Here is a 72,089-nt window from a genome sequence, read left to right as displayed (position 1 = left end):
TCGTGTTATGCTATATCATTATATAGATCTTATGTTATCTAAATAACTTACTTTAGTTTGATATTTATTAAATAAGAAGTAATGAATAAAATAAGAAGTAATCCCCCCCAAGTAGTTGTTAACCAAACAACTGCAGTGTCCAAACCTTGAAAAAAAGTTAAATGTGTTGTTGTAGTTTAAATTATTTTCAAAAATTTTAAATTATTTTTTTAAATCTTACCATTAACTGCTTCAGTTTCACAGAATGATCCAATAAAGTCTTTTGCGCATCTTAATAATGCAAGAATAAAATTAAGGAAATTAAATTAGGAAAAAAAACGAGTTTGAAATTTTATTATATATAACGTAAAATCGCCTCAGTTCAGTCTCAGTTCAAATAATGAAAATTAAAATTTAAATGTTGTTTTATTGTAAAATTATTATATAAATTCAGGTAGTACAAGAAACTAAGGAGAGCGTCGCTCCGGGCTCAAAAAAAAAAAGTCAATTTGGGGCACCAAAGAAAACAAGAAGGAGCACATAAAAAATGGCCTTTTTAAATATAAGTAGTAGTATTTTTAATTTCTATTGTATTTAGTCAACTATTTTATTACTTTGATATAAGTATAAACATATAAATGTTTGGAGTTAGCTCCATGTCTGGAAGTTAGCAATCTCAAAGATCAAAAAATGCTGTATCCGCCACTGATATATAAATATATATATATATATATATATATATATATATATATATATATATATATATATATATATATATATATATATATATATATTATATATATATATATATATATATATATATATATATATATATATATATTTATATATCAGTTTTTTATTTTTTATTTATATATGAGAATAGTTTGAAATAATTGCGGTATTGCTAGATGTATAATTTATATTATTAACTTGTGCCTGATAAGATATAAAGCTTGGATCTAGAACTATTTCTGGCATCTTTGTTGAGTTTAAAGAAGGTAAATAAGTTTTTTTTTTGAAATTTTCAAAACTTGATCGGGCAAAAAACTATTATTTTCACTTATTGTATACAGAGAATTAGTTGCGGCTTGTAAAGAATCATTTTCGTAGATAGATGTGTTTTCTTTTGGTTCAAAAATCGACTAACTTGACTGAATTTCGATTGAGCTGTTACTTTTGTCGATGTTTAAAGGCAAACCAATTAATGTTTCAAGAAACCACCAACTGCAGATTAAGATAAAAACCTGAATAATAAAAAACGTCTTATGATTTATTTTTAAATTAATTCATGATTGCTTTTATAGTATTTTAAACTGAATCCAAAAAAATTTATATAAAAAAATTTCGCAACGGTGAGATTTAACTACCAATAATAAAACAAATACATCGGTAACATTATATATATAAAAAATATATATATAATGAAATATAGTAACATATAAATATTATAATATTTTTAAAATTGCAATATTGTGAATTTTTTAATGTATTAACAGAGCCAACAACTCAGGGGAGGAATGGGGGCCCAGTGGGAACGTTCAAAAATATTAATATAATAATATATAAGTCAGTAAGTACGTTTAGCGTTTTGTCTATTAGTAATTATTACTAAGAAACTTATATATTGATACTGTTGGAAATTATTTTATAATTATTATAAAATTTTTATTCAACTTACTTTGAAATTTTGAAACAAATGAAATATGAAATAAATTTTAAATCTTTTTAAATCCATATATTGAGAGGTTTTGAAATTTTTATTTTTCAAATTTAAAAATAGAAATTTCAAAACCTCTTTTTCTGTTTAAATAGTTTTTCTTATTACCAAATGTCTGAGACATCTATTTCTCCTAATTGCATTATTTTTGAGAATAGTTGCACTAATTTCAAGTAATTTTCAAATATATTTTGATTATATTTACAGTTGTGTAAGTTACTTTGCCACACTTAAAATTTCTTTTATTAAACTATAATTTGGCTGACGTCTTCTTTAAAAATTTTTCACATTTATGTACTTTATTTCATACTATATAAAAAGTTTTTTATCCAAGATCAGATAAGTGTTGAATCCAATGGAATTCAAAACTTTTCGTGTTTTTTTTTTTTTTTTAGCCTTTAAAGTACTCGAAGAAGATTTTGCTTACTTATTAAAGAACGCAATAATATTATTTAACCAGGAAGTTCACCCCTCTTTCTAAAACAACGTCGTTCATCTGGACGTAACCAGCATCAAACCTCAAACTTTTTGGTTCTCTTATTTATCCCTATAAAACTTTCTTACTAATTAACTGAAGTTGCAAAAAATTGTAATCGCATAAACGTTGGAGTTATACATAACATTTTTGCAAGCACGACAATTGAAAAGGAATACGTAATCATGTTAAATCTTAAATGTTGGACCTTATAGATTTTTTATTTTTTCTGGCAACTCCTAATTATAAAAATTTTGCAATGCTTTTGAGCTTCATATTTTTATCTAATTTATAATCCGATTTATTTTTGAATATTTTAAAAATAAAGTTTGTTTTTTAGAGATAGTAAAATTGAAAATATTTTAGACTTATTTTTATATGGCAAGATAATTTCTTTAATAAGGTTGTGTTTGTAAAAATATATCTTATGTAAAACAAAAAAACTTTTTTTTACAGAGCAACTTACAAAAACCAACTTACGCAAAAATTCCTTTTACTAAGTAGCATGTTTAAATCATCATTTTTAAAAAATATCGTTAAGCACTTTACTTTTGAAATATGTCATTTGCATAAACTTTTAGTATTGTTGGGAAGGGGTGGCGGAAGCATTTTTTAGTCTTCGAGATATTTAAATTTCAGACTTGGAGCAAACTCCAAGCATTTATATGTTTATACTTGTTTTAAATAAGGATTTGCAAAAAAACACGATGGTTGGAGCCTGGGAACAAAAAAGCTCCAAAATTTTGGACCCCCCTGCTATAAACGTGAGAGAAACAAGTTGATGAAATATTTTTTGAACTACTTTCAACTAGACTTATATTCATCGATAAATTTTAAATTTCAAAGTATAACATTTTAGCTTTCAAAAAATATGATCATATAAAGTTTAAATACCCTCAATTTGAGCGGGCTGCAAATTTTATATGGTCATAATTTTTAAACGCTAAAAAATTTTGCCATAAAATTTAAAATTTATCGATGAATATAAGTCTAGTTAAAAACATTACAAAAAAAATTTCATCAACTTGTTGCTTTTACGTTTGGGGCAGAGGGAGCTAAAATTTTGGGGCTTTTTTGTTTCCAGGCTTCAGCAATCGCAATTTTTTGCAAAGCACCCTTATTAGACTTAAGAGCCATTTTCTGATAAAATCAGGCAAAAGTACTGTCGGCTCAAAAGTGATATCCCTTAATCGGGCTCAATTTTATATACATTAATGCTAATAGGGTAAAAAAGAAGCCTGTAAATTTTTTTTTGTTAAATATTTTTAGTTCCTGAGTTATGGTCTGTCAAACTTTTGCCCTTTTAATCACTTTTACGGTTTTATGTCACTTTTAAAATCACTTTTTTTTAAAGTCACTTTTAGGGTTTTATGATTTTTAAACTAAGATTAAAAGCAATAAGACCACTGCACCCTAAGTTTCTTTTCATATTATGGAAGTATAGGTAGAACTTTAAAAAAAAAAATCAAAAAACCTGAGGACAACCCTTCCTTTGTCTAAAAATCATAAGCTGAAATTACACATTTTTGGGGGTCTACTTTAAATGCATTTATCTTGGAGCGTAAAAAGTGCTCGCGACTTATCTTACTCTTTTTTTAAAGAGTATCTCATTGTTATTTGAATGGTCTAAAGAAGCTGAGAGGATATTGTTTACAAAAAAACTTATGAGTCATTAAAGTGTCAAAAAATGTTTTAATTAGCGTTCAAATAACAGCCATTATGGGAAATGAGAAAGGTCCCAAGATTGAAGATACAGATTTTATATTACTCCATATTACAATTTTTTTAATGCAAAAAAAAAACTTAGGGGGTAATATTTCATTGTTAAAATAACTCCACCACAAAAAGTTAAATTTTTTATATATTTAAAAAAAAACCCGAATGTAGCAGCAGAATTAATCAATATATTATATGATGTCCTTATCTTATTATGTCATTGTTTGCGTCATAAATCAGTTTTACATATTCTATATTTTTGATTTTAATGCATTGCTGCTTGAAATGCCTTTTGGGCTTTTTCAAATTGATTATCCATTAGCTTATAGTCTCCAGACTGTTTTAACAGTAAAGGTGGTAGAATTCCACAAATGATTTCACTGTCTTTGTACTTTATAACATCAGGAAAAGCTGGCCATTTAAAAAGTTTCTTGATTGCAGAAGCATACTTCATACAGCTCATTATGTAACCATCACTGAGAACCTAATATGAGTAATGATTTTTCTAATTTGAAAAATAGTTTGAAAAATCTGATTCTCATTTGACAAAAGTAAAACTTCGTTTAAATTTAGCGACACATTCAATATGATCAAATAATGTTTAAAAAAAATGTTTTTACTTAAATGAAACCGTTTTTTTTAAACATTGATTAAAAATGAAGTACCTCATTTATAATCCCAGGATACCGATTGCCCATATAAATAACAACAATCCAATCGTTTTCATGCCATGCATCAGATAAATCAATGGCAATGCTTATAAATTCCTTTTCAAATTCTTCATTTGCTAAATCTTCTTGATCTACAAAAAGAAAAATATAATTATTTATACAAACACTTGTACAAATATTTATAATTACAAAATAATATTAAAATATATATTAATGAGAGTAGACATAAAAATTGTTACCTTGATCTGCTGTCTCTTCTTCTTCTTTTTCTTCTTCTTCTTCGTTATCCACATTAGTACTACCAACATCTGTTGGTTCATTTAATCTTTTGTCTATTTTTAGCCTGCTCCATCGTGAAAATAGTGATCTTATTTGCTGAGTTTTACGTATTCTGAAACTTAAACCTCTTTTCTTATCAAAAGGTGCACCTGCTCCGGGCTAAACTTTTTTCCAGATGCTTCACCTTCCATAAAGAGTTTATATAATATATCTTTTTGTCTCATACTATACCGGAAGGTACTGCGTGTAGGTAAAGCCCAACCTTTAACATATTTGCTAATGTCAGAACATTCTTCTTCAAATACCTCCTGTTGTGAGTTTGGTTTATAACTATGTAAGTTTTACTGAACTTGCATCTTCATTATGAAACTCTGTCTCACGTTATCCATTCCTGATTTTAAAGTGCTGATAATGTGTCTTCCCGACATCATGTGTTCTTCTAGTTCTTCTGATGTATGGAATGATCGACTACAAATTTACTCAGAGCAAAAGTGAAACAAATTTGGTGATCTATCTTTGCGAAACTTTTCCTTCATATTGCTTTTAAAAACTCTTGTTTTCTTGTCAGTATCACTATATGGGTGTGTTAAAAACATTTGCAGATCAAAATTAACATTAGAATATTCTTGTTTAACTCCATCGCCAACTGCATAGTATCGCCACATTGTCATATAGTTATGAAAGAACTCAAACGAATGATACTGACTTATTTTAGCTATTTTTGTTCCACTCAACTTGCTTTTGCCCTTTATAGTGGCAACACCAACAGCAGAATTTTTCAACCCATGTCCGTAATGTAAAACAGTATAAATGTCCTCTGCACACATTAAATTGTTACCAGCATCAACAAAGCTACAGATCAATGACTTTGCTCCGGCAGCTTCTCTGTCGCACTGATCCTTGCCACGACAAAGTTCGTTATAATCGTAGCGCTGAAGCTGTATTTGGTTATTTTTGCTCAACAAAAGCTACCATTATAAAGTTGCCATGGTACGATGAAGCATTGTCAGATTTTGCAAAGAGTTTAAACACCAGAGTGGTCATGCTTAAACTTCGGAAGAACTAATTGGGCAATTGATAGTGTTTCCGATAAACCTTGCTCACACCTATAAAGAGCTGTAAAATACACCTTTTTATGTAAAGTGTTGTTTTTCTAAGTGAAGAAAATGTCTACATGCAGTGACATCCCCTTTTTTCCAAAATACTCTTTTTGACCTTCCTTGAATTTAGATGGTAGAACTTTTTGGCAATAGTCTTTCAACCAAAATCCAGTTTCTTCATCAAGACATTCAAAAGCAAAAACTTTGGCTTTTTTCTGTTGACAATCAGGCATTAAATGTTTTCAATGATATCTTTTTCAGCAATTTCAATATCATAAATAGTATCCTCGTCGGCTGAATTATTTGATGCTAATCTTTTTATCTCAACTAAAGATTTGTTTAAATTTTCACACTCATAACAAATCTTATCATTAGGTGCTATTGAAATCTGTTGCAATTGCTTGTCGGTTAAATCACTCAAAGCAAATATTGGGCAGTGGGAGATTTAAGAGAATTAGGGTAGGTCGCACTGCAGTTAAACTGGAAATTAGTTTTGTAATATCGTTTGCTGCGTTAAAATAAATTACACAACTCTCTATTCTGGTACTTCAAAGATAAATCTTGCAACATAGAGAAACCATTCATAGCTGCAGCAGTAATATCATCCAGTCCCGCTAAATATTTTCGTTGAGATGGTTTAACAACATGAAGTATTCGCCACAAACTGCTTTCCGATAATGGAGAGTAGTTCTCACTTCTGCAAACTTCATTATAAAATGCAGTTGTATGACTCATTTTAGCTGTCAAAACTGCACGAGATATTTTATATACATCATTTTATTCAAATTTAATTTTTGTGACTCCATATGCAACATCTTGAAGAAGGTTGCTGTTAAATATGAAATCGAGAAAATGTTCAGCTTTTTTTCTGGTCTAGTCGATTTCGCGTAATTTCTTTTTCGACACGAATAGTTATACCTAAGATAGCATTCTTCATTTTTTGTGCCTGGTCTATCTTGTATTTGGAGCACCCAAAAACTTTCATAAGTAACTTCTTAGAAAATTTTTCATGTTCAATTAAACACAGAACAATATGTTTACCCATAGAGTCACTTTCTTCATAAATTTAAACAAATTTTTTTAGATCATCAGGTACTGCATCATTGTCTGAAGTTTCCAAAAATCTATTTAAAACAATTGAGATAAAGTCTTCACTCTGATCTGGGGCAACAACTTCAGCGATCCTCTTTGCAAGCTGTACCTTGGCTCTTTCAAATTTTTTTCGTAAATTATTTTTGGTTCCGTTGCTGAGATCAGCTATCATTTTATTCGTTATCTGAAACTGAAAAGGGCTGATGTGGAGTGCTTCTGATAGGTTGTTACCAGTAGATGTAGCACCTTCAGCCTTTTCTCCAGATAATAAAATTTCTTTAGGCTCAAAATCAAAATCAGTTGTGTCCTCAACTAAATCTTCGTTAGTGGCAGTACTTGTTTTAGTTTGATTAAGAATGCGCTCTGACTTAAGGTGATTGTGACAAAGTACGGAACCTACAGGAACATTTTTGTTGTAATGTTTTGAAACATTTGTTGACATATTTATTGAAACACTTCTTACAGCTGGTAATTTTTACCAACACCTAGTTCATGCATTGAATGACAGCATCTTCTTGGAGGAACCCAGCCAATACCTTGAATTTTAACAAAAATCAAAGTTTGAAATATTTATTTTAAAGGTTTAGTAATTAAATTTTGTTGTTGTTGAAATACGGTTGTAAACAAATTCTTACCAAAGTTAAATCTATGGTAAGGACATATATAGTCGTTATCAGAAAGTGATATGCACCCTCGGTTTTCTATAAGAGATTTTTCCAAAGTCAGATCTTGTATCTTAATTAACCTTTTTTCATTGAAACGAGGATATGGTCCACATTTGACATCATTAACTTTGCAAACACTTTCAACAAGAACCTCTTGCTCTAACATGTTAAAATGTTTACTGGAAAAAAATTTTTTCAAGTCCACAATCGTATAAATGAAAAAAAACAAACAAACAGATTTAGCATCATTTTGACGTAAAGTTATTTCAACAATGTAATATTACCCCCTAAGTTTTTTTTTTTTGCATTAAAAAAATTGTAATAAGGAGTAATAGAAAATTTATAAATTCAATCTTGAGACCATTCCCATTTCCGATAATGGCTGATATTTGAACGCTAATAAAAAATATTTTTTGACGCTTTGATGACTCATTAGCTTTTTTGTAAACAATATCCTCTCAGTTTCTTTAAACCATTTAAATAACAATGAGATACTCTTTCAAAAAATAATAAGATAAGTCGCGGGCACTTTTTACGCTCCGAGATAAATGCATTTAAAGTAGACCCCAAATTCAAAAATGTGTGATTTCAGCTTATGATTTTTAGACAAAGGAAGGGTTGTCCTCAGGTTTTTTGATTATTTTTTTTTAAGTTCTACCTATACTTCCATAATATGAAAAGAAACTTAGGGTGCAGTGGTCTCATTGCTTTTAATCTTAGTTTAAAAATCGTAAAACCCCAAAAGTGACTTTCCAAGTATTAAAAAGGCAAAAGTTTGACCGACCATAACTCAGGAACTAGAAATATTTAAAAAAAAAATTTACAGGCTTCTTTTTAATATTACAAACAACACAATATGTCAAATTGAGAATGATTGAAAGATATCACTTTTGAGCATTGCCTGGTTTTCTCAGAAAATGGCTCTTAAGTATAAACATTTAAATGTTTGGAGTTTCTCGAAGATCAAAAAATATATCCCCCACCCCTGTTGTTGGGACCAGAACTTTAAAAACTTATATTCAGGCATGTACTTTTTAGTAGTGCAAAAAAAGTATGAGAAAAAACCTTTAACAAACTGGATATGCCACTCTTAAACTTCTAAATAGTTCAGATTTATTTAACATTTATGACATTATTTAACACACAAATAATGTCTGATTATAAAGAAGTCACAAAACGTTTAAATAACATAAAAATTAAAAGTTCCGATGAATACATTTTTTTTAAACTGTTTTCTATTTATTTTAAATCGTATTAAATTTTATTTTAAATTTTTGATTAGTAAAAGAGAAAACAATAATTTATATTATTTATTATCTAATTTAATTACTAATTTTTAATAAAAGATTTTTTTGAGTTTTTGTTTTGAATATTTTATTATATAAATTATACAAACTATCTATGAAAATCTATAAGATAATTTTATGGAGATAACAGGATATAATGAGACGATCTAGCAAAGTTTTATTAATGTCGTTTAATATCCCGTATTAAACGATTGTCTTGCTTTATTGGACTAATGAAATATAAAAAGAGCATTTACTGTAAATACCACAAATAGGTATAATTAGACATATTAATTAATAGAGTAAAACAGAAATTAGTCACAAAATATTTAAAATACTATTTAATTAGTTGTTTTTTCTTTATAACTTTTTTTTCAGGAAATAGCAAATTCAACTCTAAAATGAATTTAATAAAGCATTTAATCTAATCTACACTTTTAGGTATGAATAGATATAAAGAATAAAATAAACAATAAAATGCTGGCATAATACTAAAAAAATAAAATATAATATAAAATATAAATTAATGTATTAAGTGCCCCAAACATAAGTTTCTAGTGAATATCTTTTACATTGCGGTTTGTCATTTCATTCAACAATTTAAATGTAAAACTAAGATGTGAAAACTGTTTGTCAAAGATTCTCATTTATCTAGTTAAAAGATAAAAAAACGGTAAAAATTAAAGCTTGTGAAATAGAAGACAAACTTATGGAAGATATTTTGCATCCAAATAGTTTGAAGGAATCTCTATTTTTTACTTCTGGAAATTCTTTAGCCTTTCTCAACCAAATATACTCATGATGTGGTTCATAAAAGTATTGATGTAAAGTAACGGTTTTAGAAATAAAAACACAGTATCTACCTGGTATAATTGTAAATGCTTTTAATTGAAAAATATGCATGCTTATAGGAGCGCCTAACCGCTGCTATGCCCAGGGTGTCATGAAAGTTCTCGGTGGCCCTGATAAATATATATATATTTATATATGTATATATATATATATATATATATATATATATATATATATATATATATTTATATATATATATATGTATATATATATATATATATGTATATATATATATATATACATATATATATATTATATATATATATATATATATATACATATACATATATATATGTATATATATATATATAATATATATATATATACATATATGTATGTATATGTATATATATACATATATGTATTTATACATATATGTATGTATATGTACATATATATATATAAATATATATATATATATATATATATATATATATATATATATATATATATATATATGTATACATATATATATATGTATACATATATATATATATATATATATATATATATATATATATATATATATATATATATATATATATATATATATATATATATATATATATATCGTCGCATGAGAGTTATAGGGTTTTATATGCATTTTTTTATGTTGTAAGAACTTAACTTTCGATATTTAATCTTAAAATGCTTTAATGCTATTATTCTTTATAGTTATAAATTACAAGTCATTTATGTTATTATGGTTTCATTATTAAAAATATATTATTATTCATAATATTTTTAAAGTTGTTTGTTTTTAATATTAATTATTAATTAAAACTATAATTGTTAGATTCTTTTAACATAAAAAAATACAGATAAAACCCTATAATTCTCATGCGACGATATATATATATATATATATATATATATATATATATATATATATATATATATATATATATATATATATATATATATATATATATATATATATTAAAGAAGAATGTCTTGTTATGTGTAAAAAAAATTTATAAAATATTCGATATATATATATATATATATATATATATATATATATATATTTATATATTATATTATATATATATATATATATATATATATATATATATATATATATATATATATATATATATATATATATATATATATATATATATATATATATTAAAGAAGAATGTCTTGTTATGTGTAAAAAAAATTTATAAAATATTCGATATATATATATATATATATATATATATATATACATACATATATATATCGAATATGTTATAAATTTTTTTTACACATAACAAGACATTCTTCTTTTCCGCTTTAATTTAGTTTAACGGTAATAAAGAGTTGTGAACCAGTTAACAACTCTTTATTATTAAACTAAAAGCGGAAATGACTATAAAAAACTATTATAGGCCTATAGTTTTCGTCATTGAACATTACAGCACGTTTATTGGTTATATAGTTTTGTTTTTATAACAAAAAGGAACAAAAGTTTTACGAGAATAATCTGATTTAGTTTGCTATATAGCTCGCACCCGTAAAATTTAATTTAATGGGTACAGAGGTAGCCAGTATATTTTTTTACTTTCAAAAATTGTTTTTTAGCATTTGATACTTTTTAAATAACTTAATACATCATAAAGTTAAAAATATATAAGTATAATGCAGAAGTTTGATTTTTATCATAAGCAATTCAAAAATTTTAACTTTTTAAACTCTGAGAATCCTCTTTTCAAAAAGCAAAATTTAAAAAATTCTAAAATTAACTATTTTTTTTAATTATAAAAATAAACTATTTTTTTTTATTATGAACTAAAAATATTTTAAATAATAAAGTTTATAAATTTAGAAATGTATGGAGAATCTTATTTCTGCTTAGTGACTCTCTATGCGACGGCTCACAAAAGAAGGGATATCTTACTTATTGCTTCAACCCCTAGGGGGTGAGTAAACCGTATCAAACGTGTGAGTCCTCACATTGATACGTATATGTTTTAAATGCGTCATTTAAATTGTACCACGTGTTACAATTGTGCGCTTTGTACCTTGTTATGTACTTTAGATATGTACCTTGTATCTCTTTAAAACACTAAAACAAACGTTTGTGGGTTTTCTGAGTTTTAATATGTCGACTTGATTATAATATCCATACTTTCTAGTTAACAAAACTCTGTTGGATATTATTATAGTTGGATTTGGGTCTATATGTATTTATTATCCAAAAAAGGTCTAGTTTTTTAGATCATTAGTAACACAAATCTACTAGATTATCTAGTAACTAAAATTTACTATAAATAATGTAGTGTTTATTAAAAGCAATATATTAAAAATAATTTATTTATCTGACTGTTTTTTGGTAAACTTTATCATGGCTAGATGATAATAAATGTTTTTAAAATAAAGTAAATAAAGTAATTAGGCATCAGCATTCAATCTTCATCTTTCTATTTAATTGACTGATATTTAACTGACTAATATTCTGTTAAATTTAACTTTTATAATGTCAGATAATGACTTTAATCCAGACAATAAATAGAAACAGTAAGTAGAGTAACATTGAAGTCAGCATCTTCATTATTATCACTCGTGACTTAATACTAAAAAAGTATAGGGCATATCTGTATTTATTGTTGTGAGCCTAGAGGTGAAGTGAGACAAAGTTTGTAAAATCAATTACTTTTTCAACCAATTTTCAAATTGTATCATCAATTACATAGTATGCAGTCCTAAATCAACTATAAAGTATATATTTTGATACAGCACCTTACATACATACATACATACATACATACATACATACATACATACATACATACATACATACATACATACATACATACATACATACATACATACATACAAACATACAGTAGAATATGTTACTGTTAATATAAATGTATGTATGTTTGTATGTATATACATGCATAATGCATGTATATATATGTATGTGAATATACTTATTCATATATGTATGTATATATAAATATATATATTTCTTTGTAGAGTTAATGCTTTTATGTGTTGCTGTAATATCTGCTCTGGTAAAGAAAAAAATTAATTCAGTTAAGTTACCTCCTAGTTTTAGCATGTCATCAGTGCTTCCTACTGTATTTTTTGTACTTGGGGGACCAGGCGCTGGTAAAGGAACACAGTGTTTAAATTTAGTTAAGGTAAAATAAAACATGTTAAACTTTATGATTGAAACATTATGTTAATATAATAATTTAAAGAAAATTTCATATAGAGCATAACTTTTTTTAACTTATACAAATTAATTGAAGCAAACTTAAAATTTATATACTTATTCAATATCTTCACAATTTATATTTCAATATTTGGTATAAAACTAGTTGAACTATTATTCATTTTCAAAGTTTTTTGATTCTAAAATTTTTTCCAGGAATATAAATTTATTCATTTATCAGCTGGTGATTTACTGAGGGCTGAAAGAGCAAGTGGATCAAATGATGGCAATCTCATTGAAACCTATATAAGAGAAGGTCAAATTGTACCTGTGGAAATTACAATTCGTTTACTTGAAAAGGTTTTTTACAATATTTTTTAATGATGAACTTACATAAATTTATATATTCAATATTTTGGCTTTTATCTACATAAATTTATAACATTAATGAAATTGACATTAAATCATGTTTAATATTAAATCCTTTTAAACAATATGTTTACAAACTAATATAATGTGAGTAAATAACTAAATTTTGAGATTTTGACATTAAATAACTAAATTTTGTAGTAAATAACTAAATTTTGAGTTTTAGTGTTGCCTTTTCAGTTTTACTACTGGTAGTGTATAACCTGTCTCATGTCTGGCTGCCTTGTATATTATTTCTAAAAAGGAGAGCAGAGGTTGAAAAAGATGCAAAGTTCCTACTGCCTTGGTTAAGTAAAGGCTGGAAGTTGTGTTTCAATAAATCTGGCTATAGTCTTGTAGAAAGCGTAGTAGACAAAGACTTAAGGGGTTATCAAATATTTTCTGATAACGCCTTAAGTCTTTGTCTACTAGACGTAAGACCAACTTTGCGCTGCTTATTCATCTATTCTGTTGACATAAATATGTGGATGTTTTCCTGTTGACATGAATATGTGGATAATCCTACCATCGCTTTTTTACTTACGCTCTCGGTTTTACGGTACTTATGCTTGTTCTGGAATTTTTTTTATTTACTAATGAGGCTACAGCTCTAAAACTATGTTTAATGATTTCAGTGGCTGGCTGATAGTAAGGCGTCCAGAACTCTGTGGTAGCCACAATGTTCTGAGTTATATAAAAGTGTTTTTTTTCTGGTCACATAAGGAATTATTTGTTACAATTTGATTGATTAGCAGGAATGATGCAATCAAATAGCTTCTCACATATTAGTTATGGTAGCTATTATCTTTTGATTCATAAAGACTCCAACAGTTGCATGATTGGCCTAGACTTATACTAATGTATCAATTTACCTATTTGTTGTGATATCTGGTTTGAGTCCTCTATTTTTCCTTTATGTGATTTTGCTTAACACTTTTTTACTTAGCACTTTTTTACTCAATTACTTTTTAATTTTTTTTTAAATTCTTAGTGATGAGATAAAAGAAGACTACAATGAAGTAAAATAAGGATTTTACTTCATTATAGTCTTATATATCTATTTAATATCTCATCACAAAGACTTTGATAAACAACAAACGCCCCGCCAGAAAGAAATAAAGGGAGCACCACATGCAGCTCGTCAACTTTTTGAAGTTTTGCTACCAGTTCTAATTTCTGTATCCATCCTGAAAATTCACCCTAACCATCGTACTGCGATACCAAATCCGCAAACTTTATGCTCATAGCTGAAATAGCTTGTAATAATAAATCTATATTTGTTTTTTCTCACTGACTTCGAGAATATCTTTACTCACTATATATACATTTGCAAATACCCCTGAGGGTATAATAAACATTATAAACGTTATATACAATATATTATGACGCACCCACACGTTCCTTCCAACGTATCACAAAAATAGTTTATATATAATGCAATTATTTACACTAATTGCAGTTTACATATAATGAAATTATTTACACTAATACAATGTTGTTTCTGATCAAGTTGATTAATTAATTTCATTTTATTCTTTAGCCACTATTGCTGTTATCGGTGTTTTTAATGTTTATCATACTGCATGACTTGGTTCTAGTAACATAAACTCTGCTGGCTCTGAATCTCATAAATTTTTGTTTTTCGCAGTTTCTTACTAATCGCTTACCTTCACTCATTAATTTATGTCTTATCTTTGATATTAGGTGTCTACATCAGATTTACCTCTAGATTATCTCACCTCTTACCTTACAGCAGCTTTGTGATTTTCTTTGTCATGGTTCTTGGAATAATGTATTTTGTCTCTCTGCTGAAAATTGTACCTCTTTTATAATCTCCTGGATTCATGCAGAAATGGAATTTTTTATTTCTTCTTATCAGTTTTAATTCAAGCCTCATTCTACTTTAAATTGATGCAAGGACATTAATGCAAGGTATTTTTATTCATTGTCTGATGCTCCGTTATTCTTAGATTCTTTAACGTCTCACTTGGTATACATGGGTCTGATTTTCTAAAGATAAGACAAAATTTTTTGCATACAACTTTTTCTTTAATTTACTGTTCTTATCTGATAACCACAGTTCCGGTGATCTCAAAAAATAGGCTTATCTAATATTAGACACCCTATCTTTTACCATTGATACTAAAGTTATTTCCTTCTAACATTCCTGTTGCAGCCTTACAAAAGTGTTCTCTAGAACTGTTTTTATAACCCCCTAAACTATTTAACAATTTAACTGAATTTTGTAAATTCAATTAAATTGTTTTTTTTAACTGAATTAACCTAAAAGTTTCCTCCTCGGTAGCGTAAATAGGACTTTACTAACATTTTTAAAGGATTTTTCCAATTTTTACTTTTTTAACAATTAATGCAACGCAATCATCGCAAAAGTAACCAATGGAGCTGCCCAGTTACATAGACTTGGGAGATATAATAATAGAATTAGATTGTAGATGATGTCATTGGGTAAGAATTAAATATGTACCAGTTAGAATTCGGGCCAGAATTAGTGACTTTTAGGTCATTCGGTTCTGGCAGCAATTACAATATTTCAGGCCGGAATGCTGGAATTTATTTTTTAACTTTTTTTTAAGACATGTTATACAGACTGTGTATATTAAATCAAAAAATCATTGACCTATAGGGCAATGAAGAACTATATGTAAACCTAGGTAAAAAATGCAAATTTCTTGACAAGCACAATGTAATTTTATTTGCAGTAATCAATAGTGTAAAGATTTCTAGAAGTTTAGGAATATTGTGGTGCAAAAAGAGTTTCTATCAAGTTTTGAGCGACAAACTTGCTCTTTTTTCAATAAAAAAAATAGTTTTATTTTGAATGTTACTTAAATTTGAAAAAATAAAAAAAGTATATGATGCCTAATACAGTAAATATTTCAATTGAAAATGGAATCAATGGAAAAATAGAAAACAAAGAAATAATTTTAAATATAAATATTATGCAGGTTAAAACTTTTAATGATTAAATTATAAGAAGCAAATAAAAACAACATATTAAATTTAAATAAAACATAAATCAAATTAATAAAATAGGTTTTACATATATTAAAAAGTATAAATATATATTATATAGACATGATGCTAAGGTGCAAGCTTTCACTTTTGATCTTGAAGGTAAAAAAACTGCTTGCAATTTACGTATGCGTTACGTATGCCTTGAGCAATTTCCATTAAGCAACTTTTCATAATTTTTTAACTTTTGAATTATTCTATATTAGCGGTAACATAAAAGAAGTAATTAACTTGATTATTTAAACCACATTTTGAATGACGATTATGTAAAAAAGTTGAAATGACAATTATGTTAGGTGTAAGCGCTATTTACAAATGAAAAAAACTCAAATAAAATTAAAAAGATTTAATCTCTTTAAAGCTAATTGTTTTCAAACAGAAAACAAATTTGTTTATAGTTAACAACAATTTTTTTTTTTAATACAAAGTTATTGATCGGAACGTAAAAACAAACTAACCATAAAAGAAATATATATAATAAAAACTTTTATTTAACATCTTAAGAGCACAAGAATACTTATGTAACTTTTGAGTTATAAATAATATATAATTGTTTTGTTTTTTATTGTTGTAATCAATTTTTTTGCTTGAAAAATGCTAATACTTTTAGCTTGAAGCAAAGATCATTACAATCTAATTTAATTCTGATAAAAAATATATAATTTATTTTCAATTTAATATATATATATATATATATATATATATATATATATATATATATATTTATATATATGTATATATGTTTATATACATAACATGTATATATATATATATATATATGTATGTATGTATGTATGTATGTATGTATGTATATATGTATATATATATATATATATATATTTATTTATATATATGTTTATATACATGACATGTATATATATATATATATATATATATATATATATATATATATATGTATGTATGTATGTATGTATATATGTATATATGTATATATATATATATATATATATATATATATATATATATATATATATATATATATATATATATATATATATGTATGTATGTAAGTATGTATATATGTATATATGTATATATGTATATATATATATATATATATATATATATATATATATATGTATGTATGTATGTATATGTATATATATATGTATGTATATATATTTGTATGTATATATGTATATATATATATATGTATATATATATATGTATGTATATATATATAAATATATATATATATATATATATATATATATATATATGTATGTATATATATACATACACATGTCGGGTCAGGTTATCCTGCTGCTGGTAACATGTAACCCAGTACAATCTGCTTCATGTCCTGCTGCCTTGTACGATACGCCTTTTTAGGCAAAGGCTAGGAGATACCAACTCCGACTTAAAACACCCCCTGCCTTGGCGTTCATGGTTGAGTAAAGGCTAGAGATGGTGTCTTGATAAAAATACTCATCTTGGGCAGGTGTAAAATGCATCCGGCTACTGTCTTGTAGAAGGTCTTCTAGGCAAAGTCTTAAGGGGTAAACAGATTCTATCTGTTGACCAGCCTCGCACCCCTTCTTCATCTATTAGGCTGGTGCAGATGTACTTTTAATACATTGTTTCCAGTTTAGGATGTTGAATGCTGGATCATCTTGACTCAATGCATGGGTTTTGCTTGTGTCTCTGTTTTTATGACTAGGCGACTCATTTTATTATCTCCTAATGAGGGTACAGGTCTGAAACTCAGTTTTATGGTTCTGAGGCTGGCTGGGAGTCAGGTTTCCCGAACTCTGTGGTGGCTCTCAGAGAGGCTGATTCCATCAACAGCTGAAAAATATCAAAGTATAAACAGTGTCATGTTGCGCATGGATGATGTTTCTGTTTGTACTTTTAGTGTGCATTGCCGAGGCCACATTTAAAGCCCTTTGTTACGGCTTAGGGTTTATTAATAGTAATAAGGCAGTTGCTTGGACTATTAAACAGTGTTCTGAGTACTATCTATGCTTTGAGTCAAGTTCTTCAATAAATTTAAAAATGAATAAAGTACCAAAAACTATAAAACACAAAAAACCATCGTCATCACCAAGTTCTCTAAACCTATCATTTACTAATATTCGTGGTCTTCGAAGTAACTTTTCTTCTGTTGAGTCTTATCTCTTGCAAAATTTACCAGACCTATTTTCTCTTTGTAAGACTAATTTGAGTTCAGCTGTCTCATCTTGCGATCTTAGTGTTGATGGTTATCTTCCTTTAATTCGTAAAGACTCCAATAGTCATGTACTTGGCCTGGGCTTTAACATTCATAAGAATTAACCCATTTGTCAGGAAACTAGGTATGAATCCCCAGACTGTGTCAGGGGTTCCTCAAGGTTCAATCCTTGGCCCTATACTCTTTTTAGTTTACTTTAGCAATCTTCCAGATATTCTCACATCTAAGGTGGCATTGTTCACTTATGATACTACCATTTATTCTTGTCATGATAAGAAGCCACTCTCTCTGATTGCTTGGAGGTGGCATTTAAGCTTGAAAAGGATCTCACTCCTCCTACAGCATGGGGCTCACAGTGGCTGTTGAACTTTAATTCAGATAAAACTCAATTTTTTTTCAGCCAATCTTTATCGCAATAATTTAGATCTTCCTATATTTATGAACTGTTATCAACTCGATGAGTCACTACCCTTCATCTTCTAGGATTAACTCTTACTTCCAATCTTTCTTGGAAACTATATATTAAATCTATTGCAAAATTAGCATCTGCTAAGGTTGCATCTCTTTATCGAGCTCAACATTTTTTTACTCTGGATTCTATTCTCTATCTCTATAAATCTCAAATCCAGCCTTGTATGGAATACTGTTGCCATATCTGGGGCGGATCTTCAAAAGATGCCCTTTCTCTTTTAGACAAGGTGCAAAAACGCATTGTAAGCATAGTTGGACCTGCTCTTGCAGCCAGCCTTCAACCATTATCACATCATTGTAATGTTGCTTCTCTTTCTCTTTTCTACAAATACTATAATGGACACTGCTCTAAAGAGCTAGTGTCTCTTACGCCATCTACTAAAATTCATTCTCATGTCACTTGTCATTTAATTAAGCCTCATCCTTTTTCTGTGACTGTTCCTAAGTGCTCTAAAAACTCTTATTCGTCTAGTTTTTCTCCTCTGACATCTTTTTTAAAATTAAAAAAAGGATGAAAAAATATGTCAGGATGTTTAATAAAAAATCCTCGAGTAACTGATATTATTAAGTTAAAGAAAATATATTGTTACAGATCATATTGTAAGTATTTTTTTTATTTATTTGCAAAAGTTTGAAAATCCTCAGAGAAACACCACCCTCCCCTTTATGTGGGAATTAGTGTTTTGTTTGCAATGTTTGTGCAATTGTTTGGAATTTAATAACTTATATTTTTGCATGGCCAAAGTGTTCAAAAGTTGTTTCTCAAGATTCTAAAACTCTTTTTGAACCACTTGTTAAAAATTTACTAGTTGATCTGAGTCTAATGTATAAGAGTAATGTTGAGATGCACTCACTTTGTAATAAATTTGTTTCTCTGTGCAGTGATCTTGTCCATCAAGCCCCATTTTTCCAAATTAAATGGTTGAGATAGGATTGTAACAAATATTTAAAAAATATATATAAGTAAACTCCTTTGACTTTGTTGGCTCATGAGGTCTTGGAGAAGTGAATACATTATTAAATCTTTTTTTTTTTCTCATTTCAATATCAAAAAACATAGATTTATTGTGTCTTTACCTGATATTAAAATCTTTTACTAATGTCACAGCTCTAACATATAAATGTCATTTTTATGGCTGTCAAATACAATTGTTACTGTTTTATAAATTTTCCTTTTTCATTCTAGATGAATGACCTTTTTTTCATTCACATTAGTTTAAGAATGAAAAAATCACCCTAGTGCTAGTGCAGTCTCATAGGTGTTTAATTAATATTTTATTTTTGTATTCATAATTTCTTTGTAATTTTAAAATTATGCTATTAGTCAGTGGCGTCAATAAGGGGGTGCGGGTTGCACCGGGTGACACCATCACAACCTAACAGAGAGGGGTGACACCATAATGAAAAAAAATATGCAAATAAGACAACTGCTCAAGCTCATGGTAATTTGTTCTTGCATTTTTTCAATTTATTTTGCCCCAACTTTTTTTCTAAAGGACTTTTTTTTCTTTTTCTTTTTTTAGAAATTTGAAACCCGTCTTTACGCCTGTTCGTGTTTTTGGGCCTGTTAGTTTTTGATTAGTGAACCTGTCTTTGGGTCTGTTAGTGAAATTCTAGAGGGGTGACACCAAAAGTTAATCGGACTGGGTGACACCAACCCCAGCGACGCCACTCCTATTAGTAATAATGTAAATAATGTAAATGTGCAATTATTAATTCTATAAATATTAGGCAATGACAGATAGCCCTACTAAACTTTTCCTTATTGATGGCTTCCCCCGAAATGAAGATAATCTGATTGGCTGGACTAATCGAATGCAAGACAGATGTATTTTGAAAGGTGTTCTATATTTTGACTGTCCTGAAGAGGTATTTATGAGTTCAATTTTTTTATAACTGTTTTTTTAATTTAATTTTTTTAAATTTGGTTTTTTAAAAAAAGAAAAATAAATAAAATAAAAGTATTATAGAAAAAAATTTTGTATAATATTTCATTTCAATTTTCATTTTCTTTATTATTTTTTTTTATTTTAATTTTATAGATTCTAATTTTCATATTTTATTTGTTAACTTTAAATAGGAAAGGAAACTTTAAATAGGAAAAGGAAACAGCAACCTAAAAAAAAACACCTAAATAACCTATAGTGTATTTAAACATTGTTATTTATGATTAAAAAGTGACATTTTTTTTACAAATGTGCATTTAAAAAAAAAATACATACAGCAATGTATTTTTATACCTTATGGTTTTTTCCCTATTGCCCTGCGGGCGACTGAAACAGTTTTTATTTTTCATTTGAATCATCCGCTATGATAAACAGTTGTCCGATGTAAAAAAAAATTTGTATTTTTTCCTGGGTGAAAATAATGAAGAAAGAAATTTAAATGTCTACTACTACTAAAATATGCCTAATAAGAAACAGCTTATTTAAAAGTGAATTAGTTTATTAAATTGATTAAAGATGTGTTGTCATTTTTGTAGTAGTCTATATCTGTATTGTAACGTTTGTTTTTGTCAATCTTAACAAAAGGTTCATTAGGGGAAGCAAAAAATGTTGAAAGCCAAAACTGCAAAGAAATGTTTTATAGAAAAATATTCTATTATTCTCTCTCAATCTTCAATCAAATTTAATTTTGATTGAAGATTGAGAGAGTGTTTAAAATATGTTTTTAATGTTTTGAACATTTTTCATTATACTAAGACTTTTTTTTAGAAAAAAAGAATTTTCATGTGCATTATTAATTGCGTTCTAATAATGATTTTTCATGTGCATCTTAGTAATGTTTTTTATTTGGTTATTTTTGTTTTACAAAGTTAAAAATTTTTTTTATTTATTCTTTATTTTACTAATGAAAAACAAAAGAGATTCAGTGTTATTAATGATTCAACTGCCCATTCACGTGATTCAAAGTGTGACTCTAAGGTTTAAAAAATGATACAACAGCATTTGGAAAAAAAAGAAAATATAATTTTAAAACTCATTTTAAATCGAGAAGCCTACTTCAAAATGCAACAACTATGTTTAAAAAAACAGTACAGTTGCACTTCGAAATATTAAATCGCGTGTCAGCTTCTTTTATAAAGTTTGGTGAAGTTATATTATGCACCGTAGTGTACTTATTGTTAAACGTAGTGCATACTACTTTAAATGCTTTTTAAAGTTTTCTTTTAAATAATCACAAGGAATAAAAATTTTATATTTTAAATATTAAATGTTATGCATTAAAAATTTTATAGATCAAAATAAAGTTTTATTAATAAACACACATGTAAGTAACAAACTACCTGGTCGTCCTGCCCGGGCACTGACAGGTATTTTTAAAAAATTCAGCCGCCCTTGGAGAAATGAGTCATCCCATGCCACTGGACAATTATGAGAGTACACCCCTAACATATTATATATAAAACTCAATTACAAGTTATCATTATAGTTTATCTATTAATATAAGTTCAAACTATCCCCTTCAAATTTTTAAACAAGTTCCTATTTTAATTTACAATAGGTTGAATTAGAACTATTCTAATAAAAAAAATTTATACAGATTTCCAAGTGCTGAGACAAGTTGTGTTTATATCTTAAATAAGCCTTGGAAAGTTAGTTTAAAGTTAAACTTTCCAAAGCATAGTTTATTAAGGTATTAACAAAAAACTTCATCATTTTTGATGCCATATTTTTTGAAGATACTGTTTTTCTTGTAGGAAATTTTTGACCTGTTAATTTTAACATTTGGCAAAAAAATGACAACATTCAATTTTGGAGGACATATGAAAGCAAAACATATAAAAGTTTTCCAGAAGAAAGAAGATCTAAAATGTTTCAAAAAAATTAACACAGAAAATAAAAGCTATATTATTGCATCTACTTTATCCAGTAAAGATAATGATCATAATAAAGAATCCATTAGCAATAGTGTTGCAGTTACTCTAAATCAAAAGCATCAATCTTAGCTTGAGGAAACTATTAATAAGCATAGAAAATGGACTTCAATTGAACAAAGAGCTCAAAAAATAATTATGCTTATCGGAGCAATGATATGTGTAGACATTCAGCCATATTCTTTAGTTACAGATAAAGGATTTAACAAACTAATTATCAATTTTGAACCAAAGTATACCATGCCTTCTAGAAAACATATGATTGAAACAGTTGTTCCTTTAATTTATGAAAAAATGAAAGTCCAAATTATCAATGATGTAGCAAAAGCAGTTTTTTTAGTTTCACCTCTGACGAATGGACTACACATCACAGTGATCTAAGCTTTTATTCATTAACAGCACACTGGATAAACTCAGAGTTTAATTCTATGACAGCTGTGCTACAACTTAAAAAAATAACAGGCTCTCATACAGGTGTAAAGATATCAAAGTTTCTAAAAGACTCTTTAAATGAATGGAAAGTACCAACTTATAACCACAAATAAGTAGCCTCCTCATCTGTAATAGCCTTCTCGACCTTGAGGAGGCTAATTAACAAAAAAAAAAATTAACAAAGTGTACTTTGTCCTCTCTGACAATTCTGCTAATATGAAATTAGCCTTAAAAAAAGCTGGTTTAGAAAAAAATTCCGTAAGTTGTATAATCCACCCTCCTCAGCTTTGTATAACCGATAAGCTTTTCAAACAGCAAACAATTGTAAATGATCTTATAGCTAAGTCTAGAAAAATTGTCACATACTTTTATCATTCATCGTCTTCCATGGACATGCTACATGAAATTCAACAACAGCTAAAGTTACCCCAATATTCACTTATACAAGATGTCGTAATAAGATGGAACTCAACATTTTTCATGCTAGAAAGGCTAGTTGAACAAAAAACCTCACTAACATTTTTTATTAGAAATCAAAAGTGTAATGCCTCTAATCTTACAGAAGACCATCAGTTATTAGCTGAGGCGCTTATCTTAGTTTTAAGCATTTTGAGGTGGCTACACTAGAGATGAGTGAAAATAGGGCATCAGTGTCTCAAATTATTCCATTTATAGTTTCAATGGAAACGTACCTAGCCTATGCTTAAGAAAATGCTGGTGAAATAAAAACTATAAAAGAAGAGTTTAAAAAAGATTTTATCTCAAGTTTTTCCAGCTATAAATATAAAAACTTGAACATTTCCACAGTTTCAGATCCAAGATTCAAACTTGGTTATGTCATATCAGATGAAGAGAAAGACACTATAAAATCAAATATTCATGAGCAATACATGAATCTAAATAAAACTGATATTACAAATTGCCTTTTGACTACTGACAACTTAACTTAATCAGATAATAAAACAAATACTTTATCTGAATCAACCCAAGAACCTAGCTCTTCACTAAAAAAATTTAAAATGGCAGAAAACATATACAATTTTTATCAAGTTTCAAAATCAACGAAAGTAAAAAACTGTAAAAAACTTTCGGCAGAGGTACTAAGTTATTTAGAGAAAAAGGAAAAAATGTAAATTAAAACGATTTTTTTAAACAAGAACTTTGATAACTCTTTGTTAACTAATTAACTTATAATAAGTTATTATAGATAAAGCTAAATTCTAAATTATTATCAACTATTATATAAATTAAAGTTACAGAAATAAAATAATATTACTAATATTCATTATTATTTAACAACTTTTAATAATAAAAATTAGTACTTTACATTATAGCTTAGTTTTTTATATTTTTTATTTGCTTACTTTTCTTTTAGAACTGATGAAATAAACTTATACTTATCACTGCCTAACCTGTATCAAAAAGAATGTCCATATAAATGGTGGGAAAATTACAAAAATACATGTAAAGAAACACTCTAGTAGCAATAATATTTTAGACCTCTCATACCTTGCCATACCTTGACCTCTTATACTTTGCCCTCTTCTGTTTTCAGCAAAAGATTGTTTAGTACTGGGGGAAATATTTATGAATCGACACGGTCCCAACTAATTGCAGAACATGGAGAGCATGTAGTTTTTGTGCATGCGAATTGGAAATTTTTTGAAGAAACGAAAACAAAAAAATAGATTCACAGTTTTATATAACATATTTTATTACTTTTCATAACACTATAAAAATTTATATTTCTAACATAACACAATTTGTTCTATTATGTTTAAAATATGTTATACTTTATGTTTATATTTTTTAAATGTGCATTTCTTGATATTAAACTTCTTTGTAGAGTTTCGGATCCATAAGTTATATAATTAATGTACTAAATTATAAGAAAACACTAAAAAAGTAGGGAGCCTTGTTAAAAGCAGTTCAGAAATTTTTAGTTGAGTAGTTACATAAAATAACTTATTATTAATAAGTTAGGCTTTTACATTGCATTTATGTTTATGGCATAATTCTATAGAAACACAGAAATAAAAATAAAATTTAAAAAGTTTTCAAAACAATCGGCATCGGCTGATGGTTATCATGACCAATGTCAATGCATCAGATTAGTGGTCGATGCATCGGTGCACTCCTAATATATATATATATATATATATATATATATATATATATATATATATATATATATATATATATATATATATATATATATATGTATATGTTAATTTAGTTGTGAGTTAAGGTGATAAGATCTCATAAACCTTAGATTGTAACATTTCAAGTGGTAGCATAACAATAAAATTACTTAATTCATATATCTGGTGATTGTCAAGCATTTATTTGTAAAAAATTGCTACAACCTTTTCATATTAAATAAAAAATTAAAGGTTAAAAATAAATAAAAAGGTTATTCAAAATAATGGCCAAAATAAATATTTTTAAACTTGATTGTGTTTAATATAGTTAATGTTTTCCAGCGTGAATATAATTCTTACGTCACTTATGTATAATAAATATCATTATGTAAAATAAATACCCAAAATATTTAACATAAAAACCATCTAACTGTTTCTCTATACATTTCAGAAATATTTGTGATCTTCTAACTAACCTTCCGCCAGTTAAATCTTATCTTTTGCACAATTCACCAGACTTGGTTGCTCTTTGTGAGAATAATTTAAATTTGGATGTTCCTTCTTCAGTATTGATCTCAGTATTGATGGATAAGGTTATTTGATTCACAAAAACTCCAATAGCCATATGCTTGGCATAGGGGTATACTTATGCATCAGTTCACCTATTTGTTAAGAAACTCAACTTGTTTCTACTCGCAGCAGCCTTGTTAATCAAGATTTATATTTCGGAGTTACAGAGTTAAGAGAGGGTTGTAATCACAATTAAAGTGGCCTCCTTGACTGTAGTAGTCTTCTTCGCCTTGAATAGGTAAATTAACATTAAAAAAAAATCTCTATTGTTCCCAGTTCAATAAATCTCATATCTTATCTCAGAAGTTGGCTCTAGAGACTTTTTGAAAGTCTTTAACAGCGTCATTAACAAAGGTAGGTCTAACATTCCATCTCTAATTTATGGGACTGACCTTTTACCTTTCTCAACGATAAGGCTGAACTATTTGCAAAGAACTTTTTTCTTAATTCAACTCTTCAATATTATGACCATACTGTTCTTTCCATTTTAGTTAAGCTGGTTAACCCATTGTTAGGCATTCAAATCACTCCAGCTTCTGTTGTCATATCTCAATTAAATTCTTCTACAACTTGTAGTCCAGATAACATTCCTATCATAGTCTTGCAAAAGTGTTCTCCAGAACTCTCTTTAATTCTCTCTATTTAATAAATGCTTGACTGAATCATATTTACTTTCCTGCTGGAAAATGGCATCTGTGCTTCCATTTTTTAACAACTCTGGAGAACATTCTGACCCCTCTAACTATTGTCTAATCAGTCTTCTATCTTTTATAAGCAAGATCTTTGCGTCTTCCCATCTTGAGTCAAATAACTTACTGTCAGACAATCGCTTAGAACAGGCAACTGATCTTGAATCTGATCTCACTTCTGTTACAGTTGGGGCTTGCAGTGGCTTGTGAATTTTAACTTCAACAAAACTCAGTTATTTGCTGCAAACAACTATTGCAATACTGTTGAAATTCCTATATTAATAAATGGCAACCCTCTGAGTCCTTTTATTTACGTCTTCTTGGATTATTATTCACTTCTGACCTCTCATGGAAACCATATATACAATCAATTGCAAAATTAGTATCTGGTAAGGCTTCTCTTATGGTGCTTTTGTATGAAATACTGTTGACATGTTTGGTTCTTCTAGTTTTTTTCTAGCAGGTTCTTCTAATGATGCTCATTCTCTTCTAGACAAGATCGAAAAAATGCATTATGAATGTAGTTGGACTTGCTCTATCTGCCAAGCTTGTGCTTCTCTCCCATTGTCATAAAGTTGCATCTCTTTATTTTTTCTTCAAATACTATCATGGTCCTTGCTCAAAGGAGTGATTATCTTAAGTTCCATGAACAAAACTCATTCTGACTCATTCAGCAAAGTTACATCTTTTAACTGTATCTGTCCCTGCTTGCTTTTATTAATTACATTTTATATTTATCTGTTATTTTAAAAAATCTTATGTAGCTAGTTTTTTTCCCTGCACTTTATCCCTTTTGGCACTCACTCCCATCTTCATATTTTCCTGATTTATATAACCTACAAGTTTTCAAATCGTCTGTCTACCCTTTCCTTGCTTTTTAACTCTATTTTTTGTTTTATTGTTGGGAGTGAATCAGAATGAAAAAAAAAAAAAAAAGAAATTAATTAAAACAGTTAAGACAATTGACAAAACAAAGAGTCTGACTTTGTTTATTATTGAAAGTTTTTTTTTTAAGTTTTTTCATTTTTGAAAAAATATTTCATTTAAAAATAATGTAGAAGAACATTTTAGTGTTGTTGAAAATAATATTGACAGTAACTTTAAAAATAATAATGATGTTCTCTTTTTTTTTTTTTTACCTTATCTTAAAAAGTTATTTAATTTATAAAAAATTCTTAAATGTTATTATTATTATAATTGTTATTAATAATATAATTTTTTATTATCAACCCTCGGAATTAAGAAAAATTAGGTCGGCAATAATATTCCAACTTTAATCTGTGTAAGGTATCATGTCGGCAGAAAAAATGTGAAACATAGGGTTGACCATAAAACATTGAAACAAGGTCAGCAAATATTTGCCAACCTTAAACACTTCTAGGTGAGCAGTTAGGTTGGCATTACCAAATTCCGACCCTAATTCCAAGGGCTGTATTATTATTATTTATTTATATGAAATTAACTTTATTTTAAAAGGTTTGTGTCCAGAGAATAATGGAACGAGGTAAAACAAGTGGCAGAACTGATGATAATGAAGAAAGTCTTAGAAAAAGGTGAAGCTTATATATTTATAAAAAAAACTATGTAATCTGATCATGATAACATTTCATATTTCTCGCAAAAGTTACTTCATTTTACTAATTTTTCTCTTTTTTATAAATTTTTCATAAAGCTCAAATAAGCCTCTGGTAAACCACCTCAAGGAAATTTTTTTTTTTTGTCAAGTTATATTTAAGTTTCCAAAAATAGTGAAGAAAATTTTTTCCAATTTTTTTTGTTATTAGAAAACATAAATTTTAAGAAATTTTAAAAAATCTGAAAATAGAGTCAAATTTAAGCTAAAAAAAGACATAAAACGACTGGATGAAGCAAGAAACTCAAAGAAAACATATCCTAAAGTAACATATCTTTTTCTCATAAAAATTTGCACAAGTAATCATATATCTAGTCACTGAACTAAAATAAAGTTCATTGTGTAAGTAGAAAGATCAATTTTTAATTTTTATATCACTTTTAGGGGGGTTTGCATGAAAATATTATGAAAAATGATCAATAATAGTGCAAATATAGCACCTAGGGCTTTGATTTTGTTTCAGTCTCTAGATCTATAAGGTTACTGCACATATTGAAAATTTCAACACCATATCTAGGAACAATCTGAAAATACCTTATTGCATTTAAAGTTAAATGATGAAAAACTAAAAACTGAGAAAACAGCAATTTTAAAATAAAAAAAAATTTTAAAAAGCAAAAATTAAAAAAAAAGAATTTTTCTAAAAATAAAATCTAAAAGATGAAAAAAAAAAATTTGAAAAAAGTTTTTAAAAAACACATTTTTACATTGAGAGGAGAAATTAAAGTGCTATGAATAAAAATAAATATAGAATAGAAATTTGAATCAGTCTATGTGGTAAACAAAAGTCAAATTAAAATTTCTTTGATTTTACATTTGTGTTTATGATTATTTTTTATGATTTATGGTTTTGTATTTTGCATAGCAAGAGTGCAGTCATTTTAAAAACTTTGTTTTTATCACAGCAAAGGTCCAGTCAATTGTTAACGTTATTTAAAGAGTGCTGCCACTCATTTCAAAAACTTCTAAAATTTCTTTCATTAATAATATTCATTTAAGTATTAATATTCATTAATAATATTCATATAAGTAAATATGCATAACAGAAAAGTTATTAAAAATATGGGTTTAAACCTTGTGTCTTTCAAACAAATTATAAATACTATACTAATTTTTTAAAACAATTGGTTATATTTAACAAAATCATTTGTTTTGGTTTTCTTTTTTACTCATCTTTTTTCTTATTATGAAACATATACTAGGGAAGATTGTGCAGTTCTGCAATACAATGGGGTTTGTTTTAAGAAAATCTACCACCACTCAGTGCTTTGTCTTCGCCATGTTAGATGCTCTTAATTAATTTTATACTCAAAATTAAGTTTAAATTTTATGTTTAGTGTTATAAAGTTTTATTACATAAAATAATTATTCTTAATTAAACTATATTATATATAATTATGTTATGTTATATAAATTTACATTATGTTATATATAGCTTTTATTATATATTATACTAAAGTACTCTACCACAAATTGATTGAAAAGTATGTTGTGCTAATTTTTTAGATTTCGAACATTTTATAATGAAACATTACCAATAATTCACTATTACGAAAACAAAGGTTTAGTAATGAACTTTAAAGCTGATTTATCACCAGATTTAGTAAGTATATATTTTAAAGTCATATTTAGCAAGTGTTGTCAGTTACATTGTTTTTTATAGGCACCCCGGGCCCGTAAAAGGGTGGGGTAATAAAAAGTACAAATATAAATCTAAATTTATTTGTAATATTTTTTAACTTTTTTAAAATTTTTTTTTGCCCTAGTTAAATATTCTAGATCTGACACCAATAAAATATATATTAAACAACGTGTGTTAATTATTAAAAAATTAATTACTTGGCATGTTGTTAACAGAATAGGATAAAAAAATATTAGGAGAAATAATTAAATAAGGCATTTATTTTTCAGTAATTTAACATTTTTAAAGAACTTCAAGTTTAAAGAGAAAATATGAAAAGCTTAAACAACATAGCATATATTACAATGTTATATTATTAATTATGTTATAAAGGCATATTATCCTGAATTTTTCATAAACCTATATATATATTATGGCTAACATCTTTTCAATCCAAAACTGCACACTGCTTTTTTTTAATTGTTTATCATGATTAGGATGATACATTTCTTTTATAATTGTTTTATTTACACCAGACCATAAGATTGATGGAGTCAAAATTTGATAGCATGATTCCCTATTATGTGAATGTAAAACTCTCTCAAAAACTTTTAGGCACTGTACTATTAGAATGATCTTAGGTGCGACACCCTGCACCAATAAGTCTCTAAAATTCTACAATATTCGCATAAAGTTAGTTGCATCTCAACCAGTTATTTATCTTTTTAATGCATTCCTAAACACTTTTATTTATCTTATTAAATAATTCACTACAAATGCAAAGATTATATTAGATTAACTATCGTCGTGAGATAGTTGCCTAATGAGAATTGCCTAACTTAATAAAACTTAACCTTAATTTAACTTTAACTTAATCTTTTAAATTTTAGCTTTGTTATATTAATGGTGTTATTATACTTTATGAACACCAGAATTCAGATACTTTGAAAGCACATCTCTTTCATCAATATGAAAGACACTAACACATACCTTCTTAATCCCTCCTCTGGAACCTGTAAACCATCCTTATAAATCAACTGATACTTGTACTATCAACTTAACAAAATCTGATGTTTCTTTCATCATAACAATATTTTGTTCAACCAATAACTACCTGATTCCTAAACAAAATTTTGAAAACATCGTAGTTTTGATTTCCAGATTTTCTAAATCTATCTAAAAAAATTTTTCCTAAATTATCTAAAAAATGGTAGTTCATTTTTTCTACACAAGATTTATAACTTTTTTTTTTTTGCATGGATGAAATTTTTCCTTGCCTAAGAAATTTTTTTCTAAAGCAAGGGAAATAAAATATTTTTTAAACAACTCTATTTAAAATGTATCAACAAAAGCAAAACAATTAATGCACATTGAAAATATTTCTTCTAAAGTAGAAATATTTCGGGGTCAGGAGTTGAACTTGCTCTTGTTTTGTATTTTGACCAACCATTCTAAAGTGCATAATAAACAAAACCTTTATAAATATAAATTTTATAAGTTAGCGTATAAAGGATAACCTTGTCCTATTTTTGATAAAGTGTATAACTTTTCGACCAAAAGGATTATTTATCCAACACTTTTTTTGAAGTTGAGCATAACTGGTGTTATTTAATTAGTAAAAAGATGTATTTACTACATCCAAGATTTTATGGAGATAATGCATTGGTCAAAGTTACTCAGTAATGGGGTAACTTTGTCAGAGTAAAGTGTGTTTTAACATAGGACATAAATAAATTGTTATTTAATACAATTTAAATTAAATTATTTGATAAGAAGAGCTTAAAATAATTTAATGGACTTACGATAGGACATTGAGAAGAAATATAACATCTTTTTAGCAGTATTAATACAACTTATTTGTTAAAGAGTATATTTTTTTATAAACGGATTTAATTTATCCTGGTATAAAAATAAACCAATACATATATTTCATGTTTGAGCAAGAAAATTAAAAGTGTTCTAAAATTATAAATATAATTTAAAATAGAGGTTCAAAAATTTATTTGCATAAACTTAGTTTTTAAAAAGAAAAATAAACAGCAGAAATTAATTTCTGTTTCACTGTCATAATCACAATTAGATTTTCCTTGTTCAATTTTAAGTCCTTTTTTGCTTACATAATTGCGTTTTATCTAATATTCTTTTACCACCTCCATTTTTCATCTGATTTAATATGTTTAAAAAGCTTTGGTCTTTACAAAATGCTATAGAAGAACTCAGAATGTTTTCACTTGGTAACTTGTTATACCCAGCATTAGGATTAAATGTCACTAAACCTCAAGCTTTAAGTCCATTTAATAAAATTTCTCTGTCTTTCATTAATAGATGTCATCAATAAAATCAGCAATTTAGAGAAATTGCTTTTTTAATGGTGCAAAGAACGCCAGATCAAGCGGCTATAGCAAATGTGTTAAATTAGGAATTTGAATCTGATGTTATGTTTTTCACAAACATCAATAACTCTATGGCTCAAATGACAGGAGAAAATAAGCCCAAAAAAAGCAATCCTCAAAACTAACCTCATCAAACCAACCTGATTTGGTTCTATTAAGCAAGATTTTTTCGGCTATGGCCCATGTTCATCATGCAAATTGATTTAATCATAGTTCCATGTGTGACCAGGTGGAATTCATGCTTATGTTTAATTTTTTTTAAATAAATTTTTGTTGTTTATTTTTTATAACTGCATTTTTTTGATGAAAAACTTCATAAAACTTGAGACCCAATCATCAATTAATCATCAATCAACTAATTATCAATCAATAAATCATTCATCAACCAATCATCACTAAACCAATCACCACCAGAAAGATTTTTGATTTTTATTAAACAGTAACTAATATTTTGGCATCAAGTTTATCTAATCAAAATCTCTAATACACAACCATAATTTTAGTTAAAAATAAATGCTCCTCATCATGAATGAATATGATTGTTGCACCAAAGCACTTTTAATTCTTTGAATTCATTTCATTATGGATACTACTTAATATGGATAGTACTAGGATATTAAACATTTTGAGGCTTGTCAAGTAAACATACTTTCATGATTTGCATCCGTACACTCTTTCAAAAAAATGGTTTTAGAATGAGTGTTGTAGGTATGATCTTAATATTATGTTTGTTATATTTACAAGGCATTAAACCTAAAACAAAAGTAAATATAAGTAACAAAAAAAATATGCAATTTTTATTTGTGAAAATAAATGTGTAGTTTGTTTAACATGTTGACAATCACCTTATTTGTCATATTACTTATCACATATTTACTAAATTCAAATATTTAACTTACTTTAACACATATTTATTTTCAACTTACTTTAACACATATTTAACTTTAATTTACATTCAATAAAATAGTTTAAAAGTATTTCCAAAATAAAACACAAAAAATAAATTCAGTTTAAAAATAAATAATTTTTGAATATCATAAATTATCTCTATTTAGAAAAATCTTTCAAAAATTTTACAAATATTTATGTATTTTTTAAAAACGTGATAAAGTAACAAAAAATGTTAGTTAAAATAAAACATAAAAACCCTTGTCATAAGTTAAAATTTTTTAAAGTTTTCTCAAAAATGAATTAAGCATATTTTAATACTTTTTGACAGATTTTGTTTTTAAAATAATTCTTAGACACATAAATCTGACTTGTGCCAGTTTTTTATTTAAGAAGTTCTGAAAATATTTTAACCAAGAATTACAAAAAAGTTTTAGTATATATATTTGTTTTATTTGCACCATAAAAATGTTTTGTAAATCAATGTCATCAAAAAATGATATCAAAGTATATAAAAGATTTATTCTAGAACACACACACCCTACCCTTTTAGGAGTGTGGTTGCCTATGAAAATCAATTTTTTTGACACCATTTGATAGACAAGAGTTTCGTTATATAAATATTTAGCGAGTTATCTTCTTAGATTAGGGCAACATAACCTGGTGGTTAGTTTAGCACACTGCATAGTTTTTTATAATAACAAGGTTATGCCAACGGATACAACTAAAAATAAGGGCAATCACATCAAAATATACCTCGCCTTGTGTGTTTGTGTTAGGTTATTTATTATTAGAGTTAAAGATATTTATTATTTAATATTTTTTTTATATTAAAAATTTGCGAATAGACAAATAAATACTTATTAAAATTATTAATAAATTTAAAAAAAATTATTAAAAAAAGTATTCATGTATGTATGTATATTACAAAGAATAATTTGATGTTTTTATTAAGGTATTTGAAGATGTTAAATGTTGCATGAACAAGCTGTTGTGATTTTTTGGGTTTTTAGTAATCCAAGTTTTTAAATATTTTTAAATTTTAACATATAATTTTAAAGTTAAAATTGTAAACTTTTTTATATTTATTTATTTGCTCTAAAAACCAGGCTCGACTAAAACGCGACTAGTACTTCTAGATGCATTAGAATTAACTCATTTTTGTTTAGCTTTTTAATATATGAACGTTCATTACCTTGTTCGAATTCTGTTCAAATAAGGTTTTTTTATATTGATTTTTATTTAAAGGAAGCTTAATTTTACGTTTAAGGTGTATTTGTAACAATAAATTATTTGTTATATGGAGAAGTTAAAATAATAATTTCTGGTTTTTCATTCATAAATTAAATAAATGAGAAAATTGTGCGGTGATAGAGCACTTACCATGCCTTGTCTAAGATCTTATAAAATAAATGTTTTGTTTTTTTTGCATTAATTAAATTAAATCAATTTAATTGTCCGTAAAATAGATTAAAATGTTATTATATACTTAAAGATAGTTTAACTTTTTTTATTAATGATTATCTCGATTCTCGACGAGAAGGTCTCAGATAAAATTTATATTATAAAATTTATTCCTTAAAATTTTTTTTTTTTTAAATTTCAAAGTGTTTCTGGTTTTCAGATTATCCAGTATAAACTACATTTCCTTTTTTAATAAAGCATTTAATGGCTTCATAATAATATAACAGATAATAATATAATAATAATAGGGATAACTCTTTTACTTGTTTTTTTTATACTTACTCAAGTAAGTTAATTTTTATAAAAAAGTAAATTACATTAGTTACAATTAATAGTCTCATTAAATTACAAGTAATTTTAAACGTTTTATGTAAATTTACATATCCATATAAGTAATTAATTTTTTTGAAACGACTTTTACTTTATAATGTAAGCTTTTTTACTTTCAAAAGCAAGTTATGTAAAAGAAGATTACATCAAAAAGTAATTTACTTTTACATGTAAAAGTAAGTCACATGAAAAAGCTGTTTACTTTTATATTAAAAAGTTTTTGAAAATTACATTACGTAATATAAAAGTTCCTCGAACTGTAATTTACATTTAACTCTAAAAGTAACTAATTAAAAAGAATTATATTAAAATATAACTTGCATATGAAAGTAAATTATATCAAAGTAATATGCTACCAAATGTAAATTAAATTTGCGAATGAAATAATATTTTATAAGTAGGAATTTTTTATTTTAAAAGTAATAAATCTTTATTAAAAATAAATTATATAAAATAAAATTTAAATTAAATAAGTTTACATTTTATATAATTTGAAAAGTAAATTAAAAGTAATTTATATAAAGTAAATAAATTTACTTATATTTTACAATAACTTTGACAGGATCTTGTACAAAATTGATGCAAAAAAGTAAAACTTTAAGGGAATAACATTTAGTTTGCCTCAACATTTGATCTGCGCAGTTTTAGGTATTTCTTCCCTGTAAAGTTTGAAAATATCAATAATAGGTTTCTGCCCATGATAAAAACCCTCTCTAGTTTAGGTCCATGATATCTTGAACTAAAATAACAGTTCCCTGAATCAAACTGTGTCTAAAATATTCACTCTGTTCAACCATTCGAAAGGTCTGGAATAAAGACAAAGCTGAAACAAATTAAGGAGAGAATGGTTAAACCTGTCCTGATTATGGGATCTATAACAGCATGTCTTGAAAACTAAGGAGCCCCGAACTTTTGCCACTTTGATACGGAAAGAGTCCACCTGCTCAAGAATATCCTTTGACTCTAAAAGTCTTGGTTTTAGCGACAACGGTACTTTTATATGGGCACAAAAAATTTAGAACTTATCACGTAAATATCTTTATCTGCGTGTAGTATCAATGACCTAGCTACCGTAAGGCCAGTATAAGCAAAACTTACGGTCCCACAAGCAACTGAATCTAGAACCGCAAGGTTTAAGAGCCTTAAGATATATTTAAAGAGTTTTTTTTTTTTTTTAGAAAAGTTATTGTTTCAAAGAAACAGAAATTGGACACCTTGGCCACGTATGTCTAATGACAAAAAATACTTTGCTACGTCACCGTGTAATATATCTATAACTCGAGCTGTAGTGTAGAAGCGATTTATAAGTAGATAAAGAAATAAAAATTGTGGTGTTTGGAGCCTGGGTCCAAGAATACCCTAAAACATTTACCATCTCTAACCCAAATGTGAGGGCAACAAATTAGTAACTTTATTATTTATTTACCCTAAATTTAAGTCGACAGGTTTTAAAATTTATGATTATTTAAAGTTTACACCGAAACCGAATAAGGTGGTTGTTTAAACATTTTCCTAAACATTCTAATGTGATATAAGCAAGAATATACTTAGGTTTGGCACTTAAGTATGTTTTATTTACCAAAAGTATATTTATTAACCAAAATCATTGGTTTTTCATAATTATATTAATTATAGGCCAGGTGAATAAAAAAAAAAGAAATTGCTTTTATTCAGTAATTGGTCAGTTTACGTGAATAACTTCAGCAGTTTCGCACTGCTGAAGTTATTCACGAAAACTGACCAAAATTAAATTTTTATAATAGAAAGTTAAGCAATTTACTCAGTAATTGCACAGCATTACGTGAATAAAAACTTAAGCAAAATTGCTTAAATTTTTATTCACGTAAAGCTGACCATAAAAAAATGAGTAAGAGCAATTACTGAATGAGCAATTACTCAAGCAAATACTGAGTAAGAGCAATTGCTTTTTTTTTTTATTCACCCGAACTATTACATCTCAAAACTTTCTTACGTAAATTTTGAGATGTAATAAGTAGGCATCATTATATTATTGGTTACGATAAAGTCTTTAAATGAGTTTAATATAGTTTTTAAAAACACATTAAAAGACCTCATTTGTATGTAACTATTAATAATACTATTAGTTAAAGATGTTGTTGATTAAGCATTTTCAAATTATGAAACCTTTTTACATTGCTTTTAACGTAGCATAATACCGCTCAATACTTGTATTTAAATCATTTTAAAATCAAATATTGTATTTTGTTTAATTTATATTTTCATAGATAATATATTTTGAAACCATATTTATTTGTTTAAAAAAAAAAATTATTCGAAGTCTCTATTATTTATGCAATATTTTTTCTGTTTTAGTATGTTATCGAAAAAGATTTCTTTGTTTCTACATTTAACATACTAAAACAGGAGAATTAGGCATTTCAGCTACATATATATTAATTTTTTAGATATATTCCCAAAAAATACATAACTATAATTGTCAACTAAACTTATTAAACTCAAACTTCAGAAAAAACACATGTTCATTTTAGTTAGCATATTTGTACATTTGCATTTAAGTTGGCAAGTTTTGAGGTATAATTGGCAAATGTCAAATATCGAGGACCTTTTTTTTGTGTGCGTGTCTCTAGTTGGCAAAAAAACACATACGATCCCCCCTACCCATTAGAGACCTCTTCGGGACGGCCCTGACAACAACCACGCTGAATAAGAAAAGTGAAAAGCAACCGCATAGCTACAAATATGCTCAGCTCTTTTACGGTAAATTTTTATCAGGGCCACCAACTTATTTCCACCCGTTAAAAAAAATTAATACTAAAACAAATAAATCATAAAAATGCCCTTTCAAAGCTTTTTTGTAAAAATCTTTATTTCTAAAAAGTTTTAAAGCCCAACTTTAAAGAAAAACAAAATATTAGAGAAAAAATATAAGGGTATAAACCCCCATGCCCAGGAAACAAATTTAAATGGCGTGTTTATTGGGACTACACAAATTGCTATCAAGATAAAGTAAAATTAAAGTAAAGTTTGAAAGATCAAGCAAAATTAAGAAAATGAGATTCAAAAAAGTGGAGTTCTCCAGTTGGCTTTGAAAACATTTTTAAGATGTACTTTTATTGAATTTACACAAATGCTGGAAGTTTCAGAGCTCTAGCTAGTCTGGAAGGTAGTGAAAAAACAATCGCAAGATTCCGGCACAACTGATAGCTGACAAACATCTTGTGAAGTCAAACTAACGTTTGAAAAAAAATTACAAGCTTATTCTAAAGCACTATTTTAATTGAATAAGATTTTATTCTTCTAATCATTCTTGTAAGGGTTGGATACTAACGCAACAAAAAGGAGGTTATTAGGATGTCCACAACCTGTAGTAGAAGATTGAACAGCTTTTCTTACCGTCTTTTTTCAAATAAGTTATATATGATAAAACGCATCATTTTATCATATATAACCTATTATTAGAATTATGCCCTTTCCCTGTTGCATTCTTGTATTCGCTTATATATATTAAAAACAACTATCTAAGCGTTTTTCAACCTTCTGTTTTATTACTAAAAATCGTATATAAATACAAAGTTATAATTCCCATGAGAATTATACAACAACAATAGTCAGTAAAAACCATAAATGAATGCGTTCACTTTCATTTCTTTATTAAAGTTGGTGAATTACAATTATTACGTATACGTAATAATTGTAATTCACCAACTTTAATAGAACATGCCCTCTTGGTGAATTACCTCATAAGTCTAATCGTTTTGGGGCTCTTATTATTCGTCCGGAGCGCGTTATCGTTTGTTCGTTGCAATCATTTCGAACTTGAACGGCATTCTCGTTATATCGTCCTTTACCGTTACCAACTCCATCTTTTGGTATATCAAGACCATCGTTAAATGAGTCTTTTTTATTATGAGAGTCCGGAATACGGCGACGCAAGTGAGAGATATGTCGTGGGAATACCCTATTTGCGGTTTCGACGTCAAACGACCAGGCATTTTGCTTCCGTACGATACCAGGTATCCAAGACCGATCACATTTTGTCTCTTGAGCTGGTTTTACCCAAACATTGTCACCTTTCTTGAATATGTTGTCTGCTTCATATTTTTCGACTTTCTTACGTGTATCGACACCTGGAATAAACGACGTTGGTTTTTGCTTAAATTGCTGCGATGGACTTTTACTACAATTTGATGAGATCGTCTCATTGTACAGTAATACTGCCAGAGCGATTGAGCAACGTGAGCGGGCGATTGTTCTTTTGATTGTTCTGTGTATGCGTTCAACGATACCGTTGCCTTGAGCTCGATGAGCTGCTCGATATTCTAAATCAACGTCCCACTCGTCAGCAAACCTTGTTAGCGTGTGTGAACGAAATTCATTGTCCATTAGAAGGCAAACTGGCGGTCCAAATAAGGAAAATATTTCTTCTAGCTTTCCAATAATATCAGCCGCTGTTTTGGTTACCAGTTTGGGCCACACTGTATACCGTGACGGGCCGCAGTCAATCATTGATAAGTATAGTTCTGCACCTACATGCGTCACATCGAGAGCAACCCGATTCCAGTTTTGCTTTACACTCAGCTGACCATGCTTCCATTTTACGGAATAAGGATCGATGGAGTTGCACTGGTTAAAATTTGCAATTACTGCTGAAACCTCCTTACGTGATACATTCTGGTTGCTTCGTAAACAAAGTTGCAATGTTCGATCGACACCAAAATGACCAATTGAGTGAACTTTCCATATGTCTTTCTGTTGGATTATTCCGGTTACACTGTTCTGCACCATTTTTGAGGGACTCGTGAAAGTCGATCGGCCAGAATTAGTTCAGATGGAATCCATAGTACAATAATCTTAATATCTTTTGCTACTTCCTTTATCGTATTCAGCCGTCGTTGTACTAGCAGTTTAGAAATTCCCCGAGTCTTAACGCGATATTCTTCTTTTAAAACTGCGTTTAACCATCCCACGGTGCTCTTGCTATCGCTGTATACTGTGAGTTCTTTTATATCCCATTTACTGGCTAAATTTAACCCTCAAAGTATCCAATCTAGTTCACTTATATTAATATGGTGCGTATCACTCGTTGGTCGTAGCCATGCTGCATCTTCAATAACGATTCCACCAATTAGAACTACACCCAGTCCTATGGACGATGCATCACAGTAAAGCTCAGCTTTTCCATTCACTGGTACCAGCCATTTCCCACCAACCGATTCCTCTTTTTCCGAACGGTGAAGCAACTCATTCATTTTTTCTTTGCAATCTTCAGAAACATACTCATTCCATGGAATATTTCCAGCTAATCGTTTGATGTATGAAGCTTGTAAACGCAAACTTCCTGCCACCGGGTAATGTCCAATAAGTTTACCTAAATTGCTAAAAAGCTATGATCGTGTGACTGCATTTGAAGATTCGAATTGTACTACATTGTCCCGCTTCCATATCAATTCCCCATTTTTATTTTGTTCGACTCTCAATCCTAAAACACGTCCTTTTTCTAGCTCTTCTGGAGGTTTACACTGCAACCCAAATATCTCAAGATGCTTCGCTACATTTTCAGCTGTTTTTACACTTTCATCAACAAATATATCATCAATGTAATTATCACATGCTTTCTTCACAGTCGAATTCATATTGAGCACGTGACGAAGAGTTGTAGTCATTATTGTTGGAGCCACGTTGATGCCAAAACACATTCTGGTGAAACAATATATATATTATAATCACATTTATAATCATATAATCAAATTTATAATCACAGTTTGATATGGCCACAGTTTTTTGTCAATGTGAATTTGAAGGTAGGCTTTCTTAAGATCAAGGATTTTTGCACTTTTAATTTTCCTCCAACGACGCAGTTTCTTTTGACAAACGTCGGCATTTGCTGTGTGACAATTTACAAATTCGTTGAGAGCTCGGAAGTCTCCCACTGGGAGTATCTTTCTACCTTTATTTTCTTTCACAACACACATGAGCGGTATCAATACTTTAGGTAGTCCCAATACTTGTTCGTTATACGGCACAAGAATGCCAGAGTTGATCCATTCATTTATTTCTTTTCGGTAACTACTTTCATGCTTTTCGTTCATCTTGTATTCGTGAATCGTATTATTAATTGCGGGCTCTTTATTCCAGTTCCATGATGCCGTCCACTTTTTTCCGTCGAACTTTGCCTTGAAATCCTGATGCTTTATTTCGTTGTTTTTGTTTATTTCTTTCTCTTCGTTTATTTCGTTATCTTCGTTTATTTTATTTTCTTCGTTTACTTCGTTCTCTTCGTTTATTTCGTTCTTTCCGTTTATTTCGTTCTCTTTACTTCTTATATAATTTGCCCCACATTTTGCCGTGTTTATTTCTTTCTCATCGTTTATTTCGTTCTCTTCGTTTATTTCGTTCTCTTCGTTTACTTCGTTCTCTTCGTTTATTTTGTTTTCTTCGTTTACTTCGTTCTCTTCGTTTACTTAGTTCTCTTCGTTTACTTCGTTCTCTTCGTTTACTTCGTTCTCTTCGTTTACTTTGTTCTCTTCGTTTACTTCGTTCTCTTTGTTTATTTCGTTCTCTTCGTTTATTTCATTCTCTTCGTTTATTTCGTTTTCTTTACCTATATAATTTGCGCCACATTTTTCCGTGTGACATGCTAACATTCGGACGGTACGGTTTTTATCACCATAGATTACGGCTCCTCCGAATTTTTCAATAGCATCCATTCCAAAAATCAAATCAAACCCGAATGGTTTGTCCTTTACAATTAACGAATTAACCATCCGATATATTCCATCAATTTCCAATTGATTACCATTTCACCTAGTACTTGTACAGTTCCTCCCAAAGTTGTGATGCATTTTTCACTTTTTGAAACAAGTCCACGTGTAGATTCAGCATGAACCACTGTAATTGAGCATCAAGAATCAATTAAGGCTGTTCGGAGCATTCCGTTTATTTTAACTTTTAATGATGACAACGCTGTTTCAGGGAGAATACTGGATGCCATTATTTCCAAATTCTCTCTTTTCCTTTTAAACCTTGCAATCGTTTGATGCAGTCTTTGGCTCGATGATTGTGTAAACAGTTCTTACATTTTACCTCGCAGTCCCGTGCATAATGTCCAAATTTCCCACAATTAAAACATGTTATTTTATTTGTTCCGGCAAATCCAGTTGTTTGGGGAAGTAGCGATGTTGCTGCAACCATCACATTATCGGAACCATCCAACTGTCGGGCTTCTTGAGTCACTCGTTCCAAAGTAACAGCAACCTCAACAGCCTTTGCAAATGTAAGTTCTTCAGATTCCAGTAATAGCCGTTTGATTGTAGCTCCATTGTTAAAGCCAGTGATAAATTGGTCGCGCAACCTGTCATCTCTATCCGTAAATTTGCATCCTTCAGCAGCTCTTGCAATCCATCGTAAAAATTCCGTCACACTCTCGTTACTTGCTTTTTTAATTGTTGCAAATTCAAAGCGTAGTATTAACAATGACTTTGGTTTAAAAAGCTTCATAATATTTGCCTCGATCTCTTCGTGTCACTGAATCGTCTTCTGGATATGCCGGCAAGCATAGATCTTCTAATGCAGAATAAATCTGTGGTGGCAAACATGTTAATGTTATTGTTTTTCTCTTTGCTTCGTCAATGTCCATTGCTGCAATATATGTTCGCAGTTGACGGATAAACCGATGATGGTTGCCATTAAATACTGGTGGCATAATAGCCGAAGTAGCTTGTTGCATTCTTGTATTCGCTTATATACATATATTAAAAACAACTATCTAAGCGTTTTTCAACCTTCTGTTTTATAACAAAAAATCGTATATAAATACAAAGTTATAATTCCCATGAGAATTATAAAACAACAATAGTCATTAAAAACCATAAATGAATGCGTGACTTTCATCACGTTTACCTACGTGACTTTTACCACGTATACGTAATAATTGTAATTCACCAACTTTAATAGAACATTTCCCCCTGCCAAAGTTTCATTATGGCCACTAACCTATTTCTGCTCAACAAAAAAAAGAAATAAAAATCAATTATTATTTATCAGTCCCTATTACCACTCATGCGGCAGGAAGCCCGTCTCTTCACTACTGGTGTACCCGCATGTTGACTATATTCGTCCCTAATTATAATAGAACTATTATGGTATACGTGAAAAAATATCCTTTCTCGATGCCCCACCACAAACAATTCCCACATACATTAGATTATTACCTGAAGTATTACCCAGAAGTCCCCTCAACAGGCAATGGATTTGAATACGCTCCTTATCTCAAAATTTATGTTAAATCAACATGAAATGACTGTCTTCGAGAAAGTAAATAATATAACTTACATTTTACTTACTTACAAAGTAAAGTATAAAATTTTAGAGAAAAAAGTTACTTTTATTTGTAATTGTAAATAACAATTTTTTTCAAATTACTTTTATGTAAGCTGTTTTTGCTAATTAGTTACTTTTACACGTAAAAGTAATTTGTTGTTACGATGTAGTTTTATTTTACTTTGTAAAGCAAGTGTTATATTTTTGAAATATTATATTTACGTAAGTTTACTTCATATATGACTTTTTTTACATTTAAAAAGTAAATTACATTTTGATAAAAATTTTCTACATAATTATAACCAAAATTACTTTTCAAAGTAGTTTACTTTACACGACTTACCATTAAAAGTAAGTTACATTACAAGTAAAAGTAAAAATGCAAATAACTTTTACTTGTAAAAGTAAATTACTTTTTCAAGTAACACTTACTCATTTAAAAAACTTAACTTAAGTAATTAAGTTTTACACGTTATATAATATATTAAAAAAAAAAACTATTTACTTTTAAATGTAAGTAAATTATATATTTTTATGTGAGTTATGTAAAGTAATTTACGTTAAAAAGTAATTCGCGTTTTTACTTCAAAATTAGTAAAAGTGCCATCCCTACTCATATTCATTTACTTCTAATTAAAAACTTTAATTTCATTTGAGTTGACTTGCCTTAAATCAAGGTTATTTCTAACTTAGGAGCGTTTGCTTTGTCTTTTGTATCTCAAGTTATATTGCAATTTAACTTTACACAATATAGAATAGCGTTTTTTGTTTTCGCAATTCTTAAGTACTTTAAATCGATTTAAAGTACTTAGGAATTGCAATGCTTTTTTTATTCAATTAATACATTATTAATGTTTTGTTTGTGATACGATCTCGCATTTTTACGAACATGGTGTTTGTGGTTATTGCAGCAGTGGTTAAAGTTCTGGCTCAAACCCAAGAGGTTTGAGGTTTAACGCCAGCTCTAGCCTAATAAGCGACATTGGTATGAAAGGAGAACTTCCTAGTTAAATGTCTTCCGCAGTGCTTTCTGATGAGACCGCATGGACTTATGGGAGTACTTTAATAACCTCAAAAAAAAAATTATCCTAGCCTTACCTGCCTGTATCTTCAAAGAATTAGTTGCTAAACTTTTGAATTAAAAAAACTAGGTGCTATAAACCAATTTTTGTAGTGCATATACTGACCCAATCATCATTCAGTTACAAAATGTCAATATTTTTGGATGAAACAACGATATTCTTTCTCGTGGGAGTCTTGTATCTTCAAAATAAATACAAGCATTGCAGTTGTATAATTCAAAATATAAAACAACTTTTATAATAAAAAAAATAATTTAGGTTGCTTCATTTTATAGAGAGTACTAATAAATTAAAAATAAGGTTTTTAATTTATTTTTGGAGCTATATTTTTAGACCGTTTTGTTGTTAAACTATAAAACAAAATTTTTTTTACAAAAAAAAAAAGTTTAGTCGTTAAAAAAACATTGTCTTTACGTTACTGGATTGAACAAATCACATCGTTATGTATTTCACTGGTTTTTCGAAACTGGCTATAAATATTAATCATCATCCTAATATATCTCCATGGAATCACTTAAGCCGGATTTTTGGCATTTCATTTCCAAGGCTTACCTAATTTTTTTTCAAATTGATTTAGTGTCAACTATAAAGCTTTGGAATCAGTCGGTCAGGGAATTTCAGTACGTAAGGAAATTTGAAAAAACATCTATTCAAGAAAAAAATCGTCTAGAAAAAGATTTAGTAAATGATAAAATTATGGATTTTTATTATGGGATTCGAAATAACAATATCATATAGACATTTAACTAGGAATATATATAAAATACCTTCTGTTACTAAATAGACTTATGTTGTTACTAAATAGTTACTGTTACTAAATAGACTGTTACTAAATAGACTTCTGTTACTAAATAGACTTAAAATAAGTTAATAGAAAAACAAAGTATAGATTAGCAAATGAAACTATTATTGCGAATTGTTCTTCAATTTGTAATTCTAATCGTAATGTTAGTTTAAAGGGTCGTGAATACTCGGAAGATTCAAATAAGATATTCCCAACATATATCAGTAAAAATTGTCCTGAAGCGATTATCTTGTTGGTATAGTCATGAGACATCTTTGAATGACAAAGTTGATGAAGTTATAAGTCTGTGTGAAATTTATAATCCTGATGTTTTACAGAACCGTTGTTTAATTCAAACTCTGACGTTAATATTAAAAATTATCAAATATAAATTAGTAAATCAAAAAAAAATTCTTTTTTCAAATCCATGCTTTATGCAAGCAGAATTCTATTGGGCCTAGAAATTCTTTTTTTGTTATCTTTTGTAGAAGGAAAAATTACTGTTACGTTTTTATAATTTTTTTTTATTAATTCAGTGTTCTTATGGGGAAATACAAATTAAATTTTTGTTAACTTAATTAACTTTTTTTGGTCAAATTTTTCCATTTCCTTGTATTGTCATCGAAAATGATTAAGTGTGCAAAATTTGAGCAAAATTGGTTGAGAAAAAAGCTTTCAAAAATTGATTTCAAATTTTGTGGCACACAAACATATATATATAGAAAGTAACCTTATATAAAGCATGAAAAAAAAGATCGTAAAAACCGCGGTGGTGGAGAATGTATTTATATTAAAGATACTTTAACAACGAATGAAACAAGCATCAATGAAAAAAAATCTTTTTGTATAAGATAATAAAACAATCAATTTTTCACAAATTTAATAAAGAGTTGACAAATGTTTTAGATCCAAGATCATCACAAAATTGAATGGAATTTTTCAATAAAAGAAAAATATAAATTAAATGTTGGATTAAAATGTTTCCTATTTAAAGCTGGAAATTATATTAAAATAAAAAATTATTGTAAAATTTTGGATTAGGAGTTTATATTTGCAAATATGAATATTGATGAAGCTTATGATTTTTTATTAAACTTTATAATATAGCATGTCGAGAAAGTATGCCATATAAAAATCCAAAACAAATAAAAAAGAAAGTATTGATGACTGAATAATTAAAACTTTGTATTCAATCTAGAGACAAATTATTGTTATCTTGAAATTCCAACGATAAAGAAGTTAAAATGAACAAGAATGCTGCTATGCGTAATGTTACAAAAAAATCAAGGCTGCAATACAAAACTTTGAACACAGTATAGCAAAAAGTTAAAAACAAATTCAAAACCTTTAAATAGATATATTAAATCCAAGCAACAAATAAAAAGTTTCATTAAAGCTTTCGAATTCGAGGGAAAAATAGTTCCAAAAAATGTTACAGATTATCAGATAATACCGATACTTTTAATTAGTTTTTGTTCAAAATATAAAAAGCAAACAGTTACCAAGATTTGAAGGCCGAACAGCTAAAATCATTGACAATATATATTTTGATAAATGTGATGTTTTAAACAAACTGTTAAACTAAAATACAACGCAAATAAATAATCCGGGTTGTCTACTTTTCTTTGTGTAGTGATAGATAGTAATAGAAGTCAAAGAGTTATGTGTATGATAGTTTATTATGGCTAGAGGTCACAAGTTGTGTTCCACAAAGATCCTTTCTTGGTCCGCTGCTGTATAATAATTACACAAATGATTAGCATAAGATGGCCTTAAATTTAGATAAATGAAAATTTATACACATTGACAAATTAAAATTAAAATATTTATATAATTTTGGGCAATTTGAATACAAACAAATTTTTAGCATAACTGATTTGGAAAAAGATTTAGGAGTATCCATTTCACCGAATTAAAAATGGGAAACCCACCGTCATATTGCGCTAATTGGAGAATTTACAAAGAAAGTTTTTGATTTGTTTTGTTTTGTTTTCAAGTTACACCATAAAACGGGGTTTATAGGGACGATAGAGTAAATCGGAACAAAAACCATAAAAAGTTTTTGGATGTCTGCAAATTGACAGCTGCTAAAAATGTTTTTAAGTATAACTCAGGCCAAAATAACTATTAACATTTTGATTTGTCTGCGACCTTATCTATTCCTTTATTAATCCAAGTGTGGCTTTATTTTTATGACATGCAAAACCTTTTTGTAATATTTTATTTATTTTCGCAAACACTTGAAACATTGATGGTTCGATAGCTTCTATTTTAAAATGATCTTTGATGTTGTTCACCTTGCTAAATTCTTGGTTAAAACTATTTTGTGAGTACAGCATATTAACAACTTCATTTTCATTATATTCCTTAGGTAAACAACTGATAATAATTTTTTGCATGTTTAGTTGATATGCTTTTATTTTTATTTGATTGCTTGTATCTTTGAGAGAATTCAGTAATTGGTTCTTAGATTCTTCAGAGTTACATACTAACACAAGATCACCTGATTTATTATGATATGAATTTTTCAATTGAATATTATTAGCATCTGGTGTTGGAGTTTTCACTGTATTTTAACCTTTCTTTTTTAAAACATAAATTATCTTTTTCCGATTTAGTATCGCTTTTTTAACAATTGTTTTATTTCTTTGAGATCAGTTTTGATTTCTGTAATATTACATGCTAGATCGTTCAGCCTCAATGCTTCTGATTTAGATACAGTTATTTCAAGGTTGGCTAGGCAGACACCAGGTAAAGTAATCGACAATTTTTGGATTTATTTCTTGACGTGTCTTTTATAAGAGTAAAACACTTTTTAAAAGGAGAGCTTTTTGCACCTTTTTGCAGTGCTTTATCTCCGAGTCAATATCTATCATATGTTACTATTACCTTATTACACAGGGACTAAAAAGTTTCAGTTTGTGTTTTTTTCCTCGGATTAACTTCTTGCAGAATATATGACAAACTCAATGTAATGCGTTGTTTTAACTGTCAAAGCTTTGGAGATTTTGCAAAGGAATACAAGAAACAAGAACTGATATGTGCTAAATGTATCGAAAAATATCGATCTGATCAGTGCTCTTCAATGGATAGAAAATATCTTAAATGTGTTTTAGATGGACAAAATTATCATTTTCACTGTGCAAGAACCAACTCATAAAATGGGACTAGATGTAGTAGTTAACAAGCCAGATGATATATCAGTAATTATGCTTGCTGTAACAGACTTAGATCTGAGTGATCGTTTTCTCCTCGACTTTAAAGTAGAACAAAAAATAGAGAAAAAATTATACTAAGCTATCACATACAGAATTTAAAAACAGTGGACATACAGTCCTATAACAATGAAATATCAAGAAATAAACCAGGAATATCATCAGCCGAAAATACGAAAGACAAAATAATCATATATAAGCAAATAATAAAAGAGATTGTGCAGAAACACGCCCCCTTGAAAACAAAAAGAGTAAAATTAGTCAAAAAGGTTTGATGGAGAATATATGCAACTTAGGAAAAAACGAAGAAAAGCAGAAAAGTTGTTTAAGAGAACAAAAGTTGAAAAGGACAAAATAATATATAAGCGCCGCAGGAAAAAAACAGCAATAACTGCTTGTAAAATTTTAAAGAGTAAAATTTTCTCCTGATTATCCGATTCCAGCATATCTACTAAGGAATTATTGATAAACATTTATACATATATGGGTTGAAAAACTAAATCGCTAAAATTAAGCAGCATGGATTGTCTAAAAAGTGCTACATTACTTTTAATAATAAAGAAATTAGACTCTGCCACATATACTGAAGACGTCAAAAATTATAGACCAGTTTCTAATTTAGTATTTATTAGTAAGTTATTAGAAAGAGTAGTTTCCAATCGTCTTGATTCCCCATGACAACAAACAATCTTGATATCGAACATCAATTTGGATGCAAAAAACATCACTCAACTAAAACACTTTTACTTAAGCTTACCAGGGTTGAACTAGGCCACCGGGACACAAAGAAATTTCCCCGTAGGCCGGGCAACTTTTGTGGCTGTTATCGCCGGCTTCCGCCTGTTACTGTGCTTAGTAAAAAAAAGGATTTTTTCCACTTGAAACTCCATCATACATTATTAATAATAAAGATAGAACATGAAAATACGTCTTGTTATCAAAATTATATACTTTTTTAATGCTCTCACGATGCTATTTGTGTATTTTTAAATTTAGGCATTTCGTTATACGGTTTCCTGTTATGTAATATGTTACTATAACTATTACTAGACACGTTTTAGTTCATTTAGGCATACAATTAATTACAACTTTTAACTTATATATTCTGTCAGTTAATAAAATCATCAGAAATAAGTTTAACAAACGCATAATAAATGAAGCACTCTAATAATATTCGCGATTCTTTTTTAACCCAACATATTTCAAAAGCAACACACATCAGACAAAATGAAAGTCCTTCTACAATTGACCTCTTATTTACTTCTGATGAAAACATGATTTCCTTTTTAACTCATCTAGCACCCGTTCGCAAAAGTCATCATCAACTACTCTACTTTACTGTATCGATTGAATCTATTATAAATATACCACAATACCATACAAAGCATTTATACACAAAAGGGAACTATGACAAAATTAATGAAGACCTTGCAAATAATAAACTCTGTCCAACATCCAACTCAGACCAACTATGGAGTATCTTTTTCAATAAACTTAAAACTACTATCAACAATAATATCCCACAATCTAACTTTAATAATATAAAACGCTCAAAATGGATTGACTTTCAAATAATAAATGAACTTAAATTTAATGAGAGAAATATCGTCAATATATATTGAACAGAAATGAAGAAACATATAATGAGTACCGCATTTCACGAAATAAAGCAAAAGCAGCGTGAAGAAAAGCACTTATTGAATTTGAAAAAAAACCGGCGAGAGACATAGACCAAAATCCAAAAGCATTTTACTCGTAGGGTCATGGCACCCCCTACCGTGAAGAAGCACCTACCGTGGTTTTTGAAAAATTCAGTAAATTTCTTATGTTTTTTTTTTAATTTATCCTTTTAGTATTGTTTTATACAAAACTTGTTTCACTAATAAATAATTTTTAAAAAGATATATTTTTAAAGATTTAAGATGTTTTTTTACCCGCAAATGATATTTTATTGCTTTCTTAAGAAAATCTTTAACAGCAAAAAATAGTTAGTCTAGTTTTTTTACGGCTTAAAACTTATATAATTTTTTTGATAAAAGTTTAAAATAGTTGTAAAAACATTGAATATTTTAAATTTTATCAAAAAATATTAGTATTTTTTGTATAACATTGTTTAATCTTTTACACGGTAGGTGATTACGAAAATTATAACAGTTACCACTTACCGTTTATAAAAATATTTTTTCGGACGTGTTTTATTTTGTGAAGTTTTCTCTCTAAAAAACCATTTCAGTTCAACTCAATTACCAGTTAAAGGTAATTTAACCCTAGGGAGTATTTATTTGATATGTTTTTTATACTTTATTTATTATGTGAAATGAATTTAACCCTAGGGAGTATTTATTTGATATGTTTTTTATACTTTAATAAAGTCTTTATTTATAATGTGAAATGAATTCGATTAGAAAAATGCAAGATTCAAAAAAGAAAAAAATATTCGAAAAAAAGTTTTTGTATTCAGAAGAACAACTGCATGCAGCACTTAGAGCTTTAAATAAAGGTGAAAAAATTTTATGTGTCAGCAAAAAGTTTAATGTTCCTGAAAGTACCTTACGCGACAAATTATCTGGTAAAAGCCAACCCAAACGGCAAAACTCTGGCTTTAAATCATATCTTGGAGAAGAAATAGAGAATGAATTGGTTGCTTGGTTAATGCAGTGGGCTAACATGGGTTTTGCGATAACAAAAAAGTTATTAAGGCGGTACAAAAAACAATTTTAGGGCGAGGTATAAAAACACCATTTAAAGATGATATCCCAAGTAAAAACTGGTTTTATAAATTTATGCGTCGTCATAAGGAATTATCGCAAAAACGAGCAGAGCATATTAGTCGAGCTAGAGGTCTTATAACTGAAGCATCGATAAGAAAATGGTTTAATGAGGTGTATGAATTATTAGGCGATGATGCGCAATACCTTAATGATCCATCTCGAGTTTTTAATTTAGACGAAACTGGTTTTGAGTTAGCTCCAAAAACTGGAAAAGTAATTGGCATTAGAAGAAGAAATGTTTATGAAGAATGCAACAACAGCGATAAGGAAAACCTTACAACTCTATTTTGCGTAAATGCAAATGGTGAATATGCACCACCTTTAATATTGTACAAGTATGCTCGAATGCCAAAAACTATTGCTGCTGCCGCACTACCAGGTTGGGGACTCGGTAAAAGTGACAGCGCCGAATGCTTTTATGAGTACTTCACAAATGAGTTAGTACCACATTTGAAATCTATTAGTACACAATTACCTATATAAATTTTCATGGAAGGACATCGCTCGCATCTGTCTAAAGTGCTCAACATGTATTGCTCTTCGGAAAGAATTCATTTGATTTCGTTGTTTCCTAATGCTACGCACATCTTACAACCATTAGATGTGTCAGTTTTCGGACCAATGAAAAAAAATGGCAGAACATTTGTCCGCAATTTAAATCGGATAACAATTTTAATGAAATTCGCAGAGAAAGTGTACAAATGTTGTTGAATAATTTTGGTAGGGATCCAAATATGAAAAAAAAGTATTAAAAACGGATCTAGGTTGACAGGAATATTCCCATTTAATGCGAACAATGTTGATTATAAAAAATTAATTCAACGTGTTAAATTGAATTCCTTAATTGATAATAATGAAACGAATCTTTAAAGCCATAATAACGTGGGAAACATATTTGAAAACAAAGTTGCATCTGAAGTATTGCTACAGTTTGAAAAAACTGGAAATAAAGAATGGGGAGGTAAAAATGACTTCAGAGAATTATTTAATTTTTGGAAAATACTTAAATTTAACGATAGCTCCAAACAAACCATAAAATTAATAGAAGCCAACAATAATGTATTGAACAATGAAATCGATAAAGAATCGTATTTAGATATTAGCAGTACGCAAAATGAAATCGTATCTAGTAATGTTAGCGAATTTGGAAAAAGCTTAATAATTGATGAAATTGAAAAAAAAAGAAAAAAAAAGCTTAATAATTGATGAACGTAAATCAGCAGCAGATCCACCAGATTCAAATAAACAAATAATAAAATATGTAAGCCCATTACACGACTTTCTTTTATGACCAAAACAACCAATCACAAAAAAAAGGCTGAAACAAGTTAAACGATCACCGAGCGTTGTAACTTCATCCAAATGGTTAGAGATTCAAATAACTAGAGAAAATGCAAAGAAAGAAGAAGATATCAAAAAAATTGAAAGTAAAAATAAAGCTGCTTTTCTTGTTTTTCTTTTTCTTTTAAAAAGAATTAAAAGAAAAAGAAAAACAAGAAAAGTCTAAGAGAAAACAAGAAAAAAAGTTCAAATTCAGAAAAAAGCTTTGGTGGATAATTTTAGAACCAATGTCTTTTTTGTTTTGTAATCATATTAAATTTATGTATTTGTTTCTTGATTTAAATAAATAAAACTAAAATTAAAATACACGATTTTTTTCATACACGGTAGGTGGAGAATCGATTACGGTAGGTGGTGCTTTTTCACGGTAGGTCAAGAAACGTACTAGATCTTACAAAAAATTAGAAATAACATTAAAAAAATAACTATACTCAAATTCGAATTATATAATTTAGTTAATAATTGAGTATAAAATATTAATTCGAAAACCCTAAATAAAAATCTGTTATGGTTTTGGAGTTAAGAAGTTTTGAAGTTAAAAGTTTTCTTAAAGACGCGGTAGGTGGTGCCATGACCCTATTTCAAATCAAAAAGAAAAAACAAAGAAGCATTCCCTGACATCCAATCCAATAATATTGTTGCAACTACTGATCTAGATAAAGCTCATCTATTCAATATTTTTTTTGCTGATACTTTTTCAAACAAAAAAATAACAGCAACACCACCATTTAACCTAACATATAAAAATGTAAATCCACTAACAAACAATATTGATCTGAGTCCGGAAAATATCGAAACATACCTCAAAAGTCTAAACTCATTCAAATCACCAGGCCCTGATGCATTACACCCAACAATATTTAAGAAAACTTGCTTTTAAATGTCTAAACATCTATCTACTATTTTTAACAAAGTACTTGAGAGTGGATCAATACCCCAAATATGGAATAAGACGCAACAATTACACCCATAAGTATATGACAAAATAAGACGCAAAATAAGACGCAACAATTACACCCATATTCAAAAAAGGAGACAGATCAAAAGCACTTAATTATAGACCTATTAGTATAACTTGTACTTTAATAAAAATCTTTGAAAAAATTATAAAAAATCATATTATGACACACCTGATTAAAAATAACTTATTAAGTCCACACCAATATGGATTTCGTCCAGATCATTCCTGCTTAACTAACCTTTTAACTGTAATTAGTTATTGGACGTCATCACTTGATAATAATATTCCCATCGACAACATTTATCTTGATTTTGAAAAAGCCTTAGACAAATTTCCACATAAATTTCTTATTTCTAAACTTAAAGCTTATGGTATAAATGGATCAATACTATATTGGATTAAAAACTTTTTGAAAAACCTAGACAAAGAGTTGCTGTTAATGGAAATTATTCAAACTGGGTACCCGTTAAAAGTGGAGTTCCCCAAGGCTCCGTCCTTTCAGCTTTACTTTTTATTATATATGTCAACGATATCCCTGAAGTAATCAAATCGAAAGCTGCTCTTTTTGCTGACGATACCAAAATCTTCCGTTCTATTGAAAATACTCAATCAGCGCAAGAATTAGAAAATGACATCGACGCTCTTGTTACATGGTCTCAAAAATGGGGAATGAAATTTAACATTGATAAATGTTCTGTAATGCACTTAGGAAACAACAACAAATCCCATACTTATAATATGCATGATCCAGAAAAAAATATAAGAGTAAACATTAAAACCACAAATTGCTGAACGAGATTTAGGTGTTCATATAGATTCGAACTTATTATTTTCCAAACACACAACTATTCGAGTCAACAAAGCCACACAAATAATAGGAATAATTAAAAGAACATTTACATCATGTCCAGACTTATTATCCTTCAAAAAACTATTTTCAACACTAGTCCGCCCTCACCTAGAATACTGTGGATCAATCTGTAACCTTGGACTTCTCAAAGACAAACGGCAACTAGAAAATGTGTTAAGAAGAGTTTCGAAACGAATCAATGGATTACAGGATCTACCGTATGAACAAAGATTGTTGGCGTTAAATATGACAATTTTAAAATACAGGCTACTTCGTGCAGACCTAATCAACGTCTACAAATGGTGCAAAAACAACAATATTGACAGAAGTCTTTTTGAAATAGATAGTAAATTTATTACTCGTGGTCATATATACAAACTAAAATCTTCGCGATTAAATTTACGTATGAATTTTTTTTCTCTAAGAATAATAAATAAATGGAACTCTCTTCCTAATCACATTGTATCAGCGTTATCTCTAAAAACGTTAAAAACTGCTTCTAGACAATCATCTAAAAAATAAATGGCTTCTCTACGACTAATCCACATTTTATTTTCTATTAGTTATACAAACTCTGTAATTGTCAAGTATTATATAATTAGGTTGACAGGCAGTTTATGCCTACACAATTTATTGTAAAACCTTAATTTATAAAAAAAAAATTTTTTATTTATAATTTAAGAATGAATGTGTTGAAATGTGCGAGACAATTAAAGACAGTGGTCATGCCTTTGAAAATGAAAAATTTAATATTTTTCTACCAGATACTCTGATGACTTCAACATTTGGATGCTTGGATCTTATTGAATTTAAATATTGACATTTTAGAAGAATTAACACACGACAACATTATTGATGAAGTTATAAAACATAGTTCTTTACTAAAAAAAGAACTTTTTTAATAATTTAGATTATTATACCTCATTAGTTATTAAACATAATGGTTTCTTTATTTGTATTATTTTATTAATGTGTTTCAGGGTTCCCGCTCTTTATTAAAAGCCTTAAAAAGTTAAAACCTCCTTTAAACTTATTAAATAACCTCAAAAAGATTGAATATGATTATTTACTCAATTAATAAGTTTCTCCTAAAGTTTAACAAAGCCTAAAAACTTGTGAAAAGACGTTTATTAAAACTAGGTTCTTTTTTCGAAGAAACCTCAGGCTGTTTCATTTGGGTGCGAGATTGTCTGTTGATACAACCGCCCGTTAATTGGATTATAGAAAAAACTGTCACCCATTTATTATAAGTATTAAAAGACACTTAAAAAAACAAGAAGTGTAAATAGGCTGTTACAATTTGATGAGGCTGGTCACTAATGGTTTTCCCGGTCCATGTTTTAGAGCTAGTCCAACTCTGAAGCTTACCAATGATATATTTGAACTGTTTGATAAACATGCACCTTCGGTACTAATGCTACTTGATCTAAGTGTTCCTTTGACACTATTGATCAGCAAAAACTACATGGACTACTAACCAGTGAAAGAGGTATAATTGACTCAGCTAACAAGTGGTTCGAATCATTTTTAGTTAACCGAACACAAAAAGTTAAAATTGGTAACTCATATTCCATGAACCAAAATGTAAAATATAGAGCAACAAAAGGTACAGTCCTGAGTCCAAAACTCTTTAATATCTATATAAGACCACTATACAAATATCAGAACATAATTGATGTTAAAACTTTTGGATACTCAGATGATCATCAAACTCTAAAAGTATTCCTTTCTTCATTTCAATGTAATGCACTAGTCTTAGATATACCAAAATGTCTTGAATACATATCTAAATGGATGAGTAAATTATTCTTATGTATTAACCAATCGGAAACAAAAATACTAATTATGGCACCACTTAGCATTCAAAAAGATAATATTATTAAAGGTACTTTTATTAACAAAGAATGCATTAGATTTGTTGATTCAGCAAAAAGTTTAGCGGCTATACCTGACAATGAATTATCTTTAAAAACAAAAATAAATAAGATTGTTAAAAACAATCTTATTTATTTTTGTTTTTAAATTTGTTGGATATTTTAAACAACGTATTGAGCAAAATATCTAAAATATTTGGATATTTTGCACAAAACTATTCTTATCACACAAAGATTTTTGCACCATAGTATGTTCACTAATAATTGTACAGCTAGACTATTGCAACTCCCTCTATTTTGGAATTGAAAAGCCTTTATTTAAAAAAATTTCAGTCCGTTTAAAATTGTGCAGCAAGACTGGTATTTAAAACTAGAATAAAAAGTCATATAAACGACCAGGAATTTAACAAATTGCATTGACTGAAAATAGAGAAAGAATATATTTCAAGGTCCTTTTAGTAATGCACAAATCTATTATTCCGCAAGCACCAATGTCATTATGCAACTTCATTTACTACTCAATCTCAGAAAGCGCACTAAAATTGAAGGAAATAAAATGCAGCAATCGTTTTGGTAATCGAGCATTATCCCCCAATGGTCCTAAACTTTGGAATATGCTTCCAAATATCATCCGTGACGAAAAAAACAGCTGTTTATAAAAAAAAACTAAAGTCTTATATAATAGTGAATTGTGAACTATTCCACCAGAAAACTCTTGAATGTTAAATTAAAACCTCTTAAACATTAATATTGAAAATTTTACTATATAATAATTTGTTGCACAGCTGAGCAAGTGTTTTGCCAACCTTATCTGCTATTCTGGCGAAACACAGTTGCTGTGGGTAAACATATGTATTTGAATATTACAGGGAAAAAAAAGGAACGTGCCACACATTTCCACTTTTAAGATAAATGAAATTTTGTCTTTGAAAGTCGCTATGTTTGTACTTATTGTATTTCTTGGGGTGTTTCTGTAGCATTATATAGGCCTTTTTTGGTTGGATTTTACTATTTAGCTAACCTACAGGCTTATCCTTATATAGTAGGGGACATAACTCAAATAATTAGAAATTGTGACATGTGCCCCGTTTTCCCAGTGGTCTTTATTTATTTATTTATATTGCAGTAAATCATTTTAAAAATGGATTCTGAAATGTGAAAAAAAATATTAGCATGAAAAAATAATTCATGGTGATAGATCTTTTTCTTTTTTTTTTCCAAATTTTATTTAGGTACCCCAAGAGGTCCTAACGGTTTTATCACAGAGTACCGCGGTGGATCTCATTATTTATTTATAGTCAATAAAGATTTTGTTCAATTGTATGTCTATTGTGCATCCTGGTAATGATATTAATGTTACCAGTGCACTTTAGGTACGCACACATTTTTTAAAAACTTCAACAGCGTCCCTATTATATCCCTATCAGAGGTAGAATAGAAAAAAATATCTAAAACAGTTCGGGTCTCTAATCACCTCACATGCAGAGTTAATTAGGACAGACACAAAACAAACAAAAAGTAAAGTTAGTCGTTAATTTTATTCATCAAAAAATGCATAGTATTACTAGAGCAGTATATAACCGTACTTAATGCTAAAAAATACAATTATAAAAAAAAAATATATAGAAAAGTCTTAAAAACTGTCCCTTTTCACCCTGTTTTACGCTACCAAAAATCTATTGAGATCAGCGAAGTCAAATATAATTAATAAAAAGCTTTACAAAGAAATTCGTTATAATGAAAACAAATCTAGTTAAGATAAAAATACTAAGTGTGATTACTAAGTTTGACCGAAGCTGCAGTCAAAGTTTTAAGATGCAACCGAATAGCATAACTTGTTTTGGAATGTTTAGTAGCATCCAAACTAGCCCATTTTGCTTTAACACTATTTTTCTGCTACTCGACACATCTCGATAGAACTTTTTAGTCTCATCAATGCATACACAATCTAAAGAACATTCAAACTATTAGAGTCCTGGATTTGTTTTTGGATATAGGTTCTTCTTATTTTTGCAAAAAATAATATATAAATTGGGAGCTGATGTAAAAATAGCCTTCACTTTTTTCTTCAAGTTCTTTTCTAAGTTCTAGGCATACAATTGGTATCCGTAGTTATTTTTAAAACGTTGGTTGTCCAATAGTTGAGATTTTTTTAACTACTTTTAATATAATCTCTGGCAATATTAGTTAGATTGCTCTCATCACGGCCAAGAAGAAATTGATTAGAAAATCAATTTCTTCTTAGAGGTGTTTTTTATGGAGCATATTACTTTTGCACGACATAAAAAACTCTTTCAACAAGCAGATGATTATGGTAGTATTGATGTTTGTGTTGAGAATTGAAGTTTAATATTAGTGATTGCTTCTTTTTGATATTTGAAATTCATAAACCCAATATTCATTGTGTTAGTAATATTATTATTTAGTTTTTAATTTATTAAATCAAAGTAATTTTTTGGTTCGTTTTTTTTGTTTTATATTAAAGGCTTTTTTTCGTTTTTTTGCTTTACATTAAGGGCTTTCCTTTTTTTATTCTGCGCAAATGCTTTCGTTATTAAAACCAGTAAAGATAAAACCAGGACCTGAATTTTATTACTTGGATTTTTTTTTCGTATGAGAAATAGCAAAGGCTTAAATAAAAGTTCAACAATTGATGTATGTTTACAAATGATAATTTAGTTAAATTTTTTAAATCATCATGTCATTGTTCAATTTATCAAGAGAAACAGGATTTGCACGGTCAATACGTTTGGACGGATATAAATAAATATATCAAATGAAACTTGTTGTTCATTGGGATCTATTTTTATTTCCTAGCTTCATTAACAAAGCTATCCAAATTATTAAGTCTGTTTTTGTTTTTATTAAGCGTTAATTAAATAGCTTTAATCAGATAATTAGATGTTCCATAATATCAGTTTTGTACCGCTACAAAAAAAATCCTGGACGTTACTGATTATATTGAAAGTGGTGCTTTTCAACTTGTAAAATTCTATAAACTAGCAAATACTGAACACAGCTCAGAAATTTAGGGTTTTAGTTTACTATCTGAGAACCCCAAAAATATTAGTAGTTATAGTAAGTGGGACATCTGGACATTTCATTTTTATATTTAGAAAAATTTGGGAGGTATCACATTTTTAGAAAATTGACATTGAAAATCTGAAAAAAAAGTCATTATTTTCGCATTTAAAAAAACTAAATATACTGACAGAAAGTTGTCAATATACTAACTTTTTAAGGTCTTTAATTTAATATTTTTACATAAATATTATTAGAACGCTCAAAGTTGGTCAAAAAAACATTTTTTAACAAAAATATACGTTTTTGACTATGCATTTTTATTTTTATTTTATTATAGATACCTAATATGTTAAATCTATGGCTCCTCTGCTCTCTTAGGAGAGTTCAGAATATCATTTTAAAAGGATCATGTACTTTTTCAAAAGAGCATCTGCTGTTGCTGCTTTGAAAAGAACAACAAATGCGTTCCAGTTAATAAAAATTTGAAAGGTCTTGTTCTTGGTCTTGACCCCATTTTTTTATATTGCCTATATATTATGATATAATATATTACATTATAATATATAAGCAATATAAAAATTTATATATATATATATATATATATATATATATATATATATATACAACCCTTAGATGTTGTCCGAAAGTTTTTTCGATATTTTGTTGACAAAAAGTAAAAATTAAAATGCAAGACCGGAATTTTTTTTTTTTAATAATGATAGACTGCCTGCCCCAACCAAACCCTTAGTCGATGTAGCAGCACTCCCTTGCGGGTCAGGCTATTTGTCAGTCGATATAGCAGCACTCCCTTGCGAGTCAGGCTATTTGTCAGTCGATGTAGCAGCACTCCCTTGCGAGTCAGGCTATTTGTCAGTCGATGTAGCAGCACTCCCTTGCGAGTCAGGCTATAAGATAGTCGATGTAGCAACACTCCGCGCATGATTTACAGTAAAAAAAATAAAAATAAAAACATTTTATTAAAAAAAATAAAAATAAAAACATTTTATTAAAAAAAATAAAAAAAAAACATCGTTTATATTGTTAAAAACATTCACAATGTTTTTAAAACATTCTGGTCAATTAAATTTGCGTTTTTGTGGTTTTTTTAAAAAACGATTAATTTGTAATTAAATTAATGGTTTTTACTTTCGTCCAACACGGAAATGTTGGACGAAAGTTAAAAGTAATTAAAAGTGACGTATATGTTGGCGTAAGAATCACTTTTTTCCTTCCGCTCTTCCCAAAGCCAACAAACTATAGATCTATATATATATATATATATATATATATATATATATATATATATATATATATTGGCGTGCTCTAGAAATATAAAGTGTAATATTTTTTTCCTCAAAATTTTGCTCCCTGTTGATTTTCCCGTTCTATTCTCTATTTTAGAATAAGTAAACAAATTTCAAGTAATTTAGTTTAAACCACCAGCTCTCAAAAAATTAATAGTTTCAAAATTTTTTTACGTAAATTTACGTAAAATTATACAATTATTTCATAAATAATACAAAATAATTATAATATGAATATAATATAAATTAATAAATAAATAAAGATTAATAATTTATAAACAAAGCATATAGATAATAATATTTAATTGATAATTAATAATATGTATATTTTCATTATTTCATCATTTAATATGCATATTTTCATTAGTAATATATTCTTATAATATCTTACTTAAAATCTTTTTAATTCAATTATTTATTTTCATTTAAAGGATTTACCTTATTAAAGATTATCAAAGATATTAGATGAAACTAAACTTTAAGTATTGCACTTTTTTACCTGGACTCTACTTTTTACCTGGACACTACAAATCGCTTTAACCCAATTATGGATAGACCGGTTTTAAGAAAAGACATTGATATCTGGTTATTAGGAAAACCATTAACTCAACTGTTACCATCAAGAAATCTATCAAAGTGAAATTATAATTATTTTATATATATTAAAAATAACTTACACTTTATATTTCTAGAGCACCCTATATATATATATATATATATATATATATATATATATATATATATATATATATATATATATATATATATATATATATATATATATATACATATATATATATATATATATATATATATATACATATATATATATATATATATTATTTTTTATATTGCCTATATACTATAATGTAATATATTATATTATAATATATAAGCAATATAAAAAATGGGGTCAACTATTTAATTCCAAAACTTAATTTAGGAACTTTAATAGTATCTTAATTACTCGTCTTGAAAACATTAAACAAAAATGATAATTAATAAGCTTTATTTATGAATTATTTATTTATTAATTTATGCTATATTCATGTTATAATTATTTTGTATTATTTATGTAATAAATGTGTAATTTTACGTAAATTTGCGTAAAAAAAATTTCAAACTATTAATTTTTTGGGAGCTGGTGGTTTAAACTAAATTGCGGCCGTGGCGCAGTGGTTAGAGCGCTTGCTATATAAGCAAGAGATCGAGGTTCGAAACGAGCTCTGGACATATTATCGCGTCACGGTAAGGAAGGAGGCGTGAACTTCCTGGTTAATTGCACTTCCACGGTGCTCTGTGACAAGACCGTTAGATCTTCTTGGGGCACCTAAAAAAAAATTAAAAAAAACTTAAAATAAACGACAAAAAAAAAGCGCAAAGACACAAGGTTAAGCAAAAATTTTGGATTTGTATGATGCTTATAGAGCACTTCAAAAGAAGAAAGGATGTCAATCTAATGAAGCTAAAAAAAAATTGTTTGTTGATGATCTGAAAAGTTATTTTATATTGCTCACCAAGATGTTCAAAACAAAATGAAACTGATCGACTTCATAATACCGAGCAGAAAAAAGAAGATATTGAATTTCTTATGGCAGTTAGAGATCAGAAGCGAGTTACTTTGGGATCAGAAGACCGAGCATACAAAAGGAATATTACACAGAAAATACAAAGAGAGAAAATTAAAATGACAAGAAGAATGGCTGAAGAAAAAAGAAGACAAAATCTTTTAGCAACAACAAGCACAAAACCTGAAACTATAAGTCCTGAAGTAGACTTTCAATCTGCAGATGACTCTAGTGTTACAGTTGCATGCAGTTCAGACATTTCTGAAGATGAAGATTTTTAAAACCCACCTAAATCTGCTACAAAACCAAAAAACATCCAACCTGATAAAAACAAAGTAATTACAATAGCTCTTCCACGCAATCCATTCAAAAGTGAAAAAATTTCAGCAATGGCAAATCGCTTAAATTTATCAGCAGGTAAAAGAACAGTTAAATAATATGAAAATCATTTTCTTTGTGTTGGCAAGGCTTACAGTTGTTTCTAAATCTTAAAGTATGATTTTTCTTATATTTTATGATAAAAAGAATGGAAAAATGTCTAGGGAGCAAAAAAATTTTGACTCAAAATTTTTCAGAGCACCCTAATATATACATATATATATCGTAGGCATACATTCTAGAATAAAATAGATATAAAGAAAAAATAGTTAAAAAACGAGGCATGAACCGTCGGTATCTCCACTTATTTTTGTGTATTATGTGATTGTAAGTTATATAGTAGGTTTTATATTGATAAATAATTAATCTTTTATAGATAGCTCACCTGAGGTTTATCAGAAATAAAGAATGTTACAATTATGATAAATTATTTAAATGTAGATAAAGAACTAACAATTTCAAATTTTTGATCTACTCTAAATATATGTACAGTTTTAACTTTACTCAACTATATTGCACAACAACATTTGCTTGATCGTTGGGAATGGAAGTTGCAACAGTTTCTTGTTATCTTTTGCAAATATTCAATATTTATGTTAGATTTTATTGCTATGTTTCCGTGTGGACAGTTCATTTTCTTAATGTTCGTATTTTATTCGTACTGTGGATCAAATCAAACTTGTCAAAAAAGCATTATGAAGTATTTTTTTAGACTGTTCATTTAAAAATGCTTTTTAGTGAAGATTTTTCTGGTTTACATTTAATACTGTAATAAACGTAAGCAACGCCAACTACAATTCCCAGACCACATAAAACTGATGGCGCAATGATCATTGAACGTTTTAATCCAACTCCATCTAAATCGGGAAAATAGTATAATAATTATACGTATATATATATATATATATATATATATATATATATATATATATATATATATATATATATATATATATATATATATATATATATATATATATATATATATATATATATATATATATATATATATATATATATATATATATATATATATATAGTTAACTCAACATATACATCGTATATAAAAAGGAATTATAATAAATAACAAAATTTTCAATTTAACTGACGCATTTAAATTACCTGATCTCTTATCTATTGTTGAAGCATCTACATCTCTTTCTGTAGTACTTGATCTACTCGATCCAGATAAAGGTGATTTGATCTTCTTTGCAATAATTTTAAATGATTTAGTTGATAAATTGGGAGAATTTTTCGAATCAACTTGTTTTAACTGCTCGCGAACATGTTGAGCTAATTGTTCCAGCGTGTAGTTTAAAATATTGCCATGGATTCTAGGTTTAATTTTGTTTAAAGAATAGTTGGAAAAGCGAGTAACTTCGTCTAATTTTTTTCCTTCCATATTGTATAAACGAACAAACTCTCTACCCGATAATCCCTGTTGTTTTGATATAGACATCAAAGTTTGCTGATAGATATCTTTGAAACCGAATTCTTTTTTGTATATCCTTTGAAAATCAAACATTTTGGTATAGGTTATTATATTTTTTGCGGCGTTATATATCATATTATTTATGTTGTTTTGGCTAAATTTGAGGGTACCGTTTCTAAGATTGCTTTTTGTTTGCTTTTTTAAAAGGTTTATTATAAAATTAATAGATAAATGTTTGAGTCGCGTCACGGATTGTCCGAGCATTTGTTTTAATTGGTAAAAAGTAGTCTTTTCAATAAAGTGTTCTAATTCAGGAGTAATTTCATAAAAGGCTACGAGTACATCTCTTGGCTCTTTAGCGGAAGAAATAATTGCGTTCAGTATTGTTTTGTTGCTAATGGATTTCGTAACTCCGTTTCTATCTATAATAATGATCAATGGAGAATCCATGTTGTGCTGAAGATCTTGAACTGAAAGTGATAATTTCTCAAACATATCTCCAAATGATGTATTTGATTCTGGTGACAATCTTAAAAAATGAACCAAGCTTTTCACCGATACACTGTTTATCATTGAAATTTTATGATACTTTTGTGTATAAAATTTCATAATTGATGAAAGACCATGTTGTGATAACTTATAAGTCTCAGCTAACAGCTTTATTATAGAATTTTGTTGTATGAATTTTAAGCTTTGTTGATTTATGCTGCCGTTAAAATGCTTGTTGAACTGTTGGTTTTGTTTAATTATAGAACTAAGTGAAAAATTTTTTAACCTTTTTGTTATTGCTTCTAATAGTTTTGGTTGAAGACGTTTTTTGACCATATCGATGCTTAAAGCTTGTGCAAATTCAAATCGCGTGGCCAGTTGCTCAATTTCAAGAAACTTTTTAATAGCCGTAAACTCAGTGACGTTAACTCCAAGAACTTTGCACCTTGCAGGAACAAGAAATTGTTCGTAAAATTTACTCGAAATTGGTTGCTTTGATATTGTATTGCATACAACATGACGAAGTTCTTTTCCTGATGGCCATTCTTTTGACCCTGTTGCGCTGTAAATTGTAAATTTGTTTATACTTTCCATTTCGTTGATTTTTAAAAACGTATTTTGAAAAGTCATATTGGTAGAAAGTTTAAAGCACCATGAAATTTCAAGGTAAGAGTGACCTTGTATGTAGCTGATTAGATCAGGAGAAAGATGATATGCATTTGCAATTTCTATAGTATCATACCCAGTAAATTCTTTTACAACATTAAATAAATTTTGATCATAAATGGATTCAGCGGTTTTTCCTAAAAAAAATATTTTATTTATATATTTTAGATCCAAATCAACGAGACTTTCGAGAGAAACAAGAAATTCTCGTTTTTAAAAAAGAGTAAAATAAAATTGAAATCTAGAAAGTAAATTAAACAAAATAATTTAGAAAAAAACTTTTTCCATTATCTAAAAACTGCTCCATAGTTAAATAATAAAATAAGCATAATAAGCACAAATCAAGCAAAAGCCAACATCTATCCTGATGTACAGTAGATGTCAAAGACGTAGAGTTGATGTCAACTGTTCCTTGTAAAGTTACCTTTATTATGTAGTACTTTTTCAATGACTTGATTAAAGTTTTTTTTTTTAAGATAAAGATCTGAAGTTTCTAAAAAAAGTAGTTTTTAGTAAATAATAAAAGTACTATGAAAAAACAAATTATATATATAAACAGGCAACCTATAAGAACACAGCAACGCACTAAAAAATACCCACCAAAATATTACATCCACCAACAACCACACCAAAAAACAATTATATCTGTTAACAATTACACCAATCAAAAAATCACAACACCAAAAATATAACACCTACCAACAATTACATTTGATGCGAATCCAGCATATTTTAGTGTTTGAGATATGTAGCAGATATGTAGCAAACTACAAACATTTATATATTTATTCCTATGTCAAATAAAGACGCAGAAGAAAATGGCGTTGATTGGATTCTTGTTTAAAAAAATCCCCAAACTTTTTGCTGATTTGTAAACCCCTCATATTGAGAGGGTTACAAATCAAGCTCCAATCATTGCAATTTTTTGCAATAATAGGAGTTTGAAGTTTTTTGCATGTCTAGAAGTTATATCAAACACCAAAAATTACTAGATCCGCCCATGAATTGCATCAACCAACAACCATACCCACAAACAATCACACCGAAATGCAATTACACCCACCAAAAAACAAAATAAAAAAATGAGTATGTTCTAACTGATTGTGGAATTGATGCTTGCAATTGAGTTTCTTGACACCTGTGTTGCTTTTTTTGAAATTATATTCCATTTTGAATAAATTGACTGAGATTTGCTTGATGTTTCCGCAATACTGCCATTGCGAACTGTAGCAAAGTCTGAAACTCCAGCTATGTTTGTTTTACTTTCTATGTAGTTTATGTTAGAAGGAAAAATATTTTTTTTTGTTAACACGTTTGTTTGTTTTGGAAAATACTTTCTAGTTGCTAAAAAATAATTTCTATTTGATTGATAGACATTATTGCTAACTGGAACATAATATGGTGAAATATAAGGTAATACATTAGTATAAGTTGGGACCATGTAATTAGTATCATATGGGGCTTTAACCAAAGCATTATTCACTTCAGTCGCTCGTGCAAAAAACGAGCTTGATATAATGATAATAATTTTCGCCCATATTTTGGCTGAAATCTAAAATAAAAAAACAGAATAATATTTTTAAAAAATACCAAAACACGCTCGCTTATACTTTACAATTTGTTAACTTTTATTACATTTTTTTCTATATTATGCATGTATTAGATATCATTTTGTTTCAGTTTATTTTATATTTTTTAATTTTTATTGATTTAATAATAATTCATTTTACTCATTAACAAATTTTTTAAAAATTTAAAAATATTTAAAAGTAAAAAAAGTTTAAAAACTCTATTATTGATGTGTATCCGCTTTTACGACTCACATCAAAAAGATGGGGGTAATTTATTTTAACGTCTGAGTTTTTAACGCTATCTTTCAAAAAAGTTAAATAAACTATAATCTAATTCCTATGAGAAAAAAGCTTTACTTTTAGAAATGCTAATCTGCAAAGCCTTAAGGACTGGAAAGGAAATAGAATCCGATAGAAAAAATTTTAGGGATCACCTTGAAAACGACTAAATAGGTTACTTTAAAGTAGCTGCATGCTAAATTATTTTAAACCAATTTAGAATATCATCATTATTCATTTAGATTAATTAAATTGTTAAAAAAAATCTAACGTCTGGAATAAATCCCAACGTAACATTTGTTATTATTTTCACAAAACTTGTTTTGATAAGTAAATATAGCTACCATTTTCGACTGCGATTGAATTAAACCATAGTTTTAAAACAATGAAAAAGAAAACAATGAAAATGATTTCAAACAAATAATTTTGCAAACTCCAAAACAAATTTTACAAAGAATTTGATTTGCTTTAAAAAAAAAAAAATTTTTAAGCAACTTTTTTACCAGGAATTAATCGGTATAGTTCTACCTAGACTAAATTTAAAACTGGAACTAATTTGCTTAAACAAATTCTGTAACCATATGGCTCAGCGTGCGAAGTGCTGAAAGTTCACGGAAATGGTGTGCCCGTAAATGACTTACTGTGTTTCTATGAATAAACAAATATTTATGCGCTTTTTCAGGGTCACTCATGCATTGTTATAAGAAAAACATATTTAAATAAAATCTTTTCGTAAAATATAAACAAATACAAAATTCGTAACATGTGGAAGCTATATTTAAGCAACATTCACATTTAATTCTTTATTTTTATGATTATTTTTTTGTATTTATGATTAATATGAAAAGTCCCGTATGTGAAATTAACAAAATGAACAAAATGAAAACATTACTGGAAAAAAATTAATAAAGAAACTATTATCACTTATGCAAACGGTTGTTTACAAAACTTATTAACAAATATAATTAATAAATTTATAAAATATATAAATTTACTACTTGTTGTTATTTATTATTTTTTTACCGATCAGGAAAAGCCATTATTATTATTCATATCAGAAAATTTAAATTATTGCATCAGTAATAGTTTTTTTTTTTTTTTTTTTTTATTAATACATGTTTTATTTTACAACTACAACGTAATTCCAAGTTACCAATCACTGATTGGCAGTAAAGATATACAAATTTAAATCATAAATATAAAGTTCAAAATATACGAGCAGAGTTGTTACGACATAATATGTCTGGCAGATCTGTCGACATATTTTCAGACATATTTTCTTCCGACATAAAATATGTCCCACATATTTTCGATTGACATATTTTGACATATTTTTATGTTTGAATTATTTTCTGCTGACATAAAATATGTCAGACATATTTTCTATTGACGTATTTTGACATAATTTTATGTCTGAATTATTTTCTGCTGACATAAAATATGTCAAACATATTTTCTGTCGACATATTTTGACATAATTTTATGTCTGAATTATTTTCTGCTGACATAAAATATGTCAGACATATTTTCTGTCGACATATTTTGACATAATTTTATGTCTGAATTATTTTCTGCTGACATAAAATATGTCAGACATATTTTCTGTTGACATATTTTGACAAATTTTTATGTCTGAATTATTTTCTGCTGACATAAAATATGTCAGACATATTTTCTGTCGACATATTTTGACATAATTTCATGTCTGAATTATTTTCTGCTGACATAAAATATTTCAGACATATTTTCTGTTGACATATTTTGACATATTTTTATGTCTGAATTATTTTCTGCTGACATAAAATATGTCAGACATATTTTCTATCGGCATATTTTGACATATTTTTATGTCTGAATTATTTTCTGCTGACATAAAATATGTAAGATATATTTTCTATCGACATATTTTGACATAATTTTATATCTGAATTATTTGCTGTTTGATATTCTTGAAGAAAAAATCAATCTAACAATTTTATTGCACATTTCAACTTAATTTACAGAGTTAAGTGAAAATAGTTTAACAAATCTGTTGCTTTTTTGCAATCAATTATAATTGAAGGTCAACAACAACAAAATTTTTGGTGCCTAGCAAACAATTTGTTTTTTGGATTGCATTTCACATTTTGATTTCAAATATTGGGTTCAGATAATCTGAACCCAAATATCTTTACAACTTGACGTGATGGTAAAAAATGAGTTGCATATTTGAAATCAAAATAAGAAATCCTACATATAAAAACAAATTGTTTTCTTGGCACCAGAAAAAAATTTTGTTTTTGTTGACCTGTGTTATGCATCATAAAACTCTTATTTTAAATCCTATAAGCAAATTTCTTTTGTTTCATAAAAGTCTTTTTCTGCCCTTTTTAGCGATGTATCATTTGATAGTATTGACAAAGTATTTTTAGCGATGTATCATTTGAGAGTATCGACTAGTATTGATGCATTATTTGATAGTATTTGATAGTATTTGATAGTATTGATTAGTATGGATTAGTATTGGCGATTTCCCTTATTAAAATGTAAAAACCATCTCAAGCTGAGTTTTTATTACTAAAAATGGTTTTTATTAATATGACTAAGCTTAAAATTATTCTCTTGATTAAAACAATATTTAAAAAAAAAACATTTTTAATTATTTTTAACTAATAGTTGATTCAATCAATAAATTATTCTCCATTTTTGACTTTAAATCGTAAGGAAAACAAAAAAAATAATTATTCCAATATATATTTCACTCAAAACATTTTATGCAAGTTTATGGCAGTTAATTATGCTGTTATAATGCAATTGTCAATAAATTTTATTGTTAAATAAATCATAACTATTATAACTAAAAGTATATTATTCGTAATTAGTTATAAATTTTTACCGGTTAGTCTTCTTAATATGAATTTAATGAGCTGAATATATCTTTTGTGAAATATTTCAAACTCTTCAGCTTAAATGAATTTAATTTGGCACGAATTTTTTAAAATTCTGTGAACCGTTTTTTTCATAGAATCTTTTGAATTCAATTTTTCATAATGAAATCTTTTTCCGGATCAACTAATAATTAAAAATAACTGAAAAAGTTTTTTTTTTTATTATTATTTTAATCAAAGAAATAATTTTAAGTTTAGTCATACTAATAAAAACCACTTTCAGTAATAAAAACTCAGCTTGAGATTTTATATTCTAATAAGGGAAAGCGCCAAAACTAATCAATACTAATCAATACTATCAAATAATATCAAATGATGCCTCGATACTAGTCAATATTAGTCAATACTATCAAATGTCAATATTAGTCAATACTGTCAATGTCAATATTAGTCATAATCAATAAATAAGTCGTAATCAATAAATAAGTCAATAAATGCCAATATTAGCCAATACTATCAAATGATACATCGCTAAAAAGGGCACAAAAAGACCTTTATGAAACAACTGATGTTTGCTTATAGGGTTTAAAGTAAAAGTTTTGTGAACATAATTGATTGCAAAAAAGCAACACATTTGTTAAACTATTTTCACTTAACTCTGTAAATTAAGTTGAAATGCGCAATAAATTTGTTAGATTGATTTTTTCTTCAAGAATAAAAAATATGTCTGACATATTTTATGTCAGCAGAAAATAATTCAGACATAAAATTATGTCAAAATATGTCGACAGAAAATATGTCTGACATATTTTATGTCAGCAGAAAATAATTCAGACATAAAAATATGTCAAAATATGTCGACAGAAAATATGTCTCACATATTTTATGTCAGCAGAAAATAATTCAGACATAAAATTATGTCAAAATATGTCGATAGAAAATATGTCTGACATATTTTATGTCAGCATAAAATATTTCAAACATAAAAATATGTCAAAATATGTCAATGGAAAATATGTCTGACATATTTTTTGTCAGCAGAAAATAATTCAGACATAAAATTATGTCAAAATATGTCAATAGAAAATATGTGGGACATATTTTATGTCGGCAGAAAATAAGTCTCAGACATATTTGACAGATAACAACCCTGTATACGAGGCAAATAAAAATATAGTTGCTTACAACTTTGAGACATGAATGAAATAAATACCAATTACAACAAGATAATAACGTGTAAGTAAAAATAATCCGATAAATATATCTCTATATTACTCCAATTAAAATAAAAAATACAATAAATAAAAATAATCTGCTAATTTTTTGGAGGAGAGTTTAGATGTTTCACTATAAGTTAATTTACCACATTTCAAGATAATGTTAGTGTATAAATATGATAAAAACAAAATTTGTGTAAGATTGATAAAAAGAAATACTTATTTGCAGTCATAGGAAGCTCGCAGAAAGGAATAGATGGAAATCACAACCTTAAATATAAGAAGGGAATAAAGCTACAACAGCACATCTCAAAATCAATTTTTGTTGATTATAAAAACACTTTCACTAAAACTAATGTAAAGTAAGTATAGTCATGTAGGTAATGTGTAAATGTGTAAATGTATGTGTTTAAATAAATTGAAAAGCAAAATACTATAAATATTTTATAACATCTCCGCTAACATTAGGCCAATAATATTTTTCCATTATTTTCATTATTATTTTTTTAGCACCACCATGGCCCCCTAACATACTTTTAAAGAAATGTTTTTTTTTCCACCTATTCCTTTTTGATTCTTATGTAGAAAAAAGAGTACTTTTCAATTTTTTAATTTGTTTTACTATTGTTTTTCGTCATTATTTTTTTGGCTGAATTCTCTTCCATCAATTTTTTTCCTTAAACATCAGTTCTTTGGAATTTGTTCCCTTCATCTTGTTTTCCTAATTCAAATAACTTGCAATCTTTTAAGTCGCCTGTTGGTTGTTATCTTACTTTATGAACTTCATCCTTTCTCTTCCAGTAACTTCAAACTCTAATAGTGGTTGCTTGCAGCCTTGTTGAAAGTGAATTTGTTTAAAAGCATTTCTCTTTTTTTTTTTTTTTTCTACAACATTTTTGCAGAAAATGAATAGTTTGCAGACCGCATATAAAACACAGCTTTGAAAATAGAACCAGAGGCTTTTTTTTAAAAACTGAACTAATAGTAAAAGAAC

At 27.9% G+C, this 72,089-nt stretch overlaps 2 protein-coding genes across 2 annotated transcripts; one reads left to right on the top strand and one right to left on the bottom strand.

The window, feature by feature from the left end:
- Positions 1 to 12,801: 12,801 nt before the first annotated feature.
- On the top strand, positions 12,802 to 34,635 carry LOC100204580 (UMP-CMP kinase). The gene is made up of 6 exons (XM_065818606.1): positions 12,802 to 12,966; positions 13,197 to 13,340; positions 20,815 to 20,952; positions 28,269 to 28,345; positions 29,932 to 30,028; positions 34,283 to 34,635. The coding sequence occupies exons 1-6, from the start codon at positions 12,805 to 12,807 to the stop codon at positions 34,322 to 34,324; spliced, it is 660 nt and encodes a 219-aa protein (XP_065674678.1). The 5' UTR covers positions 12,802 to 12,804; the 3' UTR covers positions 34,325 to 34,635.
- A 28,307-nt stretch (positions 34,636 to 62,942) lies between these two features.
- LOC101235812 (uncharacterized) lies at positions 62,943 to 67,481 on the bottom strand. The gene is made up of 5 exons (XM_065818461.1): positions 67,356 to 67,481; positions 66,260 to 66,713; positions 65,586 to 65,654; positions 63,697 to 65,298; positions 62,943 to 63,431 (listed from the first exon to the last, which is right to left on the bottom strand). Exons 1-5 carry the CDS (start codon positions 67,356 to 67,358, stop codon positions 63,292 to 63,294), a joined length of 2,268 nt encoding a protein of 755 aa, XP_065674533.1. The 5' UTR covers positions 67,359 to 67,481; the 3' UTR covers positions 62,943 to 63,291.
- Between the last annotated feature and the right edge of the window lie 4,608 nt (positions 67,482 to 72,089).

The sequence above is a fragment of the Hydra vulgaris genome, chromosome 14 (genome assembly GCF_038396675.1).
Source record: "Hydra vulgaris chromosome 14, alternate assembly HydraT2T_AEP".
Classification (NCBI taxonomy): Eukaryota; Metazoa; Cnidaria; class Hydrozoa; order Anthoathecata; family Hydridae; genus Hydra; species Hydra vulgaris.
This window is presented reverse-complemented; position numbering and strand designations above follow the sequence as displayed.

Coding starts and splice junctions, on each gene's coding strand:
- LOC100204580 (XM_065818606.1), top strand. CDS start 12,805: ATGCTTTTATGTGTTGCTGTAATATCTGCTCTGGTAAAGAAAAAAATT. Junction 12,967..13,196: donor AGTGTTTAAATTTAGTTAAG/GTAAAATAAAAC, acceptor AATTTTTTCCAG/GAATATAAATTTATTCATTT. Junction 28,346..29,931: donor GAAGAAAGTCTTAGAAAAAG/GTGAAGCTTATA, acceptor CTAATTTTTTAG/ATTTCGAACATTTTATAATG.
- LOC101235812 (XM_065818461.1), bottom strand. Junction 65,655..66,259: donor AAGCATCAATTCCACAATCA/GTTAGAACATAC, acceptor TACTTTTTTTAG/AAACTTCAGATCTTTATCTT. Junction 65,299..65,585: donor AAAAGTACTACATAATAAAG/GTAACTTTACAA, acceptor TATTTTTTTTAG/GAAAAACCGCTGAATCCATT.